The sequence below is a fragment of the Antechinus flavipes genome, chromosome 4 (genome assembly GCF_016432865.1).
Source record: "Antechinus flavipes isolate AdamAnt ecotype Samford, QLD, Australia chromosome 4, AdamAnt_v2, whole genome shotgun sequence".
NCBI lineage: Eukaryota > Metazoa > Chordata > Mammalia > Dasyuromorphia > Dasyuridae > Antechinus > Antechinus flavipes.
In genome coordinates, this window is record NC_067401.1 from 163,455,148 (window position 1) to 163,527,236 (window position 72,089).

Consider the following 72,089-nt stretch of genomic DNA (forward strand, 5'->3'; position numbering starts at 1 on the left):
CATTCTCCACTGTCCAGATGAGTTCTTATTATTTTGTGGTACAGTAGATCATTGTACTTTCTAGCTTTCAGACCTTATTGTAGGACTCTAATCATCTGTTACATGGAATTCACATAAAATCACAAAATTAGACTTCTCCCTTTGTATTGAAATGTAGGATTCAGTGAATGTAGCATATACTTGGCCCAGTGTTTTATTGGCACCAAAATATTGCTTGTCAATTATGTTGCTACTGATACAAAGCTATATCTATGAGGCTAGGTTTTTCAACAGTGCTCCCCAGGAAGACCTGATCCTTCCAGAGAAAAGTTGTCGCTTCACTCTGATGTATCTAATCTTAGTTTTGCCCCACATAACGTTTGTTTCTTTGGTTCAGAGACACTAGCTTCAGTCTAGGAGAAGTGTTTCTTTCTGTTAGAGCAAATCTAGCTGCGGATGAGCTGTATGTTTCTCCTATAATTGACCTAGATTTGGCTCTTCTCCTAAGTGTTTTCCTTTTTTTTAATCTAAATTATTTCCTCCAACCTTCTTGTTTCATCCATGGTGAAGCACCTTTCTCTGGGTTCACGCTCTCAAATCCCAGAGAAGTGGATGAGATGATCAGATCATGGTTGACTACTTCTCCCTTTAACCTGCTAGTAATAATGTTAAGGTCTTGGGAGGAGTTTTATAATACTAAGTGCAGGAGCTTCCCCTTAATTACAAGCCAATCAGATTCACTTCACCTTTAGAAAATATGTATTTCTGGGGTAGCTAGATGATTCAGTGGATAGAGCAACTACCCTGGAGTCAGGAAGACCTAGCTCAGTCTAGCTACCGACTTATTAGCTGTGTGACTCTAGGCAAAACCCTTAACTCTGACTGCCTCCAAAAATACAGGTATTTACTAAAGTGATATCATAAGCAATAAATTTAGCACTCCTGATTATAGGAAATTTGTCTCTCTTTGTGGAGTCCTCATAAAGTCTCCCATAAGGTAGAATGTTCAGCTGGATTCTGAAGCTGCCTTTCCTTGGTGTATCCATTTTCACTTCCAAATGCTTCTCAGTTCTTGATATGGATGTTGCTAAAAGTCACTTCTATAGTTTCTGATCTGGTAGATGCTACTGCTGCAGATCTTCAGAGTTCACAAGGCCATTGTCTAGTCAGTGGGAGGGGAAGAGCATGACTCTCTCTCTTCTCTCCTTCTGCCCTCTGCTACCTGTGCAAGAAATCTGCTTTTCAAAGCATTGCTCGTCTCTTCTCTTGAACAACTCCTGCTTTTTGGAAGGTGGTATGCAGAGTAGTTCTCAAGTTGTGTCTCTTACCTTCAGCCTTTCTACCATTTGGAAATTATCCAATAGATTTGCTTCATGCGGTGTTGGCTAAACGATTTCCTACAAATCACCTGGCAGTTGTCCAGTTCTTTAACCTTTTTTCGTGTGTTCTTTGTTGGGCTGTTATGACCACTTCTAAAATCAAAAGCATTTTTAGTTTCTAGGTTTAAAAATAGATCACAAACCTTTTCATGCAACTTATACTAATACCTAATCAGTGGATTAATTGTAGGAAATATTCAACAAAACCCCAAATAGAAATAACCTACTTATGTAGTATTTATTATGATACAATAAAGGAATGTTCTAAGCAAGTGACATGTAACACTTAACAAAACTACTAACACATATAAATTGACAGAGTGAAAGCATACTGTAATGTTTACTCCCCACACCTCTTTGCTCTTTAGGCTACATAACATGAAATACTATTGGGATTTTTCATTTATTAAATGTATTTAAGTTAATTATTAGTATATTGATATAAATTTATTTTATGTTTTATTATGTATTTTCATTTCAGTTTATTTATAAAAAATACTTTACAGCAATTCCAATAGATTTAGGATGGAAAATGCCATCCACATCAAGAAACAGAATTATCGAGACAGAATGTGGATAGTATCTTCACTTTTTCCCTTTATTTGTTTCCATCTCATAGTTTTTTTTTTTCCTTATTGGTTTGATTTTTCTTTCACAACATGAGAAATGTGGAAATATGTTTAAAAGAATTGTTTATATTTATATCTATTGCTTCTTCTCTTGGGGATGAAGAAAGGAGGGAAGATGAAAAATTTAGAACGTAAATTCTTTTTTTTTTTTTTTTAGTAACTTTTTATTGACAGAACCCATGCCGGGGTAATTTTTTACAGCATTATCCCTTGCACTCAGTTCTGTTCCAATTTTTCCCCTCTCTCCCTCCACCCCCTCCCCCAGATGGCAAGCAGTCCTTTACATGTTGAATAGGTTACAGTATATCCTAGATACAATATATGTGTGCAGAACCGAACAGTTTTCTTGTTGCACAGGGAGAATTGGATTCAGAAGGTATAAATAACCCGAGAAGAAAAACAAAAATGCAAGCAGTTTATATTCATTTCCCAGTGTTCTTTCTTTGGGTGTAGCTGCTTCTGTCCATCCTTGATCAATTGAGACTGAATTAGCTCTCTTTATCGAAGAGATCCACTTCCATCAGAATACATCCTCAAACAGTATCTTGTTGAGGTATATAATGATCTCCTGGTTCTGCTCATTTCACTTAGCATCAGTTCATGGAAGTCTTGCCAGTCCTCTCTGTATCCATGCTACTGGTTGTAGAACACAAATTCTTGCAGAAGTGAATGTCAAGTAGTATTTTTACATGTTTTTGGAAAAATAAAGTACTATCCAAAATAAAAAAAACAAAGAAACTTATAAAAAACACTTTACTCTGAAATACTTAGTGTAACCAAATGAGAAATCTTGATATATCAGTCTTTCTTTAAATATTGGTTCTAAGTAAATGTCCTCGACTGAAATCTTGATTTATCTATCAATATCATTCTTGTTGAAAGTCTAGTTTTTAAATTTTATTTAATTCTAAATTTGAATAAACATAATATATATACACACATACATACATGTATACACACACACACAAACACACACACACACACAGACACACACACACACACAAATCAACAAAAAACCATGAAATTATCCAAAGTCAACAATTTCTATTGTGTCCATCTTGGGAGATTCCATTTTGAAAACTTTGCTTTTAACTTTCAATATGAGGCAGGTAGCCTACATAAGATCATGATGGCACATACTAATTTGCTTTCTTCATTTAAATTGTGGTTCAATCAATAAATGAGGCAGGAATTAAACCATCTTTTCCTTTGAAATGGGAAGCAAACAAAATTGTCTTTTACGTGGAAATTGTTCATCCTTTCCATAAAAAGCAGCACAGATTCAATTCAATGTATATTACCCTTGAAGTATTAATAAATTATTTTTGTGTTATTTTCTAAGTTTGCTGTAGATTTCTTTTATGATTCTCGTATGCTCCCTAGGTTATTGGGAGAGGAACTCAAGTCCTTCTGATTTCAGGTGTGGTATTCTCTCCACTTCATCACCTAGTGTCCCATGAGTTTTCCTAGCAACAGGGGTCAGTTCTTCAAGGAACATCAAGTAAGCCAGTATGGGTAGATCATGCCCATAAAGGTAATGGTTCCTAAGAACTCAGATTGTTTGCTCCCACAACATACTTCAGGGATCACAGAGAGTCACCAAAGATTGAAAGGACTGAATGCCGCAATACCATAAGACCTTAGTCTGCCTTTTCTTTACCTTCCTCTTGTCCCCTTCTCTTTCCTTCATGGTGCCTTGTTAAGGGAGATGGATTTCTTCACCCAGTTACATGTGTATGAATTTTTCTTCCTTTGATCATTTCAGAAGTGAATAAGGTGAAGTGTCAGTTGTTGCCCTTTCTTCTTGCTTGCATAGATTTTCACTTATACCCTTTGACAATATAAACAATAACCACCAGTAGAGTTATGATCCACATTGGAAATTTTCTTGAAGATTGACTGAAAATCAGTAGATGCCCATCAGTTGAAGAATGGCTGAACAAGATGTGGCAGAATATGAAGGTAAAGGAATGTTAGCATTATATAAGAAAGGATGAACAAGCTCATTTTAGAAAGGCCCGGAAAGATTTACATGAACTGATGCTGAGTCGAACAAGCAGAAGGAAGAATACATTGGACAAAATAATAACAAGTATTTGTATCGATGAGCTAGGAAAGAATTGTTTCTTCTCAGTGTTTTAGTGATCCAAGCAATCCCAATAGACTTTGGACAGCAAATACCATCTGCATTCAGAAAAAGAACTACAGAGAAAGAATGTAAAACACTATATGCTATGTTGTTTTTTTCTTTTTCTCTCTCCCATGGTTATTCCCTTTTGTTCTGATTTTTCTTTCCCAACATGATTCATAGAGCAATGCTTATTAAAAATAAATTTACTAAACACTAAAAAAAAATTAAATTTTTATTCAATTTTTAATAGCCAATACCTATACTGTTTAGGATATGAAATTAGCCAGACCCCTAGGGATCATTGGCAATTCTTAATTCTCAATTTACACATCTTCGTGAACAGGATGGACTGGTTTGGCAATTCTCCTTTCTGAGGGTGGCTGAGCTTCTTCCTGGGGCCTCTTTGGCTGGCGTTCCGAAAGCCTGTGGCAGGCAGCTGCTGCAGCCTGAAGGAGGAATGGGCTGAGAGGAGTGAGGTGGTCATTGGTCAGCCCAGAGACCAGCTTCTTCCAGAGGTAGGGACTTGCCCAGGCCTGCCCAGCTGCTGGCACCACAGTGAATGCTGGAGGTTTCAGTGGGGCGTCTGTTCCCTCAGGTTTTCAAGAGAAGTGAGGTGACATAAGACTGGGGAAGAGCAGCGCCATGGCCCCTTTGCAGAGCTTTCTGCCAGGAGGTGGAACCACATCTGTGGAAGGCTCCAACATTCACACAGGATGGTGAAGGGGGGTCGGTGTGTTTGGTTTTCGTTTTATTCTTTATTTATTTATTTATTATTTTACGCAATATATGAGAAAGAGAAGTGAGGTCGATTGAGGAAGAGGAGCACCTTGGCCCATTGGTGGAAGCTTCTGCCAGGCAGTGGGGCCAATTCTGTGGAGGACAGACATTTAGCCTGGTGATTGAGTTAGTTTAGTTTTCTTTTCCACACCAGGGCGCCATGTGGTGAGGTGGACTCGGGCTGAGGTCCCGCGGGGTCTGTGGGCAGAGCCTTCTGTGGAGCAGCGGGTCCTAGTCTGTGAATGAAGAAGGCAATATATGAGTAAAGGGGAAGGAATTAGGAGACGGGGAAGAATGTGGCTGGCACAGATAGGAAGCATACTTTGTACAAACTAACAGCAAGATTTGGTGATGATCAGATAGGGAAGAATTGCTTCTTCCTAGTGCTTTAGTGATCCAAAGCAATCCTAATAGACTGTGGACAAAAAATGCCATCTGTATTCAGAAAAAGAACTAAGGAGAAAAAATGTAAAGCACCATGTAACTATGTTCACTTAGTTTTTTCTTCTGTCTTCCATGGTTGTTCCCTTTTGCTTTGATTTTTCTCCCCCAACAAGATTCATAAAGCAAAGTATATTAAAAACAAATATACTTACTAACCCCCCCCCCACCACCAAATTAAAATTCTGTTTTATTGGACCTTCTGGCCAAGATGGTGGAGAAGAGGATGCACACATCTCCTCCTTAAGCTCTGTCTTTTCTCCCAGAATAATTTATCTCATGACAAGCCTCGGAATTAGTGCTTGGCTGAAAAAAACATACAAATAATTACCAAGAGAAGATGTCCTCAAAATTCGCCAGAAAAGGTCTGTTTTTGCTTGTGGATGAGGACAGCTAGTTCAGGCACAAAGTGAAGGCAAGCAGTGGCACCAAAGCAGACAGAGCTAAGGCAGGCAGCTCACAGGTGAGCAGACGAGAGGAGGATGGGGTGTGATCTCAGCCGTTTCTGCAGGGAGATATTTACTACAGTTTTGGCCACTTTGCCCTGGCAGCAAGCCAGTAGACAAACAGAGAAGGTAAAAAGACAGGAGGAAAGACTGTAACACTGAAAAGCCAACGTCACTTGGGACCTGGCCACACCCACCCACAGTGTTCTCAGTTCTCTCTCAGAATCTCAGAGCACAGATGTGGCACAGCCATTGCTGTCCTGCTAGTGCCTCGCTGCTGCCCTCTGCAGTCTGTAGAGGCAGCTCGGTAATACCATTCAGTCCCCACGCTGCCCCGCCCAAAAACAAAAAACAAAAAATCAGACTGCATTTATTTTCCTTTTTGCTTTGTTTTCTTTAATTCTTCTTTGACAAAATGAGCCAAAAAGTATGGATAGCTTCTATAGTGATAGAGAGCATACTTTAAAACCCTGAGGAGACTAAAAAGAGACTGTCTCCAGATGAATCCCCAAAGGTGGGGGACAATATGATCTGGTCCTCAACACACAAGACTCTCATAAAAGAAATTTAAAAGGCTCTCACGAGAGAGCTAGAAGAAAAATGGGAAAAGGAAAGGGAAGCTTGGCAAGAGAGTTTGGATAAGTCATCCTACTCATTTAAAGATAAGAGTGGATAAAAAAAAATCAAATCCTTGGAAAATAGAATTAGTGAGTTGGAAAAACAAAATAGCTTTTGAAAAAATAAAACTTTGCGAAATGGGAAAAAATTAGAGAACAAAACAAACTCACGTAAAAACTCAATTGGACAATTAGAAAAGATATAAAAAAGTGAGTGAAGAAAATAACTCATTAAAAATCAGAATCAAACAAATGGAAATGAATGACTCAAGAAGACACCAAGAATCAGTCAAGCAAAACCAAAAAACTGAAACAATGGAAAAAATGTCAAATACCATCTTGAAAATACAACAGACCTGGAAAATAGATCTAGGAGAGGGAATCTGAGAATTATTGGACTTCCTGAAAAATATGATGAAAAATAGAGCCTGGACACTATTTTCCAGGAAATTATCAAAGAGAACTGCGCAGATGTTATAGAAACAGTATCAAATAGACATTGAAAGAATTCAGCGGTCACCTACTGAAAGGGACCCTAAAAATCAAAACTCCAAGAAATATATAGTGGCCAAATTCCAGAATTATCAGACAAAAGAAAAAACACTGCAAGCTGCTAGAAAAAAATCAATTCAAATATAGAAGGGCCACAATAAGGATTACTCAGGATCTAGTAGTGTCCACATTAAAAGATCAACGGGCCTGGAATATGATCTTTCAAAAGGCTAAGGAAACTTGGTATGCAGTCAAAAATATCTTCCCCAGCCAAAATGAGCATCTTTTTCCAGGGAAGAAGATAGACATTCAAAGGAAGAAGTGAATTTCATCTAGATTTCAGGGGGGGAAAATGGAACTAAACAAGTTTGATCAACAAATATAGAACTCAAGAGTAATCTAAAAAGGTAAAAAGAAATCTTGGGAACTATATTTCTGCTCTGAAGATATCTAAAGAACACATCTATACTTGGTTCTAGAAACTAGAGGTGGATAGGAAATTATGCCCAGAAAAGGGTAAAGTGGGGATATATGGGGGTACTACATCTCATGAGGAGGCAAAGGAAACCTATTATAGCTGAGGGAAAGAATGGAGAGGGATCAACATAATGTGTATCTTAATGCCATCAGAATTGGCTTAAAGAGAAAAATATTAGACATATTCGATTTATGGTGAAACTTCTCCCACCTCATTGAAAAGTGGGAGGGGAAAAGTGAAAAGGGAAGGAGTAAGCTAAGAGGAAGGGGAATACAGAAATTGCGAGGAAAAGGGGTAAGATAAGATAGGGGGAGGAAGTCTAAGGTGGAGGGAGATATACTAAAAAGGGGAGTCTGTGAGAAGCAAGTGATGCTCACAAGTATTTTCCTGGGGAGGGGGGTAAAAGAGAAGGAAAGGAGAAAAGCATAAGCAGGGGTTACCAAGATGTCAAATAATAGAGAATTGGTCATTTGAACCATAAATGAGAATGGGGTAAACTTCCCCATAAAGAGGAAGTGGTTAGCAGACTGGATTAAAAGCCAGAATCCTACAATATGTTGTTTACAAGAAACACACTTGAAGCAGGGCGATACATACAGAGTAAAAGTAAAAGGTTGGACCCTTCGAACCTACTATGCTTCAGGTGAAGTAAAAAAAGCAGGGATAGCCATCCTGATTCTCAGATCAAGCAAAAGTAAAAAGTGATCTAATTAAAAGAGATAAGGAAGGGCACTATATCTTGTTGCTAAAGGGTAGCATAGATAACAAAGCAATATCAATATTAAACATATATGCCCCAAGGGATGTAGCGTCTAAATTCTTAAAAGAGAAATTAAGAGAAATAGACAGCAAATAGTGAGAGATTGCTCAACCTTGCCCTCTCAGAGTTAGATAAATCAAACCACAAAATAAATAAGAAAGAACTCAGAGGTAAATAGAATACTAGAAAAGTTAGATAAGATCATTGCAGAAAACTGAATGAACACAGAAAGGAGTACACTTTCTTCTCAGCAATTCATGGAACCTATACAAAAATTGACCATATATTAGGACATAAAAAGCTCAAACTCAAATGCAATAAAGCAGAAATAATAAATGCATCCTTTTCAGACCACGATGCAGTGAAAATTACATTCAATAAAAAGCCAGGGGAATATAGACCAAAAAATAATTGGAAACAAAATAATCTCATAGTGAAAAATGATTGGGTGAAACAGCAAATCAAAGACTTAATAACTTCACCCAAGAAAATGACAATGATGAGATGTCATACCAAAATGTGTGGGATGTAGCCAAAGCGGTAATAAGGGAAAATTTCTTATCTCTAGAAGCCTACTTGCATAAAATAAATGAATTGGGCTTGAAACTAAAAAATGCTGGAAAAAGAACAAATTAAACACCTCCAGTCAAACACTAAACTTGAAATTCTAAAAATTAAAGGAGAGATTAATAAAATTGAAAGTAAAAAAACTATTGATTTAAATAATAAAACTAAGAGTTGGTTCTATGAAAACAACAACAAAAACAGATAAACCCTTAGTAAATCGGATTTTAAAAAGGAAAGAGGAAAGTAAAAATGAAAAGGCAGAACTCGCCACTAATGAAGAGGAAATCAGAGGAATAATTAGGAATCACTTTGCCCAGCTTTATGCTAATAAATTTGATAACTTAAATGAAATGGAAGAAAACCTTCAAAAATATAGCTTGCCCAGTTTAACATTAAACAATCCCATCTTAGAAAAAGCAATAGAAGAAGCTATTAATCAGCTCCCTAAGAAAAATTCGCCAGGACCAGATGGCTTTACATGTGATTTCTACGAAACATTTAAAGAACAAAGAACTCCACTGCTACATAAACTATTTGAAAAAATAGGGACTGAAGGAATCCTACCAAATTGCTTTTATGACACAGATACCTCAACCAGATAAGATAAAAACAGAGAAAAGAAAGTATAGACCAATCTCCCTAATGAATATTGATGCTAAAATCTTAAATAAAATATTAGCAAAAAGATTACAGAAAATCATTCTCAGGGATAATACACTAATGACCAAGTAGGATTTATACCAGGAATGCAGGGCTGGTTCAACAGTAGGAAAATTATTAGCATAATTGACTACATTATCAATAACCAAATTAGCAAAAACCATATCATCATTTCAATAGATGCAGAAAAAAACATTTGATAAGATCCAACATCCATTCCTAATAAAAACACTTGAGACTATAGGAATAAATGAACTTTTCCTTAAAATAGTCAGGAGCATATATTTCAAACAGTCAGTAAGCATCATATGTCATGGGGATAAACTGAAACCTTTCCCAGTAAGAATCAGGAGTGAAACAAGGTTGCCCACTATCACCATTATTCTTCAATATTGTATTAGAAAGGCTAGCCTCGGCAATAAGAGTTGAGAAAGAGATTAAAGGAATTAGAGTAGGTAATGAGGAAACCAAAGGATCACTCTTTGCAGATGATATGAGACTCCCGAGACTCTATTAAAAAGCTATTAGAAATCATTCACAGCTTCAGCAAAGTTATAGGATACAAAATTAAGCCACATAAATCCTCAACGTTTTTATACATCAACAAAAGCTAACAGCAAGTGATACAAAGAGAAATTCCATTCAAAATAACTGTCGATACCATAAAATATTTGGGAATCTATCTACCAAAAGAAAGTCAGGAATTATATGAGCAAAATTACGAAACGCTTTCCACACAAATCAAGTCAGATTTAAATAATCGGAAAAATGTGAAATGCCCTTGGATAGGCCGAGCAAATAGAATAAAGATGACAATACTCCCTAAACTAATCGATTTATTTAGTGCTATACCAATCAGGCTCCCAAGAAACTAAGTTAATGACCAAGGAAAAATAAGAACATTCATATGGAAGAAAAAAAGGTCAAGAATTTCAAGGGAACTAATGGGAAAAAAAAAATCAAATGGAAGTGTCCTAGCTGTACCTGATCTAAAACTATGTTATAAAGCAGCAGTCAGCAAAACCATCTGGTATTGGCTAAGAAATAGATTAGTTGATCAGTGGAATGAGTTAGGTTCACAGGACAAAATCATCGATAACTATAGAAGATCTAGTGTTTGACAAACCCAAAGATCCCAGTTTTGGGGATAAGAATTCATTATTTGACAAAAACTGCTGGGAAAACTGGAAATTAGTAGCGCAGAAATTAGGCACGGACCCACACTTAACACCATACACTAAGATAAGTTCAAAATGAGATTATAAATAAATTAGAAGGACAGAGGACAGTTTACTTCTCAAACTTGTGGAGGAGGAAGGAATTTGTGACCAAAGATGAACTAGAGATCATTATTGATCATACAATAGAAAATTTTGATTATATATCAAATTAAAAAGCCTTTGTACAAACAAAATTAATGCAAACAAGATTAGAAGGGAAGCAACAACCTGGGAAAACATTTTTACTGTTAAAGGTCCTGATATAGGCCTCATTTCCAAAATATATAGAGAATCGACTCTAATTTTATAAGAAATCAAGCCATACTCCAGTTGATAAGTGGGTCAAAGCATATGAACAGAAAATTTTCAGATGATGAAATAGAAACTATTTCCATTCATATGAAAGAGTGTTCCAAATCACTCTTGATCAGAGAAATGCAAATTAAGACAAGTCTGAGATACCACTACACACCTGTCAGATTGGCTACAATGACAAAAAAAATAATAATGATGATGATGAATGTTGGGGGAAAACGGGGATACTGATGCATTGTTGGTGGAGTTGTGAATGAATCCAACTATTCTGGAGACCAATCTGGAATTATGTCCTGAAAGCTATCAATGTGTGCATACCCTTTGATCCAGCAATGTTATTACTGGGCTTATATCCCAAAGAGATACTAAAGAAGGGAAAGGGACCTGTATGTGCCAACATGTTTGTGGCAGCCCTTTTTGTGGTGGCTAGAAACTGGAAAATGAATGGATGCCCATCAACTGGAGAATGGTTGGGTAAATTGTGGTATATGAATGTTATGGAATATTATTGTTCTGTAAGCAATGAACAGCAGGTTGACTACAGAGAGGTTTGGAAAGACTTACATGAACTGATGCTGAGTGAAATGAGCAGAACCAGGAGATCATGATGCACTTCAACAACAATACTGTATGAGGATGTATTCTGATGGAAGTGATTCTCTTCAACAAAGAGAAGATCTAAGTCAGTTCCAATTGATCAATGATGGACAGAATCAGCTACACTCAGAGAAGGAACACTGGGAAATGAGTGTGAACTGTTTTGTTTGCAGTTTTGTTTTTCTCAGGTTATTTTTACCTTCTGAATCCAATTCTTCCTGTGCAACGAGACAACTGTTAAGTTCTGCACACATATATTGTATCTAGGATATACAATAACATATTTAACATGTATAAGACTGCCTGCCATCTAGGGGAGGGGGTGGAGGGAAGAAAGGGAAAAGTTGGAACAGAAGTAAGTGCAAGGGATGATGATGTAAAAAAATTATCCAACAATAGGAAAGACAATACTTTTGGCCTCCAATACCCTTGGCATCCAATGAACCAGAGAGCCAGAGTGCCAGAGACCTAGGGACCAAGGCTGGCTTTATTTTGTAAAAAAAAAAAAAATTATTAAAGTTTTTTATTTACAAAACACATGCTTGGGTAATTTTTCAACAAAGCCTTCTGTACCAAATTATCCCCTCCTTACCCTAACTCTCTCCTCCCCTAGATGGCAGGTAGTCCACAATGCCTGTTCAATTTCTTAAAATATATGTTGAATTCAATATATGCATATATAGTTTTACAGATATCTTGCTGTACAAGAAAAATTGGATCCAGAAGGAAAACAAAATGCAAGCAAACAGAAAGAGTAAGAATGCGATGTTGTGGTCCACACTCAGTTCCTATGCTCCCGTCTGTGGAATAGATTCTCTACAACAATGAACACCTGGAATTGGTTTGAATCATCTCATTGTTGGAGAGAGATTCTGTCCAACAGAAGCACTCATCCTATAGTTTTCTTGTCATGTATGATGACCTTCTGGTTCTGCTCATTTCACTTAGCTCAGTCTCTCCAGGCCTCTCTGAAATAAATTATTCAGCCACTCGCCAATTGATTGGCATCCATTCAGTTTCCAGTTTCTTGCCACTACAAAAAGGGCTGCCACAAACATTTTTAAACACATGGGTCCCTTTCCCTCCGTTAAGATCTCTTTGGGATATAAACACAGTAGAAACACTGCTGGGTCAAGGGTATGCAGAGGTTGATAACTTTTTGAGCAGAGTTCCAAACTGCTCTCCAGAATCGTTGGATCCATTCACAATTCCACCAACAATGTACCACTGTCCCAGTTTTCCCACCTCCCCTCCAACAATCATCATTATTGTTTCTTGTCCTCTTAGCCAATCTGACAGATGTGTAGGCATATCTCAGAGTTGTCTGTATTTGCATGTCTCTGATCAAGAGGAATTTGGAGCACCCTTTTCATGACTACAAATAGTTTCAATTTCTTCATCTGAAAAATGTCTGTCCATATCCTTTCACAATTATCAATTGGAGAATGGCTTGACTTCTTATACAGTTGAATCCATTCTCTCAATATTTGAGAAATGAGACCTTTATCAGATCCTCTGTATGTAAAAATATTTTCCCAGTTTATTGCTTCTTTACTAATCTTGTCCGCATATTAATTTTGTTTGTACAAAAACATTTTAACTTAATGTAATGAACACTTTTTATTTTGTGATCAATAATGATCTCTAGTTCTTCTTTGGTCACAAATTCCTTCCTGCTCCCACAGTTCTGAGAGGTAAATTATCCTATGCTCTTCCAAATTTGTTTATCATATCATTCTTCATTTCCAGATCATGAACCCATTTTGACCTTAGCTTGGTATATGTTAGGTGTTAGGTGTGGGTCAATGCCTACTTTCTGCCATCCTACTTTCCAATTTTGCCAGCAGTTTTTGTCAAATAGTGAATTCTTATCCCCAAAGCTGGGGTCTTTGGGTTTGTCAAACCCTAGATTGCTACAGACATTGACTATTTTGTTCCGCGAACCTAATTGATTCCACTGATGAACTGCTCTTTTTCCTAGCCAGTACCAAATGATTGTGATGGCCTAGCTTTACCAGATCATCTTTGCAAACATTAGATTGCTATAGTCATTGACTATTTTATTCTGTGAACCTAACCTATTCCATTGATCGACTAGTCTTTTTCCTAGCCAGTACCCAAATGATTTTGATGGCCTAGTTGTACCACATCTAAAGCGACATTATAAAGCAGTGGTCACCTTCATTTTTTTTTTCATTAATTCCCTTGAAATTCTTGACCTTTTGCTCTTACAGATAATTTTTTTTTTTGCGGGGGGGAGGGAGCTTCTTGTGAGTTTAATTGGCATAGTACTAAATAAATAAATGTATTTAGGTAGTCTTGTCATCTTTATTATTTTTGCTGGATCTATGCAATAGCACTTGATATTTTTCCAATTAGTTAGATCTGACTGTGTAGAAAGTGTTTTGTAGTTTTGTTCATATGTAGTTGCCAACTTTCCTTTGGCAGATATGATTTTCAGATAAATGGAAATTTCTTTTTGTATCTCCTGCTATTGGATTTTATTAATGATGTATAAAAATGCTGACGATTTATGTGGATTTATTTTGTATCCTGCAACATTGCTAAAGTGGTGGATTATTTCTAATAGCTTGGTAGTTGATTCTTTAGGGTTCTCTAAATATACCATCATATCATCTGCAAAGTGTGATCATTTGGTTTCCCCATTAACTAATCTCTGTCTTATTGCCAAAGCTAGCCTTTCTAATACAATATTGAATAGTAATGGTGATAGTAGGCAAACTTTTTCACCCCTGATCTTACTGGCAATGGTCCCAGTTTATTCCCATCACATATGAGGCTCGCTGATGGTTTTTTAAATAGATGCTACTGCACTACTTTTAGGAAAAGTCCATTTATTCCTATACTTTCTAGTCATTTTAATATGAATGAGTGTTGCATTTTACTATCTACTGACAATCATATGTGGTTTTTGTTAATTTGGTTATTGATAGAGTCAATTATGCTTCCTAATATTGAACCAGCCTTGTATTCCTGGTATAAAATCCTACTTAATCATAGTTTATTATCCTGGGAATAATTTTCTCATGTTTTACGTAAGATGCTTGCATCAATATTCATTAGGAAGATTGGTCTATAAGAATTAAAGGTTTCATCCTCCCTGGTTGAGGTCTCAGTACCATGGCTGTGTCATAAAAGGAATTTGGTAGGAGTCCTTCATTGCCTAGTTTTTCTAATACTTTATGTAGTATTAGAGTTTAAGTGTTCTTTAAAATCCATCTAGTCCTGGGCATTTTTTCTTAGAGAGTTGATTAATAACTTGTTTTATTTTATTTTGTTTTTTTCTAAAATGGGACTATTTAAGTAATTTATTTCCTCTTCTGTTAATCTGGGCCATCTATATTTTTGTAAGTATTCCTCCCTTACACTTTTGGGCCAAATAACTCCTAATTAACACTCTAATTTCCCCCTCATTGGTGGAAAGTTCTTCCTTTTCATTTTTGAGACTAACAATTTGATTTTCCTCTTTTTCTAATCAAATTAACTAAAGGTCTGTTTTTTAATTTTTTTTCATAAAACCATATCACTCAGTGCATATATGTTTAGGATTGATATTGCTTCATTATCTATGCTACCCTTTGGCAAGATAGAGTTTCTTTGCTTATCTCTTTTAAGTAGATCAAGTTTTGCTTTTGCTTGATCTGAGGTCAGGCTGGCTACCCCTGCTTTTTTGTGCTTCGCCTGAAGCATAATAGAGTCTGTTCCGGCCTTTTACTTTTCCTCTGCATTACCCTACTTTAAATGTGTTTCTTGTAAACAACATATTGTAGGATTCTGGTTTTTAATTCAGTCTGCTATCCACTTACCCTTTATGAGAGAGAATTCACACCCCATTTACATTAATACTTAAACCTACTAATTCTGTATTTTCTGCCATCTTATTAACCCCAAATAATACTTTTCTCTTTCCTTTTCCTCTTTCTCTCTTTCCCAGTATTTTTCTTAAGAGCACTACTTGCCTCAACCAGTCCTCCCCCTTTCTTATATCTTTTCCATAGTATTTCTGTTTTCCCTTCTATTTAGCCTCCTCCTTTCCCCTCCCACATTGTCATAAGGTGAGTGAAGTTTCTCGGTGTAACCAAATTTGTCTAATATTTTCTCTTTGAGCAAAATCTAACCAGAGTCAGATTCACACATTCCCCCCTTCTTCCCTTCTTTCCCTCAATTTTAATAGGTTTCCTTGCCTCTTCCTGAGATGTCATTTCCCTCATTTTCCCTCTACTTTCCCCCTTTCCCACTACAATCCCCTTCCCATCTCGTTTCTTTTTTACATTGTAACAATAAAATCAAATGATACATGCACTCTCTCTCTATACCCATAACAGAATTATACTTCTCAAGTGTTCTTTTTACCTTTTTATGCTTCTCTTGATGATTTCAATGTAAGGAGGTCAAAATTGGTTTTAGGTCTTCTTATCAGCAATAAATGGAAGCCACCTGTTTCACTGAATGTCCATCTTCTTCCCTGAAAGAAAATGCTCAGTTTACAGGGGTAATTTATATTTGGCTGCATTCCAAGTTCCTTTGCCTTTCAGCATATCAGATTCCAGGCCCTTCCATCCTTTAAGGAGGAAGCTGCTAGGTTCCTGGGAAATCCTTATTGTGCTTCTTCCATATTAGTTTTTTTTTTTTTCTGGCTGCTTGTGATATTTTTTCCTGATAGTTCTAAAATTTAGCCACGAGATTCCTTGGAGTATTCATTTTCGGGGTCTGTTTCAGGAGATGTTTGGTGAATACTTTTCAATGACTACTTTACCTTCTGACTCTGATTTCCTGACAAATAGTCGCTAGGCTCTTTTTTTCATCATGGTTTTCAGGAAGGCCAATAATCCTTAGAGTATCTCTCCTAGATTTTATTTTCCCAATTAGGAAAAAATGTAAAATACCTAATTTCCCCTTTTTTTTCCTTTTTCTTTTATTTTGCTTGACTGATTCTTCTCATGTCATTGAGTCATTCATTTCCATTTGTTCAATTCTAATTTTAGTGAATTTTTTTCTTCCTTTACTTTATTTACTTTTTTATGTGTCCAATTGAATTTTTGAATGAGCTCTTTTGTTGTATGGACATTTTTCCAATTTCACAAATTCTGTTTTTTAAGGAGCTTTTTTTCATTTGTTTGTTTCACAACTTCTGTTTTTCTGGGGCTTTTTGCTATTTCATGTTCATTTTCTATTTTGAGTTGCCTTTTCCAAACCCTCTTGGCAAAGTTTTCGTTTTCTTTCCCCACTTTGCTTCTCTCAAGATCCCTTTTAATTTCTTCTTGGGGGGTTTCTTGTGGGATGGGGCCACTTTATGTCACCTTTTGGGCTTCATCTGGAGATGATCTCTGTTTAGTCTCCTCAGCGTCTGAAAACTCTTCTTCTCTTTCAGTATAAAAACTTTTTACAATCAGAGTTTTTAATGCTTTTCTATTCTTTTTTTTTTTTTTCTGGCTGCTTGTGATATTTTTTCCTGATAGTTCTAAAATTTAGCCACGAGATTCCTTGGAGTATTCATTTTCGGGGTCTGTTTCAGGAGATGTTTGGTGAATACTTTTCAATGACTACTTTACCTTCTGACTCTGATTTCCTGACAAATAGTCGCTAGGCTCTTTTTTTCATCATGGTTTTCAGGAAGGCCAATAATCCTTAGAGTATCTCTCCTAGATTTTATTTTCCCAATTAGGAAAAAATGTAAAATACCTAATTTCCCCTTTTTTTTCCTTTTTCTTTTATTTTGCTTGACTGATTCTTCTCATGTCATTGAGTCATTCATTTCCATTTGTTCAATTCTAATTTTAGTGAATTTTTTTCTTCCTTTACTTTATTTACTTTTTTATGTGTCCAATTGAATTTTTGAATGAGCTCTTTTGTTGTATGGACATTTTTCCAATTTCACAAATTCTGTTTTTTAAGGAGCTTTTTTTCATTTGTTTGTTTCACAACTTCTGTTTTTCTGGGGCTTTTTGCTATTTCATGTTCATTTTCTATTTTGAGTTGCCTTTTCCAAACCCTCTTGGCAAAGTTTTCGTTTTCTTTCCCCACTTTGCTTCTCTCAAGATCCCTTTTAATTTCTTCTTGGGGGGTTTCTTGTGGGATGGGGCCACTTTATGTCACCTTTTGGGCTTCATCTGGAGATGATCTCTGTTTAGTCTCCTCAGCGTCTGAAAACTCTTCTTCTCTTTCAGTATAAAAACTTTTTACAATCAGAGTTTTTAATGCTTTTCTATTCTTTTTTTTTTTTTCTGGCTGCTTGTGATATTTTTTCCTGATAGTTCTAAAATTTAGCCACGAGATTCCTTGGAGTATTCATTTTCGGGGTCTGTTTCAGGAGATGTTTGGTGAATACTTTTCAATGACTACTTTACCTTCTGACTCTGATTTCCTGACAAATAGTCGCTAGGCTCTTTTTTTCATCATGGTTTTCAGGAAGGCCAATAATCCTTAGAGTATCTCTCCTAGATTTTATTTTCCCAATTAGGAAAAAATGTAAAATACCTAATTTCCCCTTTTTTTTCCTTTTTCTTTTATTTTGCTTGACTGATTCTTCTCATGTCATTGAGTCATTCATTTCCATTTGTTCAATTCTAATTTTAGTGAATTTTTTTCTTCCTTTACTTTATTTACTTTTTTATGTGTCCAATTGAATTTTTGAATGAGCTCTTTTGTTGTATGGACATTTTTCCAATTTCACAAATTCTGTTTTTTAAGGAGCTTTTTTTCATTTGTTTGTTTCACAACTTCTGTTTTTCTGGGGCTTTTTGCTATTTCATGTTCATTTTCTATTTTGAGTTGCCTTTTCCAAACCCTCTTGGCAAAGTTTTCGTTTTCTTTCCCCACTTTGCTTCTCTCAAGATCCCTTTTAATTTCTTCTTGGGGGGTTTCTTGTGGGATGGGGCCACTTTATGTCACCTTTTGGGCTTCATCTGGAGATGATCTCTGTTTAGTCTCCTCAGCGTCTGAAAACTCTTCTTCTCTTTCAGTATAAAAACTTTTTAAAATCAGAGTTTTTAATGCTTTTCTATTCTTTTTTTTTTTTTAAGTTGAGTTCTGTTTTAGCGGTAAGGGGGAGTTGTCCAAAGTTCCTCTGCAAGTAGCAGCAGCTGCACGGGATCAGTATTTACTGGCTGCTGGGTGCTGGGTAGGTGTGTCCATGTCCCCTGAGATTCTGGCATTTAGGGGGTTCACTATTTACCTTTGGTGAGGAAATATTTTCTAACTTCTCTGCTGAAGTACTGGGCTTGCAGAAAACCTGTGTCTTCTCCTCCATCTTGGCCCTGCCCCAGGAGCTGGGCTGTCTTCAATTGGGAGGTGTGCAGGGTGAGCCTCTTGGGCTTGAGGCCTTGGAGGAGTCCTTTAAGCCTATGGGAGGCAGGGGCTCCAAATGTCGGTAAACGGAGAGAGAGAGGGGAGGGGGGGCTCCCTGTTTCTTCTGGCCTGCTGTCCGCTCATCCCACCAATCCGAAGGGAGAATTTTGGAGGAGGGCTTGTTGAAGAGAAGCGCCTTGGCCCTTTTACCCAGGCTCACTTTCTCTGCAGGGGACAGGTCCCCACCATTGTTGCCCTGCATCGGGCCAATCTTGGCATTCCTTTTGTTTTTTTTGATGGCAGTTTTGGCCCGTTGATAGACTCTCACTGGTGGCAACTCTTTCAAATATTCATTGCCCATGGGGCTGTTAGCCCTCGTGTTGGGAGGATCCCTCTCAAACAAGGGTGGTCTTTTCCGGGGCAGGAAGGTGGAATGTGAAGGAGGGCCTGTGTGACCTGAAGGTGGGGCCAAGTCTGTGGAGGAAAAAGGCAATATATGAGCCAAGGGAGAGAAATCGGGAAGTAGAAGAGGGTGGGTGGCAAAGACAGCAGCACTACAGGGAGCAGAGATGGACTCAGAGATGCCTGGCCTTTGGCTTAGAACAGGACCCTCTCCAACTTGCTCTTGCTTGTGCTGTCCCACCTTTCACATTTGGGGAAGCCCAAGGGACAACTTCCTTACTTTCAATTTTCCTTGTAAACCACTTATTGGTACAGATTTGTTTGCATGCAGACTGGGAGGTTCCCCCAGGCCAGGGCCTGGCTTGGGCCTATCCATCCCACCCCCAAGGCTTAGTCCAGCCTTTGACCCACAGTAGAAAATGAATGCTGTTGGATATTCTTTCTCCTAAGCTCTCTGCACCCTGGCTTCTCTCCACCTCATTCAGATGGTTTTACTCATTGAAATGAAAAGTGACTGATAACCTCCATAGTACAAAAACTGAAAGACCACAGTCTAATTGTGACCCTTCAGCATCTCTCTGGCAGCATTTTTGGGAGTGACTGCCTTTTCTTCTACTTCAGGAGACTCTCTTTTCAGAGTTTTCACGATTCTGCTCTCTCTGGGTTCTTTACTGATTGGTGTGTCCTGCGTGGCTCTTTGACTGGATCTTTTTTCATGTCATGGACCCTGGGCATGACCCCTTTTCAGTCATCTTTTGGCTCTGTGTTCTCCCTACTTGGATGTCCTGGAAATGGATGCAGTCCCCAATTGTCATCTCTAGGCAAAACACTCCCAGGTATATTGATGGGGCTCTAGTCTGCCTCCTCAGCTGTGCTCCCCAATTCCCATATGACATCTGTTGCACATTTTTAATTGGATGCCCAATTTGCAACTCAATATCCATGTGTCCAAAACACATTGCATAATCTTGGTCCCCCACACTCTCTCCTTGTCTGACATTCTCAACTCCAAGCACCCAGCTTTGCAGGATCAGGCATCCCCTACCCTTTTCTCTTACTTGGCCCACAGTTCATCCATTTAGTTATGCAGGTTCTAAGTCCTTCCTCTACAACACTCCTCCCCCACAAGCTTGCTCTCCTTCACTCACCTTGCTATCAACCTCAGGACCCTGTACACCTCTTTCCTAAAGGACTCCCACTGTTCTATTAGGATTATGCCTTCTCAATTTGGAACTATGCTCAAAAAGTTATCAAACTCTGCGTACCCTTTGATCCAGCAGTGTCTCTACTGGGTCTATACCCCAAAGAGATAAAGAAGGGAAAGGGACCTGTATGTGCAAGAATGTTTGTGGCAGCCCTGTTTGTAGTGGCTAGAAGCTGGAAAATGAATGGATGCCCATCAATTGGAGAATGGTTGAGTAAATTGTGGTATATGAACGTTATGGAATATTATTGTTCTGTAAAGAATGACCAGCAGGATGAATACAGAGAGAACTGGTGAGACTTACATGAACTGATGCTAAGTGAAATGAGCAGAACCAGGAGATCATTATATACTTCAACAATGATACTGTTTGAGAATGTATTCTGATGGAAGTGGATCTCTTTGATAAAGAGAGCTAATTCAGTTTCAATTGATCAAAGATGGGCAGAAGCAGCTATACCCAAAGAAAGAACACTGGGAAATGAATATAAACTGCTTGCATTTTTGGCTTTCCTCCTGGATTATTTATACCTTCTGAATTCAATTCTCCCTGTGCAACAAGAAAACTGTTCGGTTCTACACACATATATTGTATCCAGGATATACTGTAACGTATTCAACATGTAAAGGATTGCTTGCCATCTGTGGGAGGGGGTGGAGAGAGAGAGGGGAAAAATCGGAACAGAAGTGAATGCAAGGGAAAATGCTGTTAAAAATTACCCTGCCATGAGTTCTATCAATAAGAAGGTATTTAAAAAAAGAAGAAGAAAGAAAGAAAGAAAAGTTATAAAAAAAAAGAGTTTATGAATAATTATCCAAATAAATCATCAATAGGTTCTGGCAATATTGATTGTGTGTCAGTGTCTGAATAAATACAGCCTAGCCTAGCTTCCATTGTCATGGTTAAAAAAAAAAAAAGGATTATGCCTTCTCATGTGCCTGTCTAGCAATTCTGTATTTTTCTGGTGGAATCTAGTTTATGTATTTGTTGTCCTCCCATTTCCAATGAAGTTTTTGTATCTAAACAAGTATTGCTAAATGTTGGTTGATTGATTCTCACCCTTAGGATGTATCTTATTTCTTCTCCCCATTGAGCTGCAGATTTCCTGGGGGGAAAAGATGTCAACAAATAAGTCCTAAAATCTCTCATTACAACAACTACCCCCCAATCCACCCAACTAAAGGAGGAGCTGTCCCACAAGGCCCTTCTAGTTAAGGTAGCACAGCCCAGGCATTGCTTTTCAGGGTTTACTATGGTTGGACAGTAAGTAGAGCCCACCCCAACACAATGGATGCAAGTGATCAATTCTTTCCCATTCCTTTCCTCATTTCCCCCTTTCTCCAATCCATTTTGCCTCTCTCCTCATCATTAAAGGAAATGGAAGGGAGGCAACTGAGATACTCCCTTGTTTGACCACAGGAAGAATTAAGAGGATGCAAGATTATAGCCAAGGATCTAAGTCAAAAAGATCCATCTCTACAGGTGTCAAGTTCATTTATTGGCTGTGATTTCAGGTGGCATTTTCTTAATGGAAAGTGGGTAGCTTCTTCCTGACTGCTCAAATCACAAAATGATTTGTCGTTCCAATATTCTTTGATTTCACAACATCCTACAGACCCCATCGGGCTCATTAGTGCGGTGGTTCCCATCCCTGCACAAAGAATTCTCTCCTACTTGTATTCTCAAATCCACAAGAGACAAGGTCATGGGAGTGAGGAGAGTGTGGGTCAGAAGGGCCAGAAGGAGGGACTTGACAGTCCTAAGCTATAGTTCTGCCCCGAATAAGCCTGCCTTAACTCTTTTGGAGCCTTGAAGCAAACCAGCTCTCTGAAGAAGAAATGACTGCTGGGGTACCCAATTGCTGTGACAAACAGCTTTTTCATGCCTACATTTCGTATCTACAGATAGCATGAACAACTGTGCCCACCCCTCCCCTTTTAAGAAAGCAATGAAATACATAAAAATGTTGAGATTGCTGAGAAGTATTTGTTATGAATTGAAAATATGGTTTCAAGAAAGGTCACATAGGCTCCACCAGTTGGCAGAAAAAAAGATCCGAACTGGTTCCACAAGTCTCCTATTTGATCCATAAACTGGGCGGGGCTGGGGGCGGGGTCTTGCTTGGAAGCTCTATGCCATTAGCACCTAGAGGCAGCCTCTGGTTGGCATCAGGGAAGAGATTAAAAGAAGATGAAATACCAACTTTGTCCTCTGCACCCTGCTAAATGGCCTTTAAGTACACCTGCCATTTAATCCTCACAACAACCCTGTGAGCAAACAGGTGAAGTGACTTTGTCTCAGGGATACTCATTGAACTTCACATCATCCTGACTTCCAGATGCATTTCTCCAGAGACTGGACAGGCTTTACTTCCACATAAGACAATAGAGGAGCTTATTAGGCATAAAATAAAAATCCAGTTTGTCTCAGGGGGGTTTTGTGTTCATCTCCCCAGAGTCTAGAGGAGAGGATTAATCTCGTTATAATCTCCTCCATATAAGAAGATATGAATGGTATCCTAGCTATTCTCCCATTGAGGACCCAAGGAGGAACGTTTCCATCTCCTCTTGAGGGCATAACAAGTGTCTCTCACCTTGATCTCTAGAGATAATTTACTTCCAGAAAAATAGACGCCTTCCCAAAGATACAAATTTCAAATTTCCTCATTCCTCCCCCTACATGGTTTCTGGTATCCCCACTCCCACAAAAAAAGTTACCATCAAGCCTCTTACCTACTACTGACCAGGAAACAAGGCCGCACCTTATTTCTCAAAATGCAGCTTACAATGGGTTCTCTTTCACTCTCACTCTCACTCTCCCAGTCATTCAACAGGACTGGTGAGACTCCTGGCCTTTTATCTTGGTAAGGGTGTCTGAGGTACAAGTGACATCACAAGGCACCATTTTTCCTTCATACCACTGACCTTTCTCCAGTCAGCTCTGGCATTGGCTCAGAAAGAGAAAGCTTGTTAGTATCCTGAACACAAGCCACACTCTCCCTTCATGGGGTTTCAAACTATTTCCCAGTCATTCTCACTAAATATTTTTGTCACTCTTCCCCCTACAGTGTATCTTTACCAAAGATTCAAAATATCTCTCAAAGCTAAACTTTTTAAATTTTGGTCTCTGTCTGATTGTCCATTAATTAGGAATAATATTTTTGTGTCCGGGGTAGAGAGATAAGGGGAAATTGATATGCTTCTGTCTAAAATTGCTTGAGTCGGCTTTTTTCCTCTCAGATACATGTCCAATCAAGGACAGATATGTGGCTTGCTTTCTTGATAGGGCAACAAAATTGCCACCTCCTCCTCCTCCTCCTCCTCCTCCTCCGATGTCCTATCTCCTTCTCCTCCTCCTCCTCCTCCTCCTCCCTCCTCCGATGTCCTATCTCCTTCTCCTCCTCCTCCTCCTCTCCTCCTCCGATGTCCTATCTCCTTCTCCTCCTCCTCCTCCTCTCCTCCTCCGATGTCCTATCTCCTTCTCCTCCTCCTCCTCCTCTCCTCCGATGTCCTATCTCCTTCTCCTCCTCCTCCTCCTCCTCTCCTCCTCCGATGTCCTATCTCCTCCTCCTCCTCCTCCTCCTCCTCTCCTCCGATGTCCTATCTCCTTCTCCTCCTCCTCCTCCCCTCCTCCGATGTCCTATCTCCTTCTCCTCTCCTCCTCCCTCTCCTCCTCCACCACCTCCTCCTCCCTCCTCCGATGTCCTATCTACTTCTCCTCCTCTGATCTCCTCTCTCCTCCACCCTCCTCCTCCACTCTTTCTCCTCCTCTGATCTCCTCTCTCCTCCTCCTCTGCTCTCCTCTTTCTTCCTCTTCCTGCTCCTCACTCCTCCGATGTCCTATCTCCTTCTCCTCTCCTCCTCCGATGTCCTATCTCCTTCTCCTCTCCTCCTCCTCCTCCTTCTCCTCCTCCTCCTCTCCTCTTTTTTCTCTCCTCTCCTCTCTACTCTCTCTTCTCTTTGTCTCTGTCTGTCTCTCTCCCTCTCTCTCGATCACCCACTCTCACTCTCACTCTCCCAGTCATTCAACAGGACTGGTGAGACTCCTGGCCTTTTATCTTGGTAAGGGTGTCTGAGGTACAAGTGACATCACAAGGCACCATTTTTCCTTCATACCACTGACCTTTCTCCAGTCAGCTCTGGCATTGGCTCAGAAAGAGAAAGCTTGTTAGTATCCTGAACACAAGCCACACTCTCCCTTCATGGGGTTTCAAACTATTTCCCAGTCATTCTCACTAAATATTTTTGTCACTCTTCCCCCTACAGTGTATCTTTACCAAAGATTCAAAATATCTCTCAAAGCTAAACTTTTTAAATTTTGGTCTCTGTCTGATTGTCCATTAATTAGGAATAATATTTTTGTGTCCGGGGTAGAGAGATAAGGGGAAATTGATATGCTTCTGTCTAAAATTGCTTGAGTCGGCTTTTTTCCTCTCAGATACATGTCCAATCAAGGACAGATATGTGGCTTGCTTTCTTGATAGGGCAACAAAATTGCCACCTCCCTCCTTTTCCTCTTCTCTGTCTTCCCTAACCCTTTTTGCTTCGTATTCCGTCACACCCTTGACTCGGATTATAAGGCACAGTACTGGAGTTGGACAGAGCTCAGAAATCAGAAAGTCCGCAGATCAAGGCCACGCTCATATTTGACTAGCTGTGTGAGCCTTAGGAAATTCTTATCATCTCAACCTGCCTCGGCTTCTTCAAATCCAAAGTGTGCTAGAGTTGTGAGAATTACATGAGAAGTCCTTGGAAAACACCTAGTATCACGCCTGATACATAGGAAGTGATTATTAAAGGCTTAGAACTTTTCCTCCCTTAACTGCAATCGGCACCCAATCAAATGGGGTGCAACCCAACCCAACACTTTGGATCTGCTGAAAATCTCCCAATGGAAGGAGAGAGCTCATTCACTAATCTCATGGAGAATTTGGGAGGAGCAAAACAATCTCTTTGGTGGGGAGCAGCTCCTGCACTTGTCCTTTTCATCTTTATGAGCCTCTTTGACTGAAGCCAATATTCCTCTTCCTTGTGACAATAGTCAGACTCCTTTTGACCTGCCACCCAGTCAGCCTATCATCTATGATTTATTTCCCTGGTCCTTTCTTCCCCGAGCTGTCCAGAAGTCACTTGGACATCACCCATGCAAGAAGGCATTCACAGGAAGGAGTAACAGGTCAAGGTAGCATTTCAGCATTTCAGGGCCTTGAAGGAAGACAGGGAATTCAGGAGGCAGACATGAGGAAGGACAGACTTACAGGGATGAGGGAAAGCCAGGGCAAATGCACAAGACCCAGGAGAGGGAGGGTTTCATCTGAAAAGCAGCAAGGAGCCTAGTGTCCCTGAATCACTGAGGATGGTGAGACAGGCTGGAAGGTGGAAGGAGCCTGGAAAGAGGATAGGTTGGGGAGGGGCTTGTTTGGGTGGGCTTTGGGGGTTGTTGTGACAATGGGATCTGATAGACCCTAGTTCTATTTCTGCCACTTCCTAGATCTATGCCCTTGGGACGTCGTGCCAAGCAGGGGGTTCCCTTTCCCTGGGTTCCATAGTAAATGGAAGGGAATAAAGGTTAAGGAGGCTGGAAAGGGGAGTCTGGTCATTGGTGAAGGCCTTGGCATGCTACACAAAATTCTCTCTTGGATCATAAAGGGGATAGTCAAGTCTCTGAAGGTTCTTGAGTTGGGGGTTGAGGGAAGTGACATGGATCTGTGTTTTGGGAAGATTGATTGCACAGCTGAGTGGAAGAAGGACTGCTGGGAGGAGAAATGTAGCTATTGTTACAAGGGCTGATGAGTATTTGCCCCACAGTAGTAACAATCCCAGATGCCACAAGGGGTCTACAATGGAAATGTTACAGTGCTAAAAACTGAAGGTATGGGGGATGTGGGGGTGGAGAGAGAGTGAGAATTCAACCCTGACAGGTAGGCTGTGAGTCTGGTTAACTAGCAGGATCAATGGCATCCTCAACAGTACTAGCAAAGTTTAAAAGGTCGGAAGTTTTGCGAAGTAAGCTTGTAAGTTGAGTTTGGGGCATGTTAAAGGAATGAGAGTAGATAATGAAAAAAAAACAATTATCACTGTCTTCAGATGATATGATGGTATACTTGAGAATCCAAGAGAATAACTAAAAATACTAGGAACAATGAACAGCTTTAGTAAAGTTGCAAGATACAAAATAAATCCACATAAATGATCAGCATTTCTATATGTCACCAACCAAGTCTAGCAGCAAAATAGTCAAAAGGAAATTCCATTGAAGGTAACTGTAGATCATATAACATATTTGGGAGTCCACCTCCCAAAACAAAGTCAGGAACTATATGAACACAATGACAAAGCACATTCAACACACACAGGAAGTCAGACCTAAACAATTGGAAGACCATCAAGTGCTCATGGGTGGGCTGAGCTAATACAAGAAAAATAATTTATCGAAATTCAGCTACTCGTTCTATTATTATACTCTACCATTCAAAGTTCCCACAAACTACAGAGCTAGAAAATACTAACAAAAGTTCATCTAGAAGAACAAAAGGTCAAGAATATCAAGGGAATTGATGGGGAAGAAGTGAAAATGAAGGTGGCCTACCTAGCTTTCCAGACCTAACATGATATTGTAAAGCAGCAGTCATTTGGTACTGGCTAAGAAGTAGTTGATCAATGGATTAGGGTAGGTTCACATGAGAAAAAATACTCTGAAGAAAACAACTCCTTAAATAGGAGCATAAACCAAATGAAAAAAGAGATACCCAGTATAAACTCGTACAGGGCAAATGGAAGCTAGTGACACAGTGAGACACCAAGAATCAATTAAACGAACTAAAAAGAATGAAAACAAGGAAGAAAATATGAAATACCTCGTGGCCAAATAGGCGACCTGGAAAATAGATCCAGAAGAGACAGTTTAAAATGACCTGAAGCTTGTTTTAAAAAAAAAAAAAGCCTGCGTTGCATTCGTGAAGGAAAACTGGCCTGCTATTCCAGAAATGCAGGGGGAAATACTCCCTGAAAGAATTCATCAATCACCTCTGGAAAGAGATCCCACACAAGGAAAACCTCAAGGAGCATTGTTGCAAAACTCCAAAACTCCAATCTAAAGGCAAAAGTACTGCATGCTGCCAGACAAAAACCATTCAGATGTCAAGGAGAAACAGGATTACCCAGGACCTGGTAGCTTCTACAATAAAGGATCTGAGGACCTGCAATACCATATTCAGGAAGGCAAAGAACCTGGGTTACAAGCAAGAATTAACTACCCAGCCAGACTCAGCATCATTTTTCAAGGGGGAAGTGGGGGGGGGGGAGGTGGATCTTCACTGAAGTCAAGAGACTTTCAGTCATTTCTACTGAAAACAAACAAACAAAAAAAAATTAAAATAGGAAATTTAATCTGCAAACACAGGACTCAAAGAACTATAGGAAGGTTGGGGGGGGGTGGGAATATATATATATTTAAAGATTAAACTATTTACATCCCTAGACAGAAAAGCTATATCTGTAAGTCTTGCAAACTGTATCTGAAACTGGGGCACACAGAGAGGAGCATCACAGGGACTGAGAATGTGATTGTGAATGGACTCTGATGGGATGACATCAAAGAAAATGACATCAAGGAGGTGGGAAAAGGTTTCTACTGGAGAATTTTCTTCTTTGGAGAACTGCGGGTTCTTCCAAATTTCACTATATGTCTCCTGCTTGTTGTTCTTATTTACATTATAGTATCCCATTCCATTCATGTACCATCAAGAATTTAACCAGTCTCCTATGAGTAGCCATTTAATTTGCTTCCATTTCTTTTCTCAATGTCTGGTTGCTGGGAGCTACAATGGATAAGAATACTGGGCTGGGACTCAGGAAAAATGACCTTGCCTAATTCTAATCTGGCCTCACCCATGTCCTAGCTGTGTGACTGTGAGCAAGTCATTTACCCCTGTTTGCCTCAGTTATTTCTCCTATCAAATCAATTGGCAAAGGAAATGGTAAACAGCTTCAGTATGATAAAAAAGCTGCAAGTGAGCTCACAAAGAGGCAGGGAAAACTTCAGTGACTCAGGGTGTGTGTGTGTGTATTTTAACACTTTCAGAGTATATTCTCAATGCCGGATTTAGTATGGCAAAAAGTATTACATTTCTAATTTTTGTCTTTCTAGATTACTCTTTTTTTTCCCTAGATTACTCTTTATAACACAGTGGGAAACATTTATTTCCTCTTCTGTTCATCTGGGCAATCTATGTATTTATAGATATTCCTCCATTTCCTTTAGGTTGTCAAATTCATTGGCATAAAGTTGGGCAAAGTAACTCATAATTATTGCTCTAATTTCCTCTTCATTGGTGAATGTTCTCCCTTTTCATTTTTGGGACTAACTATTGGATTTTCCTCTTTTCTTTTTCGAATCAAATTAGCTAAAGGTTTATCTCCTTTGTTGGTTTTTTACTTTAAATTTGATTAAACTCTCCTTTTTTTCCCTCAATTAGCAAATGAGACTAATTGTCTGAAGGCTGCAGGAGACAGTCACCAAGAAACCTGTGTCCTCTCTGCCATCCTGGCTCTACCCCTGGCACTGGGCTGGTTTCATTTGGAGGTGGGCAGGGCGAGCCTCTTGGGCCTGGGGCTTTGGTGGAGTCCCTAAAGCCTATGACAGGCAGAGGGTCCAAATGGCATGGGGGAGATAGAGAGGGGAGGTGGCTCCCTTTCTGCCCTGGCCTTGCAGGGGAGGTAAATGCTCTTTGGCGTAGCCAACATCTATCTATTCCCTCACGTTTTGAGGGGAAATGCGGGGAGATGGCCTGGAGAAGAGGAGCGCCGTGGCCGGTTGGCACAGGCTTCTGGGGTTTGCGGGAGCCATCTCTGTGCAGCCGTCACATTCAGTTGGACTGTTTGCCCTGGAGTTTGGGGGGCCCTTTTCCCATAAGGGCGAAACTCGCTGCCTGGGGATGCCTTGGCCTTTGGGGAGAGGCTTCTGCCATAGGAGAGGGGGCAAGTCTCTGGATGAAGAAGGCAATATAGGATCCAAAGGAGAGAAATCAGGAAATAGAAGAGGATGGGTGGCAAAGACAGCAGCACTACAGGGAGCAGAGATGGACTCAGAGATGCCTGGCCTTTGGCTTAGAGCTGGACCCTCTCCTATTTGCTCTTGCTTGTGCTGTCCCACCTTTCACATTTGAGGAAGCCCAAGGGACAACTTCCTTACTTTCAATTTTCCTTGTAAACCACTTGTTGGTACAGATTTGTTTGCATGCAGACTGGGAGGTTCCCCCATGCCAGGGACTGGCTTGGGCCTGTCCATCCCGCCCCCAAGGCTTAGTCCAGCCTTTGACCCACAGTACAAAATGAATGCTTTTGGATATTCTTTCTCCCAAGCTCTCTGCACTCTGGCTTCTCTCCTCCTCATTCAGATGTGTTTTACTCATAGAAATGAAAAGTGACTGATAACCTCCATAGTACAAAAGCTGAAAGACCACAGTCTAATTCTGACCCTTCAGCATCTCTCTGGCAGCATTTTGGGGAGTGACTGCCTTTTCTTCTCCTTCAGGAGACTCTCTTTTCAGAGTTTTCACGATTCTGCTCTCCCTGGGTTCTTTACTAATTGGTGTGTCCTGCGTGGCTCTTTGACTGGATCTTTATTCATGTCATGGACCCTGGGCATGATCCCCTTATGCCTCTGTCACCAGTCATCTTTTTGCTCTGTGTGCTCCTACTTGGATGTCCTGGAAATGGATGAGGTCCCCAGTTGGCATATTGATGGGGCTCTAGTCTACCTCCTCAGCTGTGCTCCCCAATTCCCATATGATATCTGTTGCATTTTCCTCTTTTCTTTTTCGAATCAAATTAGCTAAAGGTTTATCTCCTTTGTTGGTTTTTTACTTTAAATTTGATTAAACTCTCCTTTTTTTCCCTCAATTAGCAAATGAGACTAATTGTCTGAAGGCTGCAGGAGACAGTCACCAAGAAACCTGTGTCCTCTCTGCCATCCTGGCTCTACCCCTGGCACTGGGCTGGTTTCATTTGGAGGTGGGCAGGGCGAGCCTCTTGGGCCTGGGGCTTTGGTGGAGTCCCTAAAGCCTATGACAGGCAGAGGGTCCAAATGGCATGGGGGAGATAGAGAGGGGAGGTGGCTCCCTTTCTGCCCTGGCCTTGCAGGGGAGGTAAATGCTCTTTGGCGTAGCCAACATCTATCTATTCCCTCACGTTTTGAGGGGAAATGCGGGGAGATGGCCTGGAGAAGAGGAGCGCCGTGGCCGGTTGGCACAGGCTTCTGGGGTTTGCGGGAGCCATCTCTGTGCAGCCGTCACATTCAGTTGGACTGTTTGCCCTGGAGTTTGGGGGGCCCTTTTCCCATAAGGGCGAAACTCGCTGCCTGGGGATGCCTTGGCCTTTGGGGAGAGGCTTCTGCCATAGGAGAGGGGGCAAGTCTCTGGATGAAGAAGGCAATATAGGATCCAAAGGAGAGAAATCAGGAAATAGAAGAGGATGGGTGGCAAAGACAGCAGCACTACAGGGAGCAGAGATGGACTCAGAGATGCCTGGCCTTTGGCTTAGAGCTGGACCCTCTCCTATTTGCTCTTGCTTGTGCTGTCCCACCTTTCACATTTGAGGAAGCCCAAGGGACAACTTCCTTACTTTCAATTTTCCTTGTAAACCACTTGTTGGTACAGATTTGTTTGCATGCAGACTGGGAGGTTCCCCCATGCCAGGGACTGGCTTGGGCCTGTCCATCCCGCCCCCAAGGCTTAGTCCAGCCTTTGACCCACAGTACAAAATGAATGCTTTTGGATATTCTTTCTCCCAAGCTCTCTGCACTCTGGCTTCTCTCCTCCTCATTCAGATGTGTTTTACTCATAGAAATGAAAAGTGACTGATAACCTCCATAGTACAAAAGCTGAAAGACCACAGTCTAATTCTGACCCTTCAGCATCTCTCTGGCAGCATTTTGGGGAGTGACTGCCTTTTCTTCTCCTTCAGGAGACTCTCTTTTCAGAGTTTTCACGATTCTGCTCTCCCTGGGTTCTTTACTAATTGGTGTGTCCTGCGTGGCTCTTTGACTGGATCTTTATTCATGTCATGGACCCTGGGCATGATCCCCTTATGCCTCTGTCACCAGTCATCTTTTTGCTCTGTGTGCTCCTACTTGGATGTCCTGGAAATGGATGAGGTCCCCAGTTGGCATATTGATGGGGCTCTAGTCTACCTCCTCAGCTGTGCTCCCCAATTCCCATATGATATCTGTTGCACCTTTTTAATTGAATGCCCAATTTGCAACTCAATATCCATGTGTCCAAAACACATTGGACAACCTTGGTCTCCCAAACTCTCTCCTTGTCTGACATTCTCAACTCCAGGCACCCAGCTTTGCAGGATCAGGCATCCCCTACCCTTTTCTCTTACTTGGCCACGTTCATCCATTTAGTTATGCAGGTTCTAAGTCCTTCCTCTACAACACTCCTCCCCCACAAGCTTGCTCTCCTTCACTCACCTTGTCATCAACCTCAGGACCCTGTACACCTCTTTCCTAAAGGAATCCCACTGTTCTATTAGGATTATGCCTTCTCATGTGCCTGTCCAGAAATTCTGTATTTTTCTGGTGGGTTCTAGTTTATGTATTTGTTGACCTCCCGTTTCCAATGAAGTTTTTGTATCTTGAAAAAGTATTGCTACATGTTGTTTGATTGATTCTCACCCTTGGGAAGTACCCTGTTTCTTCTCCCCATTGAGCTGCAGATTTCCTACAGGGACTCCTAAAAGCTTATTACAACAACTACCCCCATCCACCCAACTAAGGGAGGAGCTGTCCCACAAGGCCCTAATAGTTAAGGTAGCACAGCCCAGGCATTGCTTTTCAGGGTTTACAATGGTTGGGCAGTAAGTAGAGTCTGCCCCATCACAATGGATGCAAGTGATCAATTCTTTCCCATTCCTTTCCCAATTTCCTCCTTTCTCCATTCCATTTTGCCTCTGTCATCATTAAAGGAAATGGAAGGGAGGCAACTGAGACTCTCCCTTGTATGACCACAGGAAGAATTAAGAGGATGAATGATTATGGCAAAGGGTCTGAACGTCAAAAGGATGAATCTCTACAGGTCAAGTTCATTTATTGGCTAGGATTTCAGGTAGCCTTTTCTTAATGTAGGATGGGTAGGTTCTCTCAGACTGCCCAAATCACAAAATATGAGTGTATTTGAAATATTCTTTGACACACAACAGTAAATGAGATGTGCACTCTAACACTGTAATAAGGATTTGAGAATACAAGAGAGAATTCTCAAAGCTGGGATGGGGACCAATGCACTAATGAAACTGAGAGAACCACAGGATGGTGTGAAAACAAAGAACATGAAACCAAAATTTTGTTATGATAGTTTCTTGAAAAGGAAATTTATTGTGATAGCTTTTGAATTCTCTTATGCGGCTGGGATTTGGCAATATTTTTATTTTGGTATTTCTATGATTTTTCTGCTTTTTGGTGAGTTGTTTTTGTTTTTTTTAAATTTGGAAGTGAAGTTAATATTCATTGAAAAGACATACACCTACCTGGACTGCTCTTCTCCTGAAGGGACCCCTGTCCTCAACATGTGTGTGATTACTTCAGCTGCTCCAGACATTCAGAAAAAGTTGCACAAGATAACCATAGGATCCCAAATTACCCAGACCCAGTCTAAAAAGTTACTGACCAACAGTTATAAACAGCTTTGAAAACTGCCCACAGGCTGCAGAGCATTCTAGAAGCTCCAGCCCATCTCTGTTGCTGGCTAGCAAAGGCTAATCCACTATCAGGCCCTCCTAGTAGATCCTCCCACTTTAATTCTCTGCCTGTGTCCCCCTGGCCACCCGTCGCCCTGTTTCCTGACCCTACACAGTCCAGTGCTATTATTCATAGCAGTGAGGAAACTTTACATTGTCTGCTCTAGGTGAGATGCTTCTCTCCACAGCCTCGATGGCGAATGGTTCACTGATGGGTCCAGTTTTGGGGAAGATGGGCACAGAAAGCTACGAGACTCCATGGTGACGCTCAGAAGGACTTTGGGGGCTAAACCGCTTCCCTGGGGAATCTCTGCTCAGAAGGTGAGCTCATTGTCCTCCACAAAGCTTGAAAATGGGGAAAAGACTGAGAGGGAACTTCTATACTGATTCCAGGGGCTCCCATGCTCACTGGGGCGACAGAACGGCAAAGAAAGGGGAATCCTGCCAGCCAGGACTTCACCTTGAAGGGTGCAGGGGAAATTCGAGACTGACTGCAAGCCGTGGCCCCACACAGAGAGTCGTCTGTAATGTTGGGAAAAGGACATCAGAGGGGCACTCATCCCCCCTGAGAGATCACAGACTTGCCCAATCAGCTACGGGGCTGCTGCACGTTTACCCTTAGGCACCACAGCCCTGCTCTCCAAGCTCCCCGACTCTTAGCCACCTTCTCAGAGTTCCCAGGGACAGCCCCATGCTAAAGAACGAAAGGGCACATCATCTTTCCCCTCTCTGGGGGCTTTCAACTCCCTCTGGCCCAATTCCACTCCCACAGGCAAGCCAGCATTCACTTCTCTTTGATCTGCAGCCAGCTGCTCCCTTGGGAAAGAACAGCCTCCACTCCCTGTGTCCAACCCGCGGCCTCCCTGGACACAAGCTGGCAGCGATCCTCAGGCCATTTTGTCAGCCTGGCCAATATGTGCCCAAGGAAAGCCTGATGGTGCTGGGGACCACCCCTCCCCCGCAGCCCTCCCTTGGAACACCTGCTCCCAGGAAGCCTGCTCCCCCTGCCAGATTGACTTTGCTCAGAGGCCCCATGGCAGGGCTCTCCAACCACTTGTGGTTTCGGTGGAGATCTTTTCCATTTTGACCATATTTTGGCATGGGGTGTGAGATGCACACCCCATGGGTCGAAGCCGCGTTTCTGAGATGTGATTTTCCACTTTTCCCTGAGATTTATTATCAAATAGTGAGTTTTTATTACCAGAAGCTGAAGTTTGGGGCTTTATCAAATACTATATAACTATAGGCCTTGATCACTGTCATCTATTCCACTGATCAACCACTCTGTTAGCTAAGAGCAAATGGTTTTGAGAACTGCTGCTTCATATTATACTTTTAGGTTTGGTAATGCTAAGCCCCCATCCTATTTCATTTTCCTTCTTTTTTACTTAAGCTTTTTATTTTCAAAACATAGAAATGGATAATTTTTTAGCATTGACAATTGCAAAACCTTTCCAATTTTTTCCCTCCTTCCCCCCCACCCGCTCTCCTAGATGGCAGGTAGACCAATACATGTTAAATATGTTAAAGTACATATTAAATATAATATATGTATATATGTCCATACAGTTATTTTGCTGCCCAAGAAGAATTGGGCTTTGAAATAATTTACAATTTACCTGTGAAGGAAATCAAAAATGCAGGCAGATAAAAATAGAGGGATTGGGAATTCTATGTAGGGGTTCACACTCATATCCCAAATTACCCAGACCCAGTCTAAAAAGTTACTGACCAACAGTTATAAACAGCTTTGAAAACTGCCCACAGGCTGCAGAGCATTCTAGAAGCTCCAGCCCATCTCTGTTGCTGGCTAGCAAAGGCTAATCCACTATCAGGCCCTCCTAGTAGATCCTCCCACTTTAATTCTCTGCCTGTGTCCCCCTGGCCACCCGTCGCCCTGTTTCCTGACCCTACACAGTCCAGTGCTATTATTCATAGCAGTGAGGAAACTTTACATTGTCTGCTCTAGGTGAGATGCTTCTCTCCACAGCCTCGATGGCGAATGGTTCACTGATGGGTCCAGTTTTGGGGAAGATGGGCACAGAAAGCTACGAGACTCCATGGTGACGCTCAGAAGGACTTTGGGGGCTAAACCGCTTCCCTGGGGAATCTCTGCTCAGAAGGTGAGCTCATTGTCCTCCACAAAGCTTGAAAATGGGGAAAAGACTGAGAGGGAACTTCTATACTGATTCCAGGGGCTCCCATGCTCACTGGGGCGACAGAACGGCAAAGAAAGGGGAATCCTGCCAGCCAGGACTTCACCTTGAAGGGTGCAGGGGAAATTCGAGACTGACTGCAAGCCGTGGCCCCACACAGAGAGTCGTCTGTAATGTTGGGAAAAGGACATCAGAGGGGCACTCATCCCCCCTGAGAGATCACAGACTTGCCCAATCAGCTACGGGGCTGCTGCACGTTTACCCTTAGGCACCACAGCCCTGCTCTCCAAGCTCCCCGACTCTTAGCCACCTTCTCAGAGTTCCCAGGGACAGCCCCATGCTAAAGAACGAAAGGGCACATCATCTTTCCCCTCTCTGGGGGCTTTCAACTCCCTCTGGCCCAATTCCACTCCCACAGGCAAGCCAGCATTCACTTCTCTTTGATCTGCAGCCAGCTGCTCCCTTGGGAAAGAACAGCCTCCACTCCCTGTGTCCAACCCGCGGCCTCCCTGGACACAAGCTGGCAGCGATCCTCAGGCCATTTTGTCAGCCTGGCCAATATGTGCCCAAGGAAAGCCTGATGGTGCTGGGGACCACCCCTCCCCCGCAGCCCTCCCTTGGAACACCTGCTCCCAGGAAGCCTGCTCCCCCTGCCAGATTGACTTTGCTCAGAGGCCCCATGGCAGGGCTCTCCAACCACTTGTGGTTTCGGTGGAGATCTTTTCCATTTTGACCATATTTTGGCATGGGGTGTGAGATGCACACCCCATGGGTCGAAGCCGCGTTTCTGAGATGTGATTTTCCACTTTTCCCTGAGATTTATTATCAAATAGTGAGTTTTTATTACCAGAAGCTGAAGTTTGGGGCTTTATCAAATACTATATAACTATAGGCCTTGATCACTGTCATCTATTCCACTGATCAACCACTCTGTTAGCTAAGAGCAAATGGTTTTGAGAACTGCTGCTTCATATTATACTTTTAGGTTTGGTAATGCTAAGCCCCCATCCTATTTCATTTTCCTTCTTTTTTACTTAAGCTTTTTATTTTCAAAACATAGAAATGGATAATTTTTCCACATTAACCTTTACAAAACCATGTGTTTCAGATTTTGCTCCCACTGCCCCCACTCCCTCCCCTAAATGGCAAGTGATTCAATATATGTTAATCATGCTATAATATGTTACATTCAGTGTATGTATACATATTAATACAATTTCATGCTACACAAGAAAAATCAGATCCAAAAGGAAAAAAAATAAGAAAGAAAACAAAATGCAAGCAACAGCAAAAGGAGTGAAGGTACTATGTTGTTATCCACTCTCAGTTCCCAGTGCCCTCTCTCTGGGTATAAAAGTCTCTCTTTATCACAGGATCATAGGAACTGTCCTGAATCATCTCATTCTTAGAATGAGCCAGGACCATCGGAATTGATCATTGTATAACTTTGCTGTTGCCGTGTACAGTGGTCTCCTGGTTCTGCTCATTTCACTCAGCATCAGTTCATGTAAGTCTCTCCGGGCCTCTCTGAAATCATCCTGTTGGTCATTTCTTACAGAACAATAATATTCCATAATATTCAGATACCACAGTTTATTCAGCCATTCTCCACCTGATGTTCATCCACTCAGTTTCCAGTTTCTGGCCACTACAAAGAGGGCTGCCACAAACATTTTTGTATATACAGATTCCTTTTCCTTCTTTAAGATCCTTGGGGATATATGCCCAGTAGTAATACTGGTGGATCAAAGGGTATTCACAGTTTGATACCTTTGTGAATAAAGTTCCCAATCGCTCTCCAGATTGGTTGGATTCATTCACAATTCCACCAACAATGCATCAGGGTCCCAGTTTTCCCACATCCCCTCCGACATTCCGCATTATCTTTCCCTGTCATTCTAGCCAATCAGACAAGGGTGTGGTGGTATCTCAGAGTTGTCCTCATTTGCATTTCTCTGATTAATAATGACTTGGAGCATCTTATCATAGGGCTAGAAACAGTTTCAATTTCTTTGACTGAGAATTGTCTCTTCATATCCTTTGACCATTTATCAATTGGAGAATGGCTTTTCTTGTTATCTTGGCCAATCTGAAGGGTGTGTTGTAGTATTGATTTATAGCACCTTTTCATATGCCTAGAAATCGTTTAGATTTCTTCATCTGAAAATTGTCTGTTCATATCCTTTGACCATTTATCAATTGGAGAATGGCTTTTCTTGTTATCTTGGCCAATCTGAAGGGTGTGTTGTAGTATTGATTTATAGCACCTTTTCATATGCCTAGAAATCGTTTAGATTTCTTCATCTGAAAATTGTCTGTTCATATCCTTTCTTTTCTTTTCTTTTTTTTAATTGGCAGGGTTTTTTTTTTATTATAGCTTTTTATTTACAAGATATATGCATGGATAATTTTTTAGCATTGACAATTGCAAAACCTTTCCAATTTTTTCCCTCCTTCCCCCCCACCCGCTCTCCTAGATGGCAGGTAGACCAATACATGTTAAATATGTTAAAGTACATATTAAATATAATATATGTATATATGTCCATACAGTTATTTTGCTGCCCAAGAAGAATTGGGCTTTGAAATAATTTACAATTTACCTGTGAAGGAAATCAAAAATGCAGGCAGATAAAAATAGAGGGATTGGGAATTCTATGTAGGGGTTCACACTCATATCCCAGAATTCTTAAGCTGGGTGTAGCTGGTTCTATTCATTACTGCTCTATTGGAACTGATTTGCTTCATCTCATTGTTGAAGAGAGACACGTCCATCAGAATTGATCATCATATAATATAGTTGCTGAAGTATACAATGATCTCCTGGTCCTGCTCATTTCACTCAGCATCAGTTCATGTAAGTCTCTCCGGGCCTCTCTGAAATCATCCTGTTGGTCATTTCTTACAGAACAATAATATTCCATAATATTCAGATACCACAGTTTATTCAGCCATTCTCCACCTGATGTTCATCCACTCAGTTTCCAGTTTCTGGCCACTACAAAGAGGGCTGCCACAAACATTTTTGTATATACAGATTCCTTTTCCTTCTTTAAGATCCTTGGGGATATATGCCCAGTAGTAATACTGGTGGATCAAAGGGTATTCACAGTTTGATACCTTTGTGAATAAAGTTCCCAATCGCTCTCCAGATTGGTTGGATTCATTCACAATTCCACCAACAATGCATCAGGGTCCCAGTTTTCCCACATCCCCTCCGACATTCCGCATTATCTTTCCCTGTCATTCTAGCCAATCAGACAAGGGTGTGGTGGTATCTCAGAGTTGTCCTCATTTGCATTTCTCTGATTAATAATGACTTGGAGCATCTTATCATAGGGCTAGAAACAGTTTCAATTTCTTTGACTGAGAATTGTCTCTTCATATCCTTTGACCATTTATCAATTGGAGAATGGCTTAATTTCTTATACATAAAAGTCAATTCTCTATATTTTGGAAATGAGGCCTTTATCGGTTCTGCTCATTTCACTAAGCAGCAGTTCATGTAAGTCTCCCCAGGCCTCCCCAAAATCATTGTACTGATCGTTTCTTATAGAACAATAATGTTCCATAACATTGATATACCATAACTTATTCAGCCACCCTCCCACTGATGGGCATCCACTCAGTTTCCAGTTTCTGGCCACTACAAAGAGGGCTGCCACAAACGTTTTTGCACATGTGGGTCCCTTTCCCTCTTTTATGATCTCCTTGGGATACAGGCTCAGCAGAAACACTGCTGGGTCAAAGGATATACATGTATCGATAGCCCTGTGGGCATAGTTCCAAATTGCTCTTCAGAATGGTTGAATTAGTTCAAAATTCCCCCAGCAATGTATCAGTTTCCCAGTTTTCCCACATTCCCTGCGATATTCATCATTATCTTTTCCTGTCATCTTAGCCCATCTGAGGAGTATGTAGTGGTAGTGGTTTAAAACACTTTTTCATAGGACTAGAAATCATTTCCATTTCTTCACCTGAAAATTGTTCCTATCCTTGAACCATTTATCGACTGGAGAATGGCTTTTCTTGTTATCTTGGCCAATCTGAAGGGTGTGTTGTAGTATTGATTTATAGCACCTTTTCATATGCCTAGAAATCGTTTAGATTTCTTCATCTGAAAATTGTCTGTTCATATCCTTTCACCATTTATCAACTGGAGAATGTAAGCCACTATCCTTTGTATTTTTTTCTCCTTAATTCTTTTGATATTCTTGACTTTTTGTTCTTCTATTTCAATTTTGTGATTATCTTTTCTCCTCTCTATAAAACACGTTTTGGCCCGATTCATTTTTTTGGCGCTGAAGTCATAGACTGACTTAGACAGAATTGTCATTTTTCTCATCTTAACTCAGCCTACCCATGTGCAATTGATATTATCCCCATTGTTTAGATCCAACTTTATCCCTCTGAGAAGGGATTTGTAATTGTGTTCTCATAGTTCTTGGGTTTGTCTTGGTAGTTAGACTCCAAGTATTTTATTTGGTCTACATTATTTTATAAGGGATTTCTCTTGCTATCTCTTGCTGATGCCTTTTCTTAGTAACATACAGAAATGCTGATGATCTGTGTGGGTTTATTTTATATCCTGCAAGTTTGCTCAAGCTTTTGTTTCCAGTAGTTTTCTGGATGGCTTTCTAGGATTCTCTAGGATTTCTAGGCTATGTCATCATCTCATCTGCAAAGAATGATAGTTTGATTTCCTCATTGCCTATTCTAATTCCTTTCATTTCTTTTTTCATTTCCTCTTGCTCAAGCCAACATTTCTTCTACATTGTTGAAGAAGAGTGGTGGTAAAAGGGATCCTTGTTTCACCTCTGATCTTATTAGGAATGCACCCAGAGCATTGTCTCAAATAATGCTTGCTGTTTTGGACAGATACAGCTGATTATTTGAAGGAAAGTTCCTTGAAGCCTATGCTAGTTGGTGTTTTTCATAGGAATGGCTGCTGTATTTTCTCAAAAGCTTTTGCTGTATCTGTTGCGATTATCATATGATTTCTATTGATATTGTTATTGATATAGTCAATTATACCAATAATTTTCTTGAGATTGAACCAGCCCTACTACGTTCCTGATACAAATCCTGCTTGCTCATGGTGTATTATCCTGGGGAAAAGTTGCTGCAGACTCTTTTATTTTTTTCATAAAGTTTTTTATTTTCAAAACATATGCACAGATAATTTGACAACAATGTCCTTTGCATAGCCTTGTGTTTCAGATTTTCTCCTCCTTCCCCACAAGTAATTTTGTGTTATATATATATATGATACCACATTAAAATATAAGTTAAATCCAATATACATAAACATATTTATGCAATTCTCTTGCTGTACAGGAGATATCATATCAAAAAAAGAAAGTAAATGAGTCAGAAAACAAAATGCAAACAAACTACAAAAAGAGTGAGAATGTTATATCGTGATCCACATTCAATTTCCACAGTTCTCTTTCTGAATGGAGATGACTCACTATATCGCATTGGCACTGGCATCAGTTATCTCATCGTTGGAAAGAGACTCTTTTATCAGAATTGATCTTCGTATAATATTGATGTTGCCATGTACAATGATCTCCTGCTTCTGCTCATTTCACTTAGCATCAATTCGTGCAAGTCTCTCTAGGCCCTTCTAAAATCATTCTGCTGATCATTTCTTATACAACAATAAAATTCCATAACATTCATATACCCTAACTTATTCAGTCATTCTCTAACTGATGGGCATCCACTCAGTTTCCAATTTCTTTGCTGTAATCTCTTACTAATATTTGATGTAAGATTTTCCCATCAAAATGCATTAAGGAGATTGGTCTGGAATTTTTTTCTCTCTTGTGGTTCTTCCTGGTAATTACTCATAGAAGGAATTTGGCAGTATTCCTTCTTGGCCCATTTGCCAAACAATTTACAAAGGATTGGAATTAAGTGTTCTTAAATGTTTGGTACACTTCACTTAGGAATCCATCTCGTCCTGGAGATTTTTTTCTAAAAACTGGCTAGTTCTATTTCTTTTTTCTAATATGGGAATATTTAAGTGATTTACTTCCCCTTCTCTTATTGTTGGCAATTTGTATTATTCTCAATATCATCCATTTAGCATAGTTCTTCAGACTATTACCTATGGTTGGGCAAAATGGCTCTTTATTATTGCTTTACTTTCTTTGTCCTGATGCTAAGTTCCCCCCTTTTATTTGGGATGCTGGTGATATGGTTTTATTTTTTTTGCTTTCCTTTTGCTGATCAAATGAACAGAAAGTATATTTATTTTGTTGGGGTTTGTTTTTTCCATAAAATTATCTCTTAGTTTTATTAGTTCAATCGTTTCCTAAGTTTCCATTTTATTAATCTCTCCTTGGAATTTCAGAATTTCTAATCCAACAATTAATCCAACATTAATTTGTTGTTTTTTGTTCTTTTCCCAGCTTGTTGAGTTGCATACCCAAGTCATTGATCTCAAATTTTTATTTGATTCAGCTATTTAGAAATTTTTAAATTTGGCATAAGAACTCAGTGTCTTTGCTGCATATTTCATAGGTTGAAGTACATTGTTTCATTATTGTCATTCTTTTGGACGAAACTATGGAATGTTTCTGTGATTTGTTGTTTGTCCAACTCATTTTTTAGAATTTGATTCAACCATTTTGGAGAGCCATTTGGAAGTAGGCCAGAAGAGCTACAAAACTGGACATACCCTTTGACCCAACAGTGCCAGTTCTGAGTCTGTATTCCGATAAAATCGTAAGAGAGGAAATGGGATCCACATGTGCAAAATAGCTTCTTAACAGCTTGTTTTTGTGGTAGCGAAGAATTGGAAAATGAATAGATACGAATCAGATAGGGAATGGCTGAACAAGCTGTGGTGGTATATGAAGGCAAGGGAATATTAGGACTATATGCAAAATGAAGAACAAGCTGATTTTAGCAAGGCCTGGAAAGATTTACACAAACTGATGTTGAGTGGAACAAGTAGAAGGAAGAATAGTTTAGGTAAAATAAAGCTGGAAAGAATTGATCTCAGTGTTTTAGTGATTTAAATAAAGCAATTTCAATAGACTTTGGACAGCAAATGCCATCTGCATTCAGAAGAGGAACTAAGGAGAAAGAATGTAAAGCAACATATGTTATGTTCACTTCTTTTATTTTCTTTTTCTCCCTCCCATGATCATTCCTTTTTGCTCTGATTTTTCTTTCCCCACATGATTCATAGAACAAAGTTTATTAAAAATAAATAAGTTTACGAAATACTAAAAAAAAGTTAAATTCTATTCAATTTTTAATTTTTAAGATACAGTCCAAAAGGATTGTACACCAGAAGATAGTGCCAGTGGAGCCACCTCTGTGCAGCCCTCACATTCAGTTTTTAATAAAACTGAACTGTTCTCATGAAATCTGGGGTGCTGTCATTTTCCAATGTCCCATTTTCAACTCATCATCTGGGAAGACGACGGGGGACTTGGCACTTTTGCACAGGCCTGAGGTGTTCAGTCAAGCCAACTCTGTGCAGCCCTCACATTCAGTTGGACTGTTTGCCCTGGAGTTTGGGGGGCCCTTTTCCCATAAGGGCGAAACTCGCTGCCTGGGGATGCCTTGGCCTTTGGGGAGAGGCTTCTGCCATAGGAGAGGGGTCAAGCCTCTGGATGAAGAAGGCAATATAGGATCCAAAGGAGAGAAATCAGGAAATAGAAGAGGGTGGATGGCAAAGACAGCAGCACTACAGGGAGCAGAGATGGACTCAGAGATGCCTGGCCTTTGGCTTAGAGCTGGACCCTCTCCTATTTGTTCTTGCTTGTGCTGTCCCACCTTTCACATTTGAGGAAGCCCAAGGGACAACTTCCTTACTTTCAATTTTCCTTGTAAACCACTTGTTGGTACAGATTTGTTTGCATGCAGACTGGGAGGTTCCCCATGCCAGGGACTGGCTTGGGCCTGTCCATCCCGCCCCCAAGGCTTAGTCCAGCCTTTGACCCACAGTACAAAATGAATGCTTTTGGATATTCTTTCTCCCAAGCTTTCTGCACTCTGGCTTCTCTCCTCCTCATTCAGATGACTTTTACTCATTGAAATGAAAAGTGACTGATAACCTCCATAGTACAAAAGCTGAAAGACCACAGTCTAATTGTGACCCTTTAGCATCTCTCTGGCAGCATTTTGGGGAGTGACTGCCTTTTCTTCTCCTTCAGGAGACTCTCTTTTCAGAGTTTTCACGATTCTGCTCTCCCTGGGTTCTTTACTGATTGGTGTGTCCTGTGTGGCTCTTTGACTGGATCTTTATTCATTTCATGGACCCTGGGCATGATCCCCTTATGCCTCTGTCACCAGTCATCTTTTTGCTCTGTGTGCTCCTACTTGGATGTCCTGGAAATGGATGAGGTCCCCAGTTGGCATATTGATGGGGCTCTAGTCTACCTCCTCAGCTGTGCTCCCCAATTCCCATATGATATCTGTTGCACCTTTTTAATTGAATGCCCAATTTGCAACTCAATATCCATGTGTCCAAAACACATTGGACAACCTTGGTCTCCCAAACTCTCTCCTTGTTTGACATTCTCAACTCCAGGCACCCAGCTTTGCAGGATCAGGCATCCCCTACCCTTTTCTCTTACTTGGCCACGTTCATCCATTTAGTTATGCAGGTTCTAAGTCCTTCCTTTACAACACTCCTCCCCCACAAGCTTGCTCTCCTTCACTCACCTTGTCATCAACCTCAGGACCCTGTACACCTCTTTCCTAAAGGAATCCCACTGTTCTATTAGGATTATGCCTTCTCATGTGCCTGTCCAGAAATTCTGTATGTTTCTGGTGGGTTCTAGTTTATGTATTTGTTGACCTCCCGTTTCCAATGAAGTTTTTGTATCTTGAAAAAGTATTGCTACATGTTGTTTGATTGATTCTCACCCTTGGGAAGTACCCTGTTTCTTCTCCCCATTGAGCTGCAGATTTCCTACAGGGAAAGTTTTCTACACAACTCCTAAAAGCTTATTACAACAACTACCCCCATCCACCCAACTAAAGGAGGACCTGTCCCACAAGGCCCTAATAGTTAAGGTAGCACAGCCCAGGCATTGCTTTTCAGGGTTTACAATGGTTGGGCAGTAAGTAGAGTCTGCCCATCACAATGGATGCAAGTGATCAATTCTTTCCCATTCCTTTCCCAATTTCCTCCTTTCTCCATTCCATTTTGCCTCTGTCATCATTAAAGGAAATGGAAGGGAGGCAACTGAGACTCTCCCTTGTATGACCACAGGAAGAATTAAGAGGATGAATGATTATGGCAAAGGGTCTGAACGTCAAAAGGATGAATCTCTACAGGTCAAGTTCATTTATTGGCTAGGATTTCAGGTAGACTTTTCTTAATGTAGGATGGGTAGGTTCTCTCAGACTGCCCAAATCACAAAATATGAGTGTATTTGAAATATTCTTTGACACACAACAGTAAATGAGATGTGCACTCTAACACTGTAATAAGGATTTGAGAATACAAGAGAGAATTCTCAAAGCGGGGATGGGGACCAATGCACTAATGAAACTGAGAGAACCACAGGATGTTGTGAAATCAAAGAACATGAAACCAAAATTCTGTTATGATAGTTTCTTGAAAAGGAAATTTATTGTGATAGCTTTTGAATTCTCTTATGCGGCTGGGATTTGGCAATATTTTTATTTTGGTATTTCTATGATTTTTCTGCTTTTTGGTGAGTTGTTTTTGTTTTTTTAAATTTGGAAGTGAAGTTAATATTCATTGAAAAGACATACACCTACCTGGACTGCTCTTCTCCTGAAGGGACCCCTGTCCTCAACATGTGTGTGATTACTTCAGCTGCTCCAGACATTCAGAAAAAGTTGCACAAGATAACCATAGGACCCCAAATTACCCAGACCCAGTCTAAAAAGTTACTGACCAACAGTTATAAACAGCTTTGAAAACTGCCCACCGGCTTCAGAGCATTCTAGAAGCTCCAGCCCATCTCTGTTGCTGGCTAGCAAAGGCTAATCCACTATCAGGCCCTCCTAGTAGATCCTCCCACTTTAATTCTCTGCCTGTGTCCCCCTGGCCACCCGTCGCCCTGTTTCCTGACCCTACACAGTCCAGTGCTATTATTCATAGCAGTGAGGAAACTTTACATTGTCTGCTCTAGGTGAGATGCTTCTCTCCACAGCCTCGATGGCGAATGGTTCACTGATGGGTCCAGTTTTGGGGAAGATGGGCACAGAAAGCTACGAGACTCCATGGTGACGCTCAGAAGGACTTTGGGGGCTAAACCGCTTCCCTGGGGAATCTCTGCTCAGAAAGTGAGCTCATTGTCCTCCACAAAGCTTGAAAATGGGGAAAAGACTGAGAGGGAACTTCTATACTGATTCCAGGGGCTCCCATGCTCACTGGGGCGACAGAACGGCAAAGAAAGGGGAATCCTGCCAGCCAGGACTTCACCTTGAAGGGTGCAGGGGAAATTCGAGACTGACTGCAAGCCGTGGCCCCACACAGAGAGTCGTCTGTAATGTTGGGAAAAGGACATCAGAGGGGCACTCATCCCCCCTGAGAGGTCACAGACTTGCCCAATCAGCTACGGGGCTGCTGCACGTTTACCCTTAGGCACCACAGCCCTGCTCTCCAAGCTCCCCGACTCTTAGCCACCTTCTCAGAGTTCCCAGGGACAGCCCCATGCTAAAGAACGAAAGGGCACATCATCTTTCCCCCCTCTGGGGGCTTTCAACTCCCTCTGGCCCAATTCCACTCCCACAGGCAAGCCAGCATCCACTTCTCTTTGATCTGCAGCCAGCTGCTCCCTTGGGAAAGAACAGCCTCCACTCCCTGTGTCCAACCCGCGGCCTCCCTGAACACAAGCTGGCAGCGATCCTCAGGCCGTTTTGTCAGCCTGGCCAATATGTGCCCAAGGAAAGCCTGATGGTGCTGGGGACCACCCCTCCCCCGCAGCCCTCCCTTGGAACACCTGCTCCCAGGAAGCCTGCTCCCCCTGCCAGATTGACTTTGCTCAGAGGCCCCATGGCAGGGCTCTCCAACCACTTGTGGTTTCGGTGGAGATCTTTTCCATTTTGACCATATTTTGGCATGGGGTGTGAGATGCACACCCCATGGGTCGAAGCCGCGTTTCTGAGATGTGATTTTCCACTTTTCCCTGAGATTTATTATCAAATAGTGAGTTTTTATTACCAGAAGCTGAAGTTTGGGGCTTTATCAAATACTATATAACTATAGGCCTTGATCACTGTCATCTATTCCACTGATCAACCACTCTGTTAGCTAAGAGCAAATGGTTTTGAGAACTGCTGCTTCATATTATACTTTTAGGTTTGGTAATGCTAAGCCCCCATCCTATTTCATTTTCCTTCTTTTTTACTTAAGCTTTTTATTTTCAAAACATAGAAATGGATAATTTTTCCACATTAACCTTTACAAAACCATGTGTTTCAGATTTTGCTCCCACTGCCCCCACTCCCTCCCCTAAATGGCAAGTGATTCAATATATGTTAATCATGCTATAATATGTTACATTCAGTGTATGTATACATATTGATACAATTTCATGCTACACAAGAAAAATCAGATCCAAAAGGAAAAAAAATAAGAAAGAAAACTGTAATGACCGTGTATTTAAAGTCAGCCGGAGTCAGGAATTCAGGTTAAGGGAAAAATCTTCAATATTTATTGAAGTGAAGAGGTGAATAAAGATTGCTATAGCAAATATAGGCAAGAAAGATTGCGATAGCAAATATAGGCAGTTGCGACAGGAAGCCAGCTAAGAGAGAGCGACGCGAGCCGAGCCAACAGTGGAGCCAACAGTGGAGTCAACTGTGGAGGCAACTGTGGCAATGGCCGTCCCCAAAAGTCTCTCCTCCCCTTCCCCTTCCACTCCCCTGCCTCCACCCACCAAAATCGTCATTTCCTATACAACACATCAGGACTTGCACAAAGAGTGGGTGGGGGCCATTCTCTCTCCAAGCTTATCTATTAATAGAGTATGGTCCAATTACTATTTAGCCTCATGTGCTTGGGACCTCAGTGCATCAACTCAAGCCTCAGCCCATTACAGAAAACAAAATGCAAGCAACAGCAAAAGGAGTGAAGGTACTATGCTGTTATCCACTCTCAGTTCCCAGTGCCCTCTCTCTGGGTATAAAAGTCTCTCTTTATCACAGGATCATAGGAACTGTCCTGAATCATCTCATTCTTAGAATGAGCCAGGACCATCGGAATTTATCATTGTATAACTTCGCTGTTGCCGTGTACAGTGGTCTCCTGGTTCTGCTCATTTCTTTTCTTTTTTTTAATTGGCAGGGTTTTTTTTTTATTATAGCTTTTTATTTACAAGGTATATGCATGGATAATTTTTTAGCATTGACAATTGCAAAACCTTTCCAATTTTTTCCCTCCTTCCCCCCCACCCGCTCTCCTAGATGGCAGGTAGACCAATACATGTTAAATAGGTTAAAGTACATATTAAATATAATATATGTATATATGTCCATACAGTTATTTTGCTGCCAAAGAAGAATTGGGCTTTGAAATAATTTACAATTTACCTGTGAAGGAAATCAAAAATGCAGGCAGATAAAAATAGAGGGATTGGGAATTCTATGTAGGGGTTCACACTCATATCCCAGAATTCTTAAGCTGGGTGTAGCTGGTTCTATTCATTACTGCTCTATTGGAACTGATTTGCTTCATCTCATTGTTGAAGAGAGACACGTCCATCAGAATTGATCATCATATAATATAGTTGTTGAAGTATACAATGATCTCCTGGTCCTGCTCATTTCACTCAGCATCAGTTCATGTAAGTCTCTCCGGCCTCTCTGAAATCATCCTGTTGGTCATTTTTTACAGAACAATAATATTCCATAATATTCAGATACCACAGTTTATTCAGCCATTCTCCACCTGATGTTCATCCACTCAGTTTCCAGTTTCTGGCCACTACAAAGAGGGCTGCCACAAACATTTTTGTATATACAGATTCCTTTTCCTTCTTTAAGATCCTTGGGGATATATGCCCAGTAGTAATACTGGTGGATCAAAGGGTATTCACAGTTTGATAACTTTGTGAATAAAGTTCCCAATCGCTCTCCAGATTGGTTGGATTCATTCACAATTCCACCAACAATGCATCAGGGTCCCAGTTTTCCCACATCCCCTCCAACATTCCGCATTATCTTTCCCTGTCAGTCTAGCCAATCAGACAAGGGTGTGGTGGTATCTCAGAGTTGTCCTCATTTGCATTTCTCTGATTAATAATGACTTGGAGCATCTTATCATAGGGCTAGAAACAGTTTCAATTTCTTTGACTGAGAATTGTCTTCTTCATATCCTTTGACCATTTATCAATTGGAGAATGGCTTAATTTCTTATACATAAAAGTCAATTCTCTATATTTTGGAAATGAGGCCTTTATCGGTTCTGCTCATTTCACTAAGCAGCAGTTCATGTAAGTCTCCCCAGGCCTCCCCGAAATCATTGTACTGATCGTTTCTTATAGAACAATAATGAAAAAAAAAAAAAAAGAACAATAATGTTCCATAACATTGATATACCATAACTTATTCAGCCACCCTCCCACTGATGGGCATCCACTCAGTTTCCAGGTTCTTGTCCCTACAAAAAGGCTGCCACAAACGTTTTTGCACATGTGGGTCCCTTTCCCTCTTTTATGATCTCCTTGGGATACAGGCTCAGCAGAAACACTGCTGGGTCAAAGGATATACATGTATCGATAGCCCTGTGGGCATAGTTCCAAATTGCTCTTCAGAATGGTTGAATTAGTTCAAAATTCCCCCATCAATGTATCAGTGTCCCAGTTTTCCCACATTCCCTGCGATATTCATCATTATCTTTTCCTGTCATCTTAGCCCATCTGAGGAGTATGTAGTGGTAGTGGTTTAGAACACCTTTTCATAGGACTAGAAATCATTTCCATTTCTTCACCTGAAAATTGTTCCTATCCTTGAACCATTTATCGACTGGAGAATGTAAGCCACTATCCTTTGTATTTTTTTCTCCTTAATTCTTTTGATATTCTTGACTTTTTGTTCTTCTATTTCAATTTTGTGATTATCTTTTCTCCTCTCTATAAAACACGTTTTGGCCCGATTCATTTTTTTGGCGCTGAAGTCATAGACTGACTTAGACAGAATTGTCATTTTTCTCATCTTAACTCAGCCTACCCATGTGCAATTGATATTATCCCCATTGTTTAGATCCAACTTTATCCCTCTGAGAAGGGATTTGTAATTGTGTTCTCATAGTTCTTGGGTTTGTCTTGGTAGTTAGACTCCAAGTATTTTATTTGGTCTACATTATTTTATAAGGGATTTCTCTTGCTATCTCTTGCTGATGCCTTTTCTTAGTAACATACAGAAATGCTGATGATCTGTGTGGGTTTATTTTATATCCTGCAAGTTTGCTCAAGCTTTTGTTTCCAGTAGTTTTCTGGATGGCTTTCTAGGATTCTCTAGGATTTCTAGGCTATGTCATCATCTCATCTGCAAAGAATGATAGTTTGATTTCCTCATTGCCTATTCTAATTCCTTTCATTTCTTTTTTCATTTCCTCTTGCTCAAGCCAACATTTCTTCTACATTGTTGAAGAAGAGTGGTGGTAAAAGGGATCCTTGTTTCACCTCTGATCTTATTAGGAATGCACCCAGAGCATTGTCTCAAATAATGCTTGCTGTTTTGGACAGATACAGCTGATTATTTGAAGGAAAGTTCCTTGAAGCCTATGCTAGTTGGTGTTTTTCATAGGAATGGCTGCTGTATTTTCTCAAAAGCTTTTTCTGTATCTGTTGTGATTATCATATGATTTCTATTGATATTGTTATTGATATAGTCAATTATACCAATAATTTTCTTAAGATTGAACCAGCCCGGGACTTCTGGTTAAGATGGCGGAGAGGAGGCTCACAGCTGCATAAGCTCCACGCTTTCTCTCACTATCCATTTCATTACAAGCCTCTGAATTAATGCTTGAATGAAAAAAAAACCCACAAATATTTACTAGGAGAAGCCATCCTTGAGATTCGCCAAGAAAGGTTTGTCTTTACTGGAGGGCTGGGACGGTTTTAGATCGGGCGCAGGCTGAGGGCAGCGGCAGTGAGAGCACGGGAGCAGACTGGAGAGGGGATGGGGAGTGATCGCAGCCGTCTCTGCGGGGAGAGCTTCGCTACACGACTGGATACTTTGCTCCGGCAGCAAGTCAGCAGCCCAGCAGAGAAGCTAAAAACACCAGGGCTGAAGAATACAACCCCAAACAGCTGGAGTCTCTCGGGACCTGGCCGCCCCCCCCCCTTTTTCCCCCACAGTGACTCAGCACACTCTGGGATCTCAGAGCGCAGGCACACACAGTCCTGCTAGTCCCTCACTGCTACCCCCTGCAGTCTGTAGAGGAAGCTCGATAACATACCCAACCCCTCCCCCAAAGAAAGACTCCAGTTTTTTCTGTTTTTCTTTGGTAGTTTGTCTTTGATTATTAGACAGAATGAGCAAGAAGCTGAAGAGGACTTTAACCCTTGACAGCTTCTACACAGATACAGAGCAGACTCTACATCCTGAGGAGACTAAAAACAGACAGTCCCCAGGTGAATCCCCAAAGGAGGAGATCATCTGTTCCTCAGCACAGATGAACCTCATAGAAGTAATTAAAAAGGCTCTCACAAGGGAGCTAGAAGAAAAATGGGGAAAGCAGAGTGAGGCTTGGCAAAAGGAGAGGGAAGCTTGGGAAAAGGAGAGGGAGGCTTGGCAAAAGAGCCTGGAGAAAGTTAAAGAGAGAGTGGATAAAGAAGTAAAATCCTTGAAAAATAGGATTGGTGAACTGGAAAACAAAATTGGCGAAATGGAAAAAAAAACCCACAGAACAAAAGAACTCAATGAGACAATTAGAAAAGGATTTTTAAAAAGTGAGTGAAGAAAATACTTCACTGAAAATCAGAATTGAACAAGTGGAATTGAATGACTCGAGGAGACAAGAAGAATCAGTCAAGCAAATCCAAAAAAATCAAACAATGGAGAAAAATGTGAAATACCTTCTGGGGAAGACAACAGACCTGGAAAACAGATCCAGGAGAGACAATCTGAGAATCATTGGACTTCCAGAAAAACATGATGAAAAAAAGAGCCTGGACACTATTTTCCAGGAAATTATCAAAGAGAACTGCCCAGAAGTCATAGGAACAGAGGAAAAAATAAACATTGAAAGGATTCATCGATCGCCCACTGAAAGGGATCCTAAAATCAAAACACCAAGGAATATAGTGGCCAAATGCCAGAACCCTCAGATGAAGGAAAAAATATTGCAAGCAGCTAGAAAAACCCAATTCAAGTATCAAGGAGCCACAATAAGGATCACCCAGGATCTGGCAGCATCCACATTAAAAGATCGAAGGGCCTGGAATATGATATTCCGAAAGGCTAAGGAACTTGGTATGCAACTAAAAATAACTTACCCAGCGAGAATGAGCATCTTTTTCCAGGGAAGAAGATGGACATTCAACGAAGTAAGCGAATTTCATCTATTTCTGATGAAAAAACCAGAACTTAACAAAAAGTTTGATCTACAAATATAGAACTCAAGAGAAATCTAAAAAGGTAAAGATTAATCTTGGGAACTATATTTTGACTATATAGATGTATAAAGAATACATGTATACCTTGCTCTAGAAATTGATGTGGAAAGGACATTGTACCAGAAAAAGGGTAAAGTGGGGGTTGTACATCTCATGAAGAGGCATAGGAAACCCATTATATCTGAGAGAAAGAATGGAGGGGGATGAATATAGTGGGTATCTTACTGCCTTCAGAATTGGCTTTAAGTGAAAAATCTTAAGACATATTCAATCTATGGTGAAACTTCTCCCACCTCATTGAAAAGTGAGAAGGGAAAAGTGAAAAGGGAAGGAATAAGCTAAGCGGAAGGGAATACGGGAACTGGGAGGGAAAGGGGTAAGATAAGGGGAGGAACTCTAAGGCGGGGGAAGGGATACTAAAAAGGGAGGGCTGTGAGAAGCAAGTGGTGCTCACAAGCTTAATACTGGGAAGGGGGGGAAAGGGGAAAGAAGGGAGAAAAGCATAAACCGGCGTAACAAGATGGCAAGTAATACAGAATTGGTCATTCTAACCATAAACGTGAACGGGGTAAACTCCCCTATAAAGAGGAAGTGGTTAGCAGAATGGATTAAAAGCCAGAATCCTACAATATGTTGTTTACAGGAAACACACCTGAAGCGGGGAGATACATGCAGGTTAAAGGTAAAAGGTTGGAGCAAAATCTACTATGCTTCAGGTGAAGTCAAAAAAGCAGGGGTAGCCATCCTGATCTCAGATCAAGCTAAAGCAAAAATTGATCTAATTAAAAGAGATAAGGAAGGGCACTATATCTTGCTAAAGGAAAGCATGGATAATGAAGCACTATCTATATTAAACATATATGCACCAAGTGGGATAGCATCTAAATTCTTAAAAGAGAAACTAAGAGAGCTGCAAGAAGAAATAGACAGTAAAACTATAATAGTGGGAGATCTCAACCTTGCACTCTCAGAATTAGATAAATCAAACCACAAAATAAATAAGAAAGAAGTCAAAGAGGTAAATAGAATACTAGAAAAGTTAGATATGATAGCTCTCTGGAGAAAATGTAATGGAGACAGAAAGGAATACACTTTCTTTTCAGCAGTTCATGGAACCTATACAAAAATTGACCATATATTAGGACATAAAAACCTCAAACTCAAATGCAGTAAGGCAGAAATAGTAAATGCATTCTTTTCAGACCATGATGCATTGAAAATTACATTCAATAAAAAGCCACAGGAAAGTAGACCAAAAAATAATTGGAAACTAAATAATCTCATACTAAAGAATGATTGGGTGAAACAGCAAATCATAGACATAATTAATAACTTCACCCAAGAAAACGATAATAATGAGACATCATACCAAAATGTATGGGATGCAGCCAAAGCAGTAATAAGGGGAAATTTCATATCTCTAGAAGCCTATTTGTATAAAATAGAGAAAGAGAAGATCAATGAATTGGGTTTGCAACTAAAAATGCTAGAAAAGGAACAAATTAAAAACCCCCAGTCAAACACTAAACTTGAAATTCTAAAAATAAAAGGTGAGATCAATAAAATTGAAAGTAAAAAAACTATTGAATTGATTAATAAAACTAAGAGTTGGTTCTATGAAAAAACCAACAAAATAGACAAACCCTTAGTAAATCTGATTAAAAAAAGGAAAGAGGAAAATCAAATTGTTAGTCTTAAAAATGAAAAGGGAGAACTCACCACTAACAAAGAGGAAATTAGAGCAATAATTAGGAGTTACTTTGCCCAACTTTATGCCAATAAATTCGACAACTTAAATGAAATAGAAAAATACCTCCAAAAATATAGCTTGCCCAAACTAACAGAGGAAGAAGTTAATATCCTAAACAGTCCCATCTCAGAAAAAGAAATAGAACAAACTATCAATCAACTCCCTAAGAAAAAATCCCCAGGACCAGATGGATTTACATGTGAATTCTACCAAACATTTAAAGAACAATTAACTCCAATGTTATATAAACTATTTGAAAAAATAGGGATTGAAGGAGTCCTACCAAACTCCTTTTATGACACAGACATGGTACTGATACCTAAACCAGGTAGGCTGAAAACAGAGAAAGAAAATTATAGACCAATCTCCCTAATGAATATTGATGCTAAAATCTTAAATAAAATATTAGCAAAAAGATTACAGAAAATCGTCACCAGGATAATACACTATGACCAAGTAGGATTTATACCAGGAATGCAGGGCTGGTTCAATATTAGGAAAACTATTAGCATAATTGACTATATCAATGACCAAACAAACAAAAACCATATGATCATCTCAATAGATGCAGAAAAAGCATTTGATAAAATCCAAATTCCATTCCTAATAAAAACACTTGAGAGCATAGGAATAAATGGACTTTTCCTTAAAATAGTCAGGAGCATATATTTAAAACCATCAGTAAGCATCATATGCAATGAGGAAAAACTGGAACCTTTCCCAGTAAGATCTGGAGTGAAGCAAGGTTGCCCACTATCACCATTATTATTTAATATCGTATTAGAAACACTAGCCTCGGCAATAAGAGTCGAGAAAGATATTAAAGGAATTAGAGTAGGCAAGGAGGAAACCAAACTATCACTCTTTGCAGATGATATGATGGTATACCTAGAGAACCCCAGAGATTCTACTAAAAAGCTATTGGAAATAATTCATAATTTTAGCAAAGTAGCTGGCTACAAAATAAATCCCCATAAATCCTCAGCATTTTTATACATCACCAACAAAACCCAACAGCAAGAGATACAAAGAGAAATTCCATTCAGAATAACTGTTGATACCATAAAATATTTGGGAATCTATCTACCAAAGGAAAGTCAGGAATTATATGAGCAAAATTATAAAAAAGTTTCCACACAAATAAAGTCAGACTTAAATAATTGGAAAAATATTAAGTGCTCTTGGATCAGCCGAGTGAACATAATAAAGATGACAATACTCCCTAAACTAATCTATTTATTTAGTGCTATACCAATCAGACTTCCAAGAAAATATTTTCTTGATCTAGAAAAAATAACAACAAAATTCATATGGAACAATAAAAAGTCGAGAATCTCAAGGGAATTAATGAAAAAAAAAATCAAATGAAGGTGGCCTAGCTGTACCTGATCTAAAATTATATTATAAAGCAGCAGTCGCCAAAACCATTTGGTATTGGCTAAGAAATAGATTAGTGGATCAGTGGAAAAGGCTAGGTTCACAAGACAGAATAGTCAACTATAGCAATCTAGTGTTTGACAAACCCAAAGCCCCTAACTTCTGGGAAAAGAATTCATTATTTGATAAAAACTGCTGGGATAATTGGAAATTAGTATGGCAGAAATTAGGCATGGACCCACACTTAACACCATATACCAAGATAAGATCAAAATGGGTCTATGACCTAGGCATAAAGAACGAGATTATAAATAAATTAGAGGAACATAGAATAGTTTATCTCTCAGACTTGTGGAGGAAAAAGAAATTTGTGACCAAAGATGAACTAGAGACCATTACTGATCACAAAATAGAAAATTTTGATTACATCAAATTAAAAAGCCTTTGTACAAATAAAACTAATGCAAACAAGATTAGAAGGGAAGCAACAAACTGGGAAAACATTTTCACAGTTAAAGGTTCTGATAAAGGCCTCATTTCCAAAATATATAGAGAACTGATTCAAATTTATAAGAAATCAAGCCATTCTCCAATTGATAAATGGTCAAAGGATATGAACAGACAATTTTCAAAGGATGAAATTGAAACTATTACCACTCATATGAAAGAGTGTTCCAAATCATTATTGATCAGAGAAATGCAAATTAAGACAACTCTGAGATACCACTACACACCTGTCAGATTGGCTAAGATGACAGGAAAAAATAATGATGAATGTTGGAGGGGATGTGGGAAAACTGGGACACTAATGCATTGTTGGTGGAGTTGTGAACGAATCCAACCATTCTGGAGAGCAATCTGGAATTATGCCCCAAAAATTATCAAATTGTGCATACCCTTTGATCCAGCAGTATTTCTATTGGGCTTATATCCCAAAGAAATACTAAAGAAGGGAAAGGGACCTGTATGTGCCAAAATGTTTGTAGCAGCCCTGTTTGTAGTGGCTAGAAACTGGAAAATGAATGGATGCCCATCAATTGGAGAATGGCTGAGTAAATTGTGGTATATGAATGTTATGGAATATTATTGTTCTGTAAGAAATGACCAGCAGGATGAATACAGAGAGGACTGGCGAGACTTACATGAACTGATGCTAAGTGAAATGAGCAGAACCAGGAGATCATTATACACTTCGACAACGATATTGTATGAGGACATATTTTGATGGAAGTGGATTTCTTTGACAAAGAGACCTGAGTTTCAATTGATAAATGATGGACAAAAGCAGCTACACCCAAAGAAAGAACACTGGGAAACGAATGTGAACTATCTGCATTTTTGTTTTTCTTCCCAGGTTATTTATACCTTCTGAATCCAATCCTCCCTATGCAACAAGAGAACTGTTCGGTTCTGCAAACATATATTGCATCTAGGATATACTGCAACATATCCAACATATAAAGGACTGCTTGCCATCTAGGGGAGGGGATGGAGGAAGGGAGGGAAAAAAAAAATCAAAACAGAAACGAGTGTCAATATAAAGTAATTGTTAAATAAAAATTTAAAAAAAGAAAAGAAAAGTGAGAAGGGAAAAGTGAAAAGGGAAGGAATAAGCCAAGCGGAAGGGAATACGGGAACTGGGAGGGAAAGGGGTAAGATAAGGGGCGGAACTCTAAGGCGGGGGGAGGGATACTAAAAAGGGAGGGCTGTGAGAAGCAAGTGGTGCTCACAAGCTTAATACTGGGAAGGGGGGGAAAGGGGAAAGAAGGGAGAAAAGCATAAACTGGGGTAACAAGATGGCAAGTAATACAGAATTGGTCATTCTAACCATAAACGTGAACGGGGTAAACTCCCCCATAAAGAGGAAGTGGTTAGCAGAATGGATTAAAAGCCAGAATCCTACAATATGTTGTTTACAGGAAACACACCTGAAGCAGGGAGATACATGCAGGTTAAAGGTAAAAGGTTGGAGCAAAATCTACTATGCTTCAGGTGAAGTCAAAAAAGCAGGGGTAGCCATCCTGATCTCAGATCAAGTTAAAGCAAAAATTGATCTAATTAAAAGAGATAAGGAAGGGCACTATATCTTGCTAAAGGGTAGCATGGATAATGAAGCACTATCTATATTAAACATATATGCACCAAGTGGGGTAGCATCTAAATTCTTAAAAGAGAAACTAAGAGAGCTGCAAGAAGAAATAGACAGTAAAACTATAATAGTGGGAGATCTTTTTTTTTTTTTTTTGAAAATTTAATTTTATTTAATAATAACTTTGTATTGACAGAATCCATGCCAGGATAATTTTTACACAGCATTATCCCTTGCAATCACTTATGTTTCGTTTTTTCCCCTCCCTCCCTCCCCCCCCCAAGATGGCAAGCAGTCCTATATATGTTAAATATGTTGCAGTATATCCTAGATACAATACATATTTGCAGAACTGAACAGTTCTCCCGCTGCACAGGGAGAATTGGATTCAGAAGGTAAAAATAACTCAGGAAGAAAATCAAAAATCAATTAGTTCACATTCATTTCCCAGTGTTCCTTCTTTGGGTGTAGCTGTTTCTGTCCATCATTTATCCAATGAAACTCAGTTAAGTCTCTTTGTCAGAGAAATCCACTTCCATCAGAATACATCCTCATACAATATCGTTGTCGAAGTGCATAATGATCTCCTGGTTCTGCTCATCTCACTTAGCATCAGTCCGTGTAGGTCTCTCCAAGCCTCTCTGTATTCATCCTGCTGGTCATTCCTTACAGAGCAATAATATTCCATAACATTCATATACCACAATTTACCCAGCCATTCTCCAATTGATGGGCATCCATTCATTTTCCAGTTTCTAGCCACTACAAACAGGGCTGCTACAAACATTTTGGCACATACAGGTCCCTTTCCTTTTTTTAGTATCTCTTTGGGGTATAAGCCCAATAGAAACACTGCTGGATCAAAGGGTATACACAGTTTGATAACTTTTTGGGCATAATTCCAGATTGCTCTCCAGAATGGCTGGATTCGTTCACAACTCCACCAACAATGCATCAGTGTCCCCGTTTTCCCGCATCCCCTCCAACATTCATCATTATTTTTTCCTGTCATCTTAGCCAATCTGACAGGTGTGCAGTGATATCTCAGAGTTGTCTTAATTTGCATTTCTCTGATCAATAGTGATTTGGAACACTCTTTCATGTGAGTGGTAATAGTTTCAATTTCTTCATCTGAAAATTGTCTGTTCATATCCTTTGACCATTTATCAATTGGAGAATGGCTTGATTTTTTATAAATTTGAGTCAGTTCTCTATATATTTTGGAAATGAGGCCTTTATCAGAACCTTTAATTGTAAAGATGTTTTCCCAGTTTGTTGCTTCCCTACTACTCTTGTTTGCATTCGTTCTGTTTGTACAAAGGCGTTTTAATTTGATATAATCAAAATTTTCTATTTTGTGATCGGTAATGGTCTCTAGTTCATCTTTGGTCACAAATTTCTTTCTCCTCCACAAGTCTGAGAGATAAACTATCCTATGTTCCTCTAATTTATTTATAATCTTGTTCTTTATGCCTAGGTCATGGACCCATTTTGATCTTATCTTGGTATGTGGTGTTAAGTGTGGGTCCTTGCCTAATTTCTGCCATACTAATTTCCAGTTATCCCAGCAGTTTTTATCAAATAATGAAAACTTATCCAAAAATTTAGAATCTTTGGGTTTGTCAAACACTAGATTGCTATAGTTGACTATTCTGTCTTGTGAACCTAACCTTTTCCACTGATCAACTAATCTATTTCTAAGCCAATACCAAATGGTTTTGGTGACTGCTGCTTTATAATATAATTTTAGATCAGGTACAGCTAGGCCACCTTCATTTGATTATTTTTTTCATTAATTCCCTTGAGATTCTCGACTTTTTATTGTTCCATATGAATTTTGTTGTTATTTTTTCTAAATCATTAAAATATTTTCTTGGAAGTCTGATTGGTATAGCACTAAATAAATAGATTAGTTTAGGGAGTATTGTCATCTTTATTATATTCCCTCGGCCTATCCAAGAGCACTTAATATTTTTCCAATTATTTAAGTCTGACTTTATTTGTGTGAAAACTTTTTTGTAATTTTGCTCATATAATTCCTGGCTTTCCTTTGGTAGATAGATTCCCAAATATTTTATGGTATCAACAGTTATTCTGAATGGAATTTCTCTTTGTATCTCTTGCTGTTGGGTTTTGTTGGTGATGTATAAAAATGCTGAGGATTTATGGGGATTTATTTTGTAGCCAGCTACTTTGCTAAAATTATGAATTATTTCCAATAGCTTTTTAGTAGAATCTCTGGGGTTCTCTAGGTATACCATCATATCATCTGCAAAGAGTGATAGTTTGGTTTGCTCATTGCCTACTCTAATTCCTGTAATATCTTTCTCGACTCTTATTGCCGAGGCTAGTGTTTCTAATACGATATTAAATAATAATGGTGATAGTGGGCAACCTTGCTTCACTCCAGATCTTACTGGGAAAGGTTCCAGTTTTTCCCCATTGCATATGATGCTTACTGATGGTTTTAAATATATGCTCCTGACTATTTTAAGGAAAAGTCCATTTATTCCTATGCTCTCAAGTGTTTTTATTAGGAATGGAATTTGGATTTTATCAAATGCTTTTTCTGCATCTATTGAGATGATCATATGGTTTTTGTTTGTTTGGTCATTGATATAGTCAATTATGCTAATAGTTTTCCTAATATTGAACCAGCCCTGCATTCCTGGTATAAATCCTACTTGGTCATAGTGTATTATCCTGGTGAGGATTTTCTGTAATCTTTTTGCTAATATTTTATTTAAGATTTTAGCATCAATATTCATTAGGGAGATTGGTCTATAATTTTCTTTCTCTGTTTTCAGCCTACCTGGTTTAGGTATCAGTACCATGTCTGTGTCATAAAAGGAGTTTGGTAGGACTCCTTCAATCCCTATTTTTTCAAATAGTTTATATAACATTGGAGTTAATTGTTCTTTAAATGTTTGATAGAATTCATATGTAAATCCATCTGGTCCTGGGGATTTTTTCTTAGGGAGTTGATTGATAGTTTGTTCTATTTCTTTTTCTGAGATGGGACTGTTTAGGATATTTACTTCTTCCTCTGTTAGTTTGGGCAAGCTATATTTTTGGAGGTATTTTTCTATTTCATTTAAGTTGTTGAATTTTTTGGCATAAAGTTGGGCAAAGTAACTCCTAATTATTGCTCTAATTTCCTCTTTGTTAGTGGTGAGTTCTCCTTTTTCATTTTTAAGACTAACAATTTGATTTTCCTCTTTCCTTTTTTTAATCAGATTTACTAAGGGTTTGTCTATTTTGTTGGTTTTTTCATAGAACCAACTCTGTTAGTTTTATTAATCAATTCAATAGTTTTTTTACTTTCAATTTTATTGATCTCTCCTTTTATTTTTTGAATTTCAAGTGTAGTGTTTGGGGGTTTTTAATTTGTTCCTTTTCTAGCATTTTTAGTTGCAAGCCCAATTCATTGACCTTCTCTTTCTCTATTTTATACAAATAGGCCTCTAGAGATATGAGATTTCCCCTTATTACCTCTTTGGCTGCATCCCATACATTTTGGTATGATGTCTCATTATTATTGTTTTCTTGGATGAAGTTATTAATTATGTCTATGATTTGCTGTTTCACCCAATCATTCTTTAGTATGAGATTATTTAGTTTCCAATTATTTTTTGGTCTACTTTCCTGTGGCTTTTTATTGAATGTAATTTTCAATGCATCATGGTCTGAAAAGGATGCATTCACTATTTCTGCCTTACTGCATTTGAGTTTGAGGTTTTTATGTCCTAATATATAGTCAATTTTTGTATAAGTTCCATGAACTGCTGAAAAGAAGGTGTACTCCTTTCTGTCCCCATTACATTTTCTCCAGAGATCTATCATATTTAATTTTTCTAGTATTCTATTTATCTCTTTGACTTCTTTCTTATTTATTTTGTGGTTTGATTTATCTAATTCTGAGAGTGCAAGGTTGAGATCTCCCACTATTATAGTTTTACTGTCTATTTCTTCTTGGAGCTCTCTTAATTTCTCTTTTAAGAATTTAGATGCTACACTACTTGGTGCATATATGTTTAATATAGATACTTCTTCATTATTCATTCTACCCTTTAGCAAGATATAGTGCCCTTCCTTATCTCTTTTCATTAGATCAATTTTTGCTTTAGCTTGATCTGAGATCAGGATGGCTACCCCTGCTTTTTTGGCTTCACCTGAAGCATAGTAGGTTTTGCTCCAACCTTTTACCTTTAACCTGCATGTATCACCCCGCTTCAGGTGTGTTTCCTGTATACAACATATTGTAGGATTCTGGCTTTTAACCCATTCTGTTAACCGCTTCCTCTTTATAGAGGAGTTTACCCCGTTCACATTTATGGTTAAAATGACTAATTCTGTATTACTTGCCATCTTGTTAACCCCGGTTTATGCTTTTCTCCCTTCTTACTCCCTTACCCCCCTTCCCAGTATTAAGCTTGTGAGCACCCCTTGCTTCTCACAGCCCTCCCTTTTTTAGTATCCCTCTCCCCCCTTAAAATTCCCCCCCCCAACTTGCTCCTTTCCCTCCCAGTTACCGTATTCCCTTCCACTTAGCTTATTCCTTCCTTTTTCACTTTTCCCTTCTCACTTTTCAATGAGGTGGGAGAAGTTTCACCATAGATTGAATATGTCTAAAATTCTTCTCTTAATGCCAATTCTGACAGCAGTAAAATACTCACTATATTCATCCCTCTCCATTCTTTCTCTCAGATATACTAGGTTTTCTTTGCCTCTTCATGAAATGTAGTACCCCCACTTTCCCTTTTTTCTGGTACAATGTCCTTTCCACATCTAGTTTCTAGAACAAGGTATACATGTATTCTTTATACATCTTTATAGCCGAAATATAGTTCCCAAGACTAATCTTTACCTTTTTAGATTTCTCTTGAGTTCTGTGCTTGTAGATCAAATTTTTTGTTAAGTTCTGGCTTTTTCATCAGAAATAGATGAAATTCGCTTACTTCGTTGAATGTCCATCTTCTTCCCTGGAAAAAGATGCTCAATCTCGCTGGGTAAGTTAATTTTGGTTGCATACCAAGTTCCTTAGCCTTTTGGAATATCATATTCCAGGCCTTTCGATCCTTTCATGTGGATGCTGCCAGATCCTGGGTGATCCTTATTGTGGCTCCTTGATATTTGAATTGGGTTTTTGTAGCCGCTTGCAGTATTTTTTCCTTTGCCTGAGAGTTCTGGCATTTGGCCACTATATTCCTTGGTGTTTTGATTTTAGGATCCCTTTCAGTAGGGGATCGATGAATTCTTTCACTGTCTATTTTACCTTCTGTTTCTATGACTTCTGGGCAGTTCTCTTTGATAATTTCCTGGAAAATAGTGTCCAGGCTCTTTTTTTCATCATACTTTTCTGGAAGTCCGATTTTTCTCAGGTTGTCTCTCCTGGATCTGTTTTCCAGGTCTGTTGTCTTCCCCAGAAGGTATTTCATATTCTTTTCCATTGTTTGATTTTTTTGGATTTGCTTGACTGATTCTTCTTGTCTCCTCGAGTCATTCAATTCCAATTGTTCGACCCTGATTTTCAGTGAGGTATTTTCTTCACTCACTTTTTTAAGATCTTTTTCTAATTGTCCAATTGAGTTCTTTTGTTCTGTGGAATTTTTTTCCATTTCGCCAATTTTGTTTTCCAGTTCACCAATCCTATTTTTCAAGGATTTGGTTTCTTTATCCACTCTCTCTTTAACTGACTTCTCCAGGCTCTTTTGCCAAGCCTCCCTCTCCTTTTCCCAAGCTTCCCTCTCCTTTTGCCAAGCCTCACTCTGCTTTCCCCATTTTTCTTCTAGCTCCCTTGTGAGAGGAGCTGCTGAATCAAAGGGTATACACAATGACAGCCCTTTGGGCATAGCTCCAAATTGCTCTCTATGCCCTTTCATTTTTGATACTGGTGATTTGTTTTTTCTTTCCTTTTTCTTATCAAATTAACCAAAGTTTTACCTATTTTGTTGCTTTTTTCCCTAAATCTTAGCTTTACTCATTGCTTCATTAGTTTTTTTTTTTTTATTTACAAATTTATTGATTTCTCCTTGGGATTTCTAATTTGATATTTAATTGGGAATTTTAATTTCTTCTCTTGTTCTTTTCCTTACTTGCCTAGGTGCATGTCCAAGTCATTGATGTCCTCTATTTTTTTCATATGCCTATTTAGAGAGTAAAAAATTTGCTTTAAGAACTCACTGTTTTGGCTGCATATTTCTTAGGTTTTCGTACATTTTATTCACAAGTGTCATTCTCTTGGTAGAATTATGGAATGTTTCTATAATTTGTTGTTTCACCCACTCATTTTTTAGAATTCGATGCCATTCTGGAGAGCGATTTGGAACTATGTGGAAAGGGCTATCAAACTGCATATACCTTTTGAAATGACAATTTCCTTACTGGAATTGTATCCAAAGAAATATAGGGGAGGGAAAAGGACTCCATGTCAAGTTGTTTGTAGCTGTCTTTTTTATTTTATGATAGGAACTGGAAAATCAGTAGATGTCCATCAATTGGAGAATGACGGAACAAGATGTGGTGGGATATGAAGGTAATGGAATGTTAGCATTATATAAGAAAGGATGAACAAGCTCATTTTAGAAATGCCTAGAAAGATTTACATGAAATGATGCTGAGTAGAACAAGTAGAAGGAAGAATACTTTGTACAAAATGACAACAAGAATTTGTATTGATCAACTAGGTAGTAAAGAATTGTTTCATCTCAGTGCTTTAGTGATCCAAGCAATCCCAGTAGATTTTGGACAGCAAATGCCATCTGCATTCAGAAGAAGAACTACAGAGAAAGAATGTAAAACACCATATGCGATATTTTTTTTTCTTTTTCTCTCTCCCATGGTTATTCCCTTTTGCTCTGATTTTTCTTTCCCAACATGATTCATAGAGCAATGCTTATTAAAAATAAATTTGCTAAACACTAAAAAATTAAAATAATTAAAATTTTACTCAGTTTTTAATATTTAAGACCCTCTCCAAACAGGACAGCCAATACCTATACTACTTAGGGCATCCAATGAGCCAGGGAACTGAGGACCAAGAATGGCTGGAACTTCATGTACAATCGGCAATTCTTAATTCTCAATTTACACATCTTCGTGAACAGAATGGACTGGTTTCGCAATTTTCCTTTCTGAGGGTGGCTGAGCTTCTTCCTGGGGCCTTTGGCTGGAGTTCCGAAAGCCTGTGGCAGGCAGCTGCTGCAGCCTGAGGGAAGAATGGGCTGAGAGGAGTGAGGTGGTCATTGGTCAGCCCAGAGACCAGCTTCTTCCAGAGGTAGGGACTTGCCCAGGCCTGCCCAACTGCTGGCACCACAGTGAATGCTGGAGTTTCTGTGGGGCATCTGTTCCCTCAGGTTTTCAAGGGAAGTGAGGTGAGATAAGACTGGGGAAGAGGAGCGTCATGGCCCCTTTGCAGAGGTTTCTGCCAGGCGGTGGAACTACATCTGTGGAGGGCAGACATTCAGACTGGACAGTGAAGGGGGTCGGTGTGTTGGGGGGGGCCTTTTTGCAAAGATGGCACAATGCCTTCTGTTCGACTGGGGAAGAGGAACTTTTGGCCTATTGGCAAGGGCTTCTGCCAGATGTTGGGGCCAAGTCTCTGGAGGACATACATTCATCCTAGGAGAGGTTGAGGTGAGTCAGCGTGTTTGGTTTTCTTTTTTCTTTTTTACCCAATATGTGATAAAGAGCTGAGATTGATTGAGGAAGAGGAGCCCCTTAGCCTATTGGTGGAAGCTTCTGCCAGACAGTGGGGCCAATTCTGTGGAGGACAGACATTTAGCCTGATGGTTGAATTAGTTTAGTTTTCTTTTCCACACCAGGGCGCCATGTGGTGAGGTCAACTCAGGGTGAAGTCCCGCGGGCCTGTTGGCAGAGCCTTCTGCCAAGCAGCAGGTCCTAGTCTGTGGATGAAGAAGGCAACATATGAATAAAGGTGAAGGAATTAGGAAACAGGGAAGGATGTGGATGATAAAGATAGGAAGAATACTTTGTACAAAATAACAGCAAGAATTTGTGATGATCAGATAGGAAAGAATTGCTTCTTCCTAGTGCTGTAGTGATCCAAAGCAATCCTAATAAACTGTGGACAAAAAATGCCATCTATATTCAGAAAAAGAATGAAGGAAAAAATATGTTCACTTTGTTTTTTCTTATGTCTTCCATGGTTGTTCCCTTTGGCTTTGATTTTTCTCTCCAAACACGATTTATAAAGCAAAGTATATAAAAAATAAATTTATTAACAACCCCCCCAAAATTAAAATTCTATTTTATTGTCCAAACAATAGGACAATCAATATAGGATAACAATATAGGACAATATAAGGAAACATATACAAAGGCCTCCAATGCCCTTGGTATTCAATAAGCCAAAGAGCCAGAGACCCAGAGATCCAGAGAACAAGATTGGCTTCATTTTAATAAAAATTATTAAAGATTTTTATTTACAAATCATAAGCTTGGGTAATTTTTCAACAAAGCCTTTTGTACCAAATTATCTCCTCCTTTCCCCCACTCCCTCCCCTAAATGGTAGGTAGTCCCATACATGTTTAAAAATATATTAAATCCAATATATGTATACATAGTATACATGTACAAGTGTAACTATGTATATACAGTTATCTTGCTGTACAAGAAAAGTTAGATAGAGGAGAAAAAAAATTGAAAGAAAACAAAATGCAAGCAAACAGAAAGAGAATGCTATAATTTATGGTCCATACTCAGTTCCCATGGTCCTCTCTGTGGGGGTAGATAGCTCTCTAAATCACTGAAGAATTGGAATTGGTTTGAATCATCTCATTATTGAAGAGAGATTCTGTCCAACAGAAGCACTCATCCTATAGTCTTGTTGCCATGTATGATGACCTCCTGGTTCTGCTCATTTCACTTAGCTCAGTCTCTCCAGGCCTCTCTGAAATAAATTATTCAGCCACTCGCCAATTGATTGGCATCCATTCAGTTTCCAGTTTCTTGCCACTACAAAAAAGGCTGCCACAAACCTTTTTACACATGTGGATCCCTTTCCCTCCGTTAAGATCTCTTTGGGATATAAACACATTAGAAACACTGGTGGATCAAAGGGTATGCACAGTTTGATAACTTTTTGAGCAGAGTTCCAAACTGCTCTCCAGAATGGTTGGATCCATTCACAATTCCACCAACAATGTATCACTGTCCCAGTTTTCCCACCTCCCCTCCAACAATCATCATTATTGTTTATTATCCTCTTAGCCAATCTGACAGATGTGTAGGCATATCTCAGAGTTGTCTTTATTTGCATGTCTCTGATCAAGAGTGATTTGGAGCACCTTTTCATATGACTACAAATAGTTTCAATTTCTTCATCTGAAAAATGTCTGTCCATATCCTTTCACAATTACCAATTGGAGAATGGCTTGACTTCTTATACAGTTGAATCCATTCTCTCAATATTTGAAAATGAGACCTTTATCAGATCCTTTGAATGTAAAAATATTTTCCCAATTTATTGCTTCTTTACTAATCCTGTCCGCATTAGTTTTGTTTGTACAAAAACTTTTTAACTTAATGTAATGAACATTATTTATTTTGTGATCAATAATGATCTCTAGTTCTTCTTTGGTCACAAATTCCTTCCTGCTCCCACAGTTCTGAGAGGTAAATTATCCTATGCTCTTCCAAATTTGTTTATAATATCATTCTTTATTTACAGATCATGAACCCATTTTGATCTTAGCTTGGTATATGGTATTAGGTTTGGGTCAATGCCTACTTTCTGCCATCCTACTTGCCAATTTTGCCAACAGTTTTTGTCAAATAGTGAATTCTTATCCCCAAAGCTGGGGTCTTTGGGTTTGTCAAACACTAGATTGCTATAGTCATTGACTATTTTGTTCTGTGAACCTAACCCATTCCACTGATCAACTGCTCTTTTTCCTAGCCAGTACCAAATGGTTTTGATGGCCTAGCTGTACCACATCTAAAGCTACATTATAAGGCAGCGGTCACCTTTATTTCCTTTTTTTTGTTGTTGTTCATTAATTCCCTTGAAATTCTTGACCTTTTGTTCTTGCAGATCAATTTTATTTTTTTCTTGGGGGTCAGTAAAATAGTTTCTTGAGAGTTTGATTGGTATACCACTAAATAAATAGGTGTATTTAGGTAGTCTTGTCATCTTTATTATATTTGCTAGACCTATCCAATAGCACTTGATATTTTTCCAATTGGTTAGATCTGATTATTTGTGTAGAAAGTGTTTTGTAGTTTTGTTCATGTAGTTCCTGACTTTCCTTTGGCAGATAAGATTTCCAGATAAAGGGAATTTCTCTTTGTATTTCTCTCTATTGGGATTTTATTAATGATGTGTAAAAATGCTGATGATTTATGTGGATTTATTTTGTATCCTGCAATATTGCTAAAGTGGTGATTTATTTCTAATAACTTTGTAGTTGATTCTCTAGGGTTCTCTATAAATATACCATCATATCATCTGCAAAGAGTGATCACTTTGTTTCCTCATTACCTAATCTCTGTCCTCTCATTGCCAAAGCTCGCATTTCTAATGCAATATTGAATAGTAATGGTGATGGTGGAGGCAAATTTGTCTCACCCTTGATCTTACTGGGAATGGTACCAGTTTATCCCCATTACATATGAGGGTTGCTGATGGTTTTAAATAGATGCTACTGACTATTTTTTTAAAAGTCCATTTATTTTTATACTCTCAACTGTTTTTATGAGGAATGGATGCTGTGGACCCACACTTAACGCCATATACTAAGATAAGATCAAAATGGGTCCATGATTTAGGCATAAAGAACGAGATCATAAATAAATAAGAGGAACATAGGATAATTTACCTCTCAGACTTGTGGAGGAGGAAGGAATTTGTGACCAAAAAGAACTAGAGATCATCATTTATCACAAAATAGACCTATACAAAAATTGATCGTATATTAGGACATAAAAGCCTCAAACTCAAATGCAGTAAGGCAGAAATAGTTAATGCATCCTTTTCAAACCACAATGCAATGAAAATTACATTCAATAAAAAGCCAGGTGAAAAATGACCAAAAAATAATTGGAAACAAAATAATCTCATACAAAAGAATGACTGGGTGAAACAGCAAGTCATAGACATAATAACTTCACCCAAGAAAATGACAATAATGAGACATCATACCAAAATGTGTGGAATGCAGCCAAAGTGGAAATAAGGGGAAATTTCATATCTCTAGAGGCCTACTTGCATAAAATAGAGAAAGAGGTCAATGAATTAGGCTTGCAACTAAAAATGCTGGAAAAGAAACAAATTTTAAAACCCCAATCAAACACTAAACTTGAAATTCTAAAAATAAAAGGAGAAATTAATAAAATTGAAAGTAAAACAACTATTAAATTAAGTAATAAAACTAAGAGTTGGTTCTATGAAAAAAACAACAAAATATATAAACCCTTAGTAAGTCTGATTAAAAAAGGAAAGAGGAAAATCAAATTGTTAGTCTTAAAAATGAAAAAAGGAGAACTCGCCACTAATGAAGAGGAAATTAGAGCAATAATTAGGAATCACTTTGCCCAGCTTTATGCTAATAAATTCAAAAAATAAAATGGAAGAATACTTTTAAAAATATAGCTTGCCCAGATTAATAGAGGAAGAAATAAATTGGTTAAACAGTCCCATCTTAGAAAAAGAAATAGAACAAGCTATTAATCAACTCCCTAAGAAAAAAATCCCCAGGACCAGATGGATTTATATGTGAATTCTACCAAACATTTAAAGAACAATTAACTCCACTGCTATGTAAACTATCTGAAAAAATAGGGATTGAAGGAGTCCTACCAAATTCCTTTTATGACACAGACATGGTACCAATACCTCAACCAGGTAGGACAAAAACAGAGAAACAAAATTATAGACCAATCTCCCTAATAAATATTGATGCTAAAATCTTAAAGAAAATATTAGCAAAAAGACTACAGAAAATCATTCTCAGGATAATAAACTCTGACCAAGTAGGATTTATACCAGGAATGCAGGGCTGGTTCAACATTAGGAAAACTATTAGCATAATTGATTATATTATCAATAACCAAATTAGCAAAAAACATATGATCATTTCAAAAAATGCAGAAAAAGCATTTGATAATATCCAACATCCATTCCTAATAAAAATATTTGAGAGTAAAAGAATAAATGGACTTTTCCTTAGAATAGTCAGGAACATATATTTAAAATCCTCAGGAAGGATCATATGTAATGGGGATAAACTGGAACCTTTCCCAGCAAGATCAAGAGTAAACAAAGTTGCCCACTATCACCATTATTATTCAATATTGGATTAGAAACACTAGCCTTGGCAATAAGAGTTGAGAAAGAGATTAAAGGAATTAGAGTAGGTAATGAGGAAACCAAATGGTCACTCTTTGCAGATGATATGATGGTATACTTTGAGAAACTAGAAATATTTCACAGCTTTAGCAAAGTTACAGGATACAAAATAAATCCACCTAAATCTTCAGCATTTTTATACATCACCAACAAAATCCAACAGCAAGAGATACAAAATAACTGGTGATAGCATAAAATATTTGGGAATTTATCTACCAAAGGAAAGTCAGGAATTGTATGAGCAAAACACTTTCCACACAAATAAAGTCAGATTTAAATAATTGAAAAAATGTTAAATGCCTTTGGATAGGCCAAGCAAATATAATAAAGATGACAATACTCCCTAAACTAATCTATTTAATGCTATACCAATCAGACTCCCAAAAAACTAGTTTAATAACCTAGAAAAAATAACAAAATTCATATGAAAGAAAAAAAAATTGAGAATTTCAAGGGAATTAATGAAAAAAAAATCAAATGGAGGTGGCCCAGTTATACTTGATCTAAAACTATTATAAAGCAGTGGTCACCAAAACCATTTGGTATTGGCTAAGAAATAGCAATCTAGTGTTTGACAAACCCAATGATCCCAACTTTTCAGATAAGAATTCATTATTTGACAAAAACTGCTTAGAAAACTGGAAATTAACATGGCAAAAATTAGGCACGGACCCACACTTAACACCATATAGCAAGATAAGTTCAAATTGAGTCCATGATTTAGTCATACAGAACAAGATTATAGTAAATTAATAGACCTCTCAGACTTGTGGAGGAGAAAGGAATTTTTGACCAAAAATGAACTAGAGATCATTATTGATCACAAAATAGAAAATTTTGATTATATCAAATTGAAAAGCCTTTGTACAAACAAAACTAATGCAAACAAGATTAGAAGGGAAGCAACAAACTGGGAAGACATGTTTACAGTTAAAGGTTTTGATAAAAGCCTCATTTCCAAAATATAGAGAGAATTGACTCTATAAGAAATCAAGCCATTCTCCAATTGATAAATGGTCAGAGGATATGAACAGACAATTTTCAGATGATAAAATTGAAACTATTTCTACTCATATGAAAAAGTGTTCCAAATCACTATTGATCAGAGAAATGCTAATTAAAACATATTTGAGATATCACTACATACCTGTCAGATTGGCTAAGATGACAGAAAAAAAAATAATGATGAATGTTGGAGGGCATGCGGGAAAATGGGGACACTGATGCATTGTTGGTGGAGTTGTGAACAAATCCAACCATTCTGGACAGCAATCTAGAATTATGCCTCCAAAGTTATCAAACTGTGCATACTGTTTGATCCAGCAGTGCTATTACTGGGCTTATACCCCAAAGAGAAACTAAAGAAGGGAAAGGGACGTGTGTGTGCCAAAATGTTTGTGGCAGCCCTTTTTGTGGTGGATAGAAACTGGAAAATGAATGGATGCCCATCAATTGAAGAATAGCTGGGTAAATTGTGGTATATGAATGTTATGGAATATTATTGTTCTGTAAGAAATGACCAGCAGAATGAATACAGAGAGGCTTGAAGAGACTTACATTAACTGATGCTAAGTGAAATGAGCAGAACCAAGAGATCATTATATACTTCAACAATGATACTGTATGAGGATGTATTCTGATGGAAACAGATGTCTTCTATAAAGAGAAGATCTAACTCAGTTTCAATTGATCAGTGATGGACAAAAGCAGCTACACCAAAAGAAAGAACACTGGGAAATGAATGTAAACTGTTTGCATTTTTGTTTTCCTTCCCAGGTTATTTATACCTTCTGAATCCAATTCTTCCTGTGCAACAAGACAACTGTTCGATTCTGCCCACCTATATTGTATCTAGGATATACTGTGACATATTTAACATGTATAGGACTGCTTGCTATCCGGGGGAGAGGGTGGAGCGAGGGAGGGGAAAAGTCAGAACAGAAGTGAGTGCAAGGGATAATGTTGTAAAAAATTACCCAGGCATGGGTTCTGTCGATAAAAAGTTATAATTATTTAAAAAATATGTATCTATCTCTCCAAAGATCTTTGATTTAAATCTAACTTTGAGGCTGACATGCACCAGAGTATGGACCAGTTGCCTGTTCTAATTTTGGATAGTTAACACCAAGAAAATGGAGGTTCTCCACCAGCCAGCTCCACAATCTGACATATATGGAATCATCGGTTACAACTGTGTGGCATGGCAAGTCCTAACTCAAAATGACTACTCAGCAATTTCTCAAAGTGAAGAACAGAAGCTGTATTAGAATCTCTCGAGAAGTAGACTCCCTGTAGTCTCAGAGAGCAGAGGCCAAGCTCACAGAAGTTAAGGGCGATTATATAGTCTTAAGAATTTATGAACCCCCCCCCTCTCCTTATCTGGTTAATTTTCACTGCCTGTGTAGATGAAAGTAGCACAGGTTTGTTCAGTTCTAGCCAAGCCAATATAGTTGACTTATTGCAGATGTGTTTACCTAAATTTATGGTGGTCAGTTTTACAAGGTTTTCAAATGCTTGCAGGTGTGTCTGCCTACATTTTTATGGCAGTCAGTTTTACAAAGTTTACAAATACTGTGTTTCCCCAATAATAAGACACTGTCTTATTATTTTTTTGGACAGAAAAAATCCCAGAGGG

At 39.2% G+C, this 72,089-nt stretch overlaps 2 long non-coding RNA genes across 5 annotated transcripts; one reads left to right on the plus strand and one right to left on the minus strand.

Moving 5' to 3' along the window:
• Nucleotides 1-4,332: 4,332 nt before the first annotated feature.
• On the minus strand, nt 4,333-23,215 carry LOC127560606 (uncharacterized). Of its 4 annotated transcripts, none has more exons than XR_007953374.1 (6): nt 23,136-23,215; nt 21,463-21,508; nt 16,396-19,270; nt 15,863-15,974; nt 5,668-5,841; nt 4,333-5,131 (listed from the first exon to the last, which is right to left on the minus strand). It is a non-coding gene; the product is annotated as an uncharacterized LOC127560606 (long non-coding RNA). The 4 variants fall into 4 exon arrangements; XR_007953372.1 differs by adding an exon at nt 11,456-11,551 and having other exon boundaries at nt 15,863-19,270; XR_007953371.1 differs by having other exon boundaries at nt 15,863-19,270.
• An 11,629-nt stretch (nt 23,216-34,844) lies between these two features.
• LOC127560609 (uncharacterized) lies at nt 34,845-47,499 on the plus strand. Its single transcript, XR_007953376.1, has 2 exons — nt 34,845-36,601; nt 47,382-47,499. It is a non-coding gene; the product is annotated as an uncharacterized LOC127560609 (long non-coding RNA).
• Nucleotides 47,500-72,089: the final 24,590 nt, after the last annotated feature.